Here is a 72089-nt window from a genome sequence, read left to right on the forward strand (position 1 = left end):
TAAAGCAAGTCCTTAGAGTCATACAAAGAGACTTAGACTCCCACACAATAATAATGGGACATTTTAACACCCCACTGTCAACATTACAGAGATCGAGACAGAAAGTTAACAAGGATATCCAAGAATTGAACTCAGCTCTGCACCAAGTGGACCTAATAGACATCTACAGAACTTTCCACCCCAAATCCACAGAATATACATTCTTTTCAGCACCACACCACACCTATTCCAAAATTGACCACATAGTTGGAAGTAAAGCACTCGTCAGCAAATGTAAAATAACAGAAATTATAACAAACTGTCTCTCAGACCACAGTGCCATCAAACTAGAACTCAGGATTAAGAAACTCACTCAAAACTGCTCAACAACATGGAAACTGAACAACCTGCTCCTGAGTGACTACTGGGTACATAATGACATGAAGGCAGAACTAAAGACGTTCTTTGAAAACAATGAGAACAAAGACACAGCATATCAGAATCTCTAGGACACATTCAAAGCAGGGTGTAGAGGGAAATTTATAGCACTAAATGCCCACAAGAGAAAGCAGGAAAGATCTAAAACTGACCCCCTAACATCACAATTAAAAGAACTAGAGAAGCAAGAGCAAACATATTCAAAAGCTAGCAGAAGGCAAGAAATAACTAAGATCAGAGCAGAACTGAAGGAAATAGAGACACAAAAAACCCTTCAAAAAATCAATTATTCAGGAGCTGTTTTTTGAAAAGATCAACAAAACTGATAGACCACTAGCAAGACTAATAAAGAAGAAAAGAGAAAAGAATCAAATAGATACAACAAAAAATGATAAAGGGGATATTACCACCGACCCCACAGAAATACAAACTACCATCAGAGAATATTATAAATACCTCTCTGCAAATAAACTAGAAAATCTAGAAGAAATGGAAAAATTCCTCGACACATACCCCCTCCCAAGACTAAACCAGGAAGAAGTTCAATCTCTGAATAGACTAATAACAGGCTCTGAAATGGAGGCAATAATTAATAGCTTACCAACCAAAAAAAGTCCGATTCACAGCTGAATTCTACCAGAGATGCAAGGAAGAGCTGATACCATTCCTTCTGAAAGCACTGCAATCAATAGAAAAAGAGAGAATCCTCCCTAACTCATTTTATGAGGCCAGCATCATCCTGATACCAAAGCCTAGCAGAGACACAACAAAAGAGAATTTCAGACCAATATCCTTGATGAACATTGATGCAAAAATCCTCAGTAAAATACTGGCAAATCGAATCCAGCAGCACATCAAAAAGCTTATCCACCATGATCAAGTGGGCTTCATCCCTGGGATGCAAGGCTGGTTCAACATATGCAAATCAATACACGTAATCCAGCACATAAACAGAACCAAAGACGAAAACCACATGATTATCTCAATAGATGCAGAAAAGGCCTTTGACAAAATTGAAAAGCCTTCATGCTAAAAACTCTCAATAAATTAGTTATTGATGGGATGTATCTCCAAATAATAAGAGCTATCTATGAAAAGCCCACAGCCAATATCTTACTGAATGGAAAAAAACTGGAAGCATTCCCTTTGAAAACTGGCACAAGACAGGGATTCCTTCTCTCACCATTCCTATTCAACATGGTGTTGGAAATTCTGGCCAGGGCAATCAGACAGGAAAAGAAAATAAAGGGTATTCAATTAGGAAAACAGGAAGTCAAATTTTCCCTGTTTGCAGATTACATGATTGTATATATAGAAAATGCCATCATCTCAGAACAAAATCTCCTTAATCTGATAAGCAACTTCAGCAAAGTTTCAGGATACAAAATCAATGTGCAAAAATCACAAGCATTCTTATACACCAATGACAGACAAACAGAAAGCCAAATCATGAGTGAACTTACTTTCACAATTGCTTCAAAGAGAATAAAATACATAGGAATTCAGTTACAAGGGATGTGAAGGACTTCTTCAAGAAGAACTACAGGCCATTGCTCAATGAAATAGAAGAGGATACAAACAAATGTAAGAACATTCCATGCTCATGGGTAGGAGGAATCAATATCATGAAAATGGCCATACTGTCCCAGGTAATTCATAGCTTCAATGCCATCTCCATCAAGCTACCAATGATTTTCTTCACAGAATTGGAAAAAAACTACTTTAAAGTTCATATGGAACCAAAAAAGAGCCCACATTACCAAGTCAATCCAAAGCAAAAGAACACAGCTGGAGGCATCACGCTACATGACTTCAAACTATACTACAAGGCTACAGTAACCAAACAGCATGGTACTTGTACCACAACAGAGACATAGATCAATGGAACAGAACAGAGCCCTCAGAAATAATGCCACATATCTACAACTACCTGATCTTTGACAAACCTGACAAAAACAAGAAATGGGGAAATGGTTCTGTATTTAATAAATGGTGCTGGGAAAATTGGCTAGCTATATGCAGAAGACTGAAACTGGATCCCTTCCTTACACCTTATACAAAAATTAATTGGAGATGGATTAAAGCCTTACATATTGGACCTAAAACCATAAAAATCCTAGAAGAAAACTTAGGCAATACCATTCAGGACATAGGCATAGGTAAGCAGTTTATGTCTGAAACACCAAAAGCAATGGCAACGAAAGCCAAAATTGACTAATGGGGTCTAATTAAACTAAAGAACTTCTGCACAGCAAAAGAAACTACTATCAGAGTGAACAGGCAACCTACAGAATGGGAGAAAATTTTTGCAACCTACTCATCTGACAAAGGGCTAATATCCAGAATCTACAATGAGCTCAAACACATTTTCAAGAAAAAAACAAACAACCCAATCAAAAAGTGGGCAAAGGATATGAACAGACACTGCTTAAAAGAAGACATTTATGCAGCCAAAAAGCACACGAAAAAATGCTCATCATCACTGGCCATCAGAGAAATGCAAATCAAAACCACAATGAGATACCATCTCACACCAATTAGAATGGTGATTATTAAAAAGTCAGGAAACAACAGGTGTTGGAGAGGAATTGGAGAAATGGGAACAATTTTGCACTGTTGGTGGGACTGTAAACTAGTTCAAACATTGTGGAAGTCAGTGTGGAGATTCCTCAGAAATCTAGAACTAGAAATACCATTTTACCTAGCCATACTATTACTGGTTATATACCCAAAGGATTATAAATCATGCTTCTATAAAGACACATGCACACATATGTTTATTGCGACACTATTCACGATAGCAAAGACTTGGAACCAACCCAAATGTCCAACAATGATAGACTGGATTAAGAAAATGTGGCACATATACACTGTGGAATACTATGCAGCCATGAAAAATGATGAGTTCATGTCCTTTGTAGGGATATGGATGAAACTGGAAACCATCATTCTCAGCAAACTATTTCAAGGACAAAAAACCAAACACTGCATGTTCTCACTCATAGGTGGAAATTGAACAGTGAGAACACATGGACACAGGAAGGGGAACATCACACTCCAGGGACTGTTATGGGGTGGGGGGAGGGGGGAGGGATAGCATTAGGAGATATACCTAATGCTAAATGACGAGTTAATGGGTGCAGCACACCAACATGTCACATGTATACATATGTAATAAACCTGCACGTTGTGCACATGTACACTAAGACTTAATGTATAATAATAATAAAATAAAATAAAGCAATTATAGAAAAGTAGAGAGAACAAAAAAATACCTATAATTCTATCACTTAAAGACAAAAAAAAAGAAAGATGCTACTGGGCAGTAGGAATTTTTCAGTTCCTATGGGCCACCATCATATATGCAGTCCCTTTTTGACTGAAATGTCATTATGCAGTGCATAGCTGTATTGCAAAACCAGTTTAAATACTGTGCATATGTAGCTAGGTGTTATCTACCATTAGATGATAATCCTAAAGGATCAACTATATAAATATGAAAGACAAGTTATCAAAGTAGCTGTACTGTTTTCCATGGTGGTTAACATGCCTTATAATGGAATAGAAAAAAGTCCCTTCTTAAATATTTAAAATACAAGTTTCTGTTTGAGGTAAGCCTCAAAATATGAACAAAAGGAAGGCTTTTTATCTTTTTTTAGCAAAATATTTATTGAGCAACTTTGGCACAAACATGTAAGGATCCATCTTCATGAATATTGTTCATAAATTCCTAATTCACTTTAAACTCATTAATAATGAACTTTTTAACTTATTAAAAGAAACACATACACAAAGCTACTGATAATCTTGTATGTTAGAAGAAAATACTATCAGTAGATATTTTTTGTTAAATATATGTACTTATTCAATACTTTTTTTTTTTTTTTTTGAGACGGAGTCTCTCTCTGTCACCCAGGCTGAAGTGCAGTGGCGCAATCTCGGCTCACTGCAAGCTCCGCCTCCCGGCTTCACGCCATTCTCCTGCCTCAGCCTCTCCCAGTAGCTGGGACTACAGGCGCCCGCCACTACGCCCGGCTAATTTTTTTGTGTTTTTATTAGAGACGGGGTTTCACCGTGGTCTCGATCTCATGACCTCGTGATACGCCCGCCTCAGCCTCCCAAAGTGCTGGGATTACAAGCGTGAGCCACCGCGCCCGGCCTCAATACATCTTTTAAACATTTGTGATTTGTAGATATAAGGAATTGTTTATTTGTTCCCATGTTTCAAATATAAGGCTATTCAAAGTAGTGCTGTTGGATGCAGGTAAGATAATTCAGGGAAAAATAGTAAACTTTACGATATCACTAAGTTTTTTTCTGCATATACATAATTCTGCTGTGTGGATATGTGAATTATACTATATCCCAGGTGAAACAACAAAAAGAGTAGAATTCTACTGGAAATACGTCTCTTAAAGAGAGGAATGATGACCATACTTTGCCTATGCAAATAAAAAAAGAAATGTTTGCATTGCTAAAAAGCAAATTGCCCCAGGAGCTAACATAATATTTTATTTTATGTTAATACTAAGTAGGAAAATAAACATTTTAGAAGACCAATCTAACTGGGGAATGGTTGTACTCGGAATAGATATTTGATATGATTTGATAAATTAGATTGTTACTACCTCATTGAAGAACACAAAGTGAATCTGAAAGAAATCACTTAGAAGTTTTATCTATTGACTGTATCTTACATTGTCTTGAAAATGTTAGCAATTTCAAAAAATATTTTTATTAAATTTTTCTTTACAATTTATTAACAACTTACAGGGCTTTAGCTAATGTAAGGTGCTTTTCCTCATAGCTCAGTACATATCCATGAATAACTGAAAAGAAAGACTAATGTTTAAATAAGTGAAGTAAGCAGGTGTGAGTTTAGGCTTCTTTTAATGGTCTTTTTGTATTGCTCTCATGCAACTCTCCATAGGAATGTATTCTTTGACAGTGGTAGTGGGGAGGGGTTGAAAGTTGCAAGAATTTTGGAATGGAAGGTGAACCTATTGAAAATTTATAGTTAAATTGATTGTTGTCAATATGATGCTTCACAAAGTGCTAATCACACTTTGGTTTTAGAAGATAAGCTAAACTTTTTAAAGATGTTAGACATTGAATAGTAAAATACACTCATGTGCCACATAACGATGTTTCAGTCAATGACTGACTGCATATATGACAAGTTCCCATAAGATTATAATGTCTATGCCATAGAGCCTAAGTGTATAGTGGGTTATACTATCCAGGGTTGTGTAAGTATACTCTGTGTTGTTCATGCAATGATAAATTAATTTCTCAGAATGTATCCCCATTGTTAAGCAATGCATGACTGTAGATCAATTTATCTTATATTTAAATTTTCTGAGGTAGTTTTGGGCAAACTGTAGAGTCTCTTGAAACATGAAATAAAAATATAGATTAAAAATATATGTGTAGATGTCTGAAAATGTGCCTTTCTGTTATGTCAATAGTCCTAGAACAATTCTGTTTTAGAGGGACTTAAAACAAGAATTAGATTATGTGGTTTAAATCTGAAGAATAGCTGAACTTGTCCAGCTATAATTTATCTCAAGGTTAGAACTGGAGAAGTGGATGCTGTTCTTAGCAGCTATCCAGTAATTACCTGTTTCTGACGAAGAAAGTATGGAGCAATCTAACTACTTTTTATATGCTTAGAGAATGTATCTTGCATCCCTGTATGGAGAGCAGTGAGTGGTTGAAAGCCACGGAAAGGGTAACCTCTCATATCAAAAAAAAATCAGCAAGGGTTTGTAAAAGAAAGAGGAGAAGAGCTGGTCATATCCAGATTGCTCACCTCTTAAAGGAAGTGATCCCCAATAAGAGGAGAGCCATCTTTTTTTTTTTTGCTAAACTTCCTTCTTGAAGTTTTGTCTGCCTCCTTTTTCCTTGATCTTCCTTCTACCCTTTACTTAAAGGCACATTTGATTGGTGACTCTTTTTCAGAACTGATGTCTGTCATTGGTACCAATTGTGACAATAGATATCTTGCTCCCTAGTCTCTCTTTCCCTTATGTTAATTTATTTTTCTGTTCTCTATAGCCTTCTCCATCAGTCATCTTGGGAAAACGTTATAAGTAAATGACTAAAAATACAGCTTTCAAAGGCAGATCCTCAGAATTCTTGATACATGACAAGAGTTTTCATCTATCTAAATGGAAATAAAGACAATTTTCTGAAAATTTCAAGTTGTTTCAAAAAATTATCAACTTATTGAGTTGTATCTTTTACTCTTTATTCAAGTGTCCCTCCATGAAATTATAATGATAGTAGTTGGAGTTTTGTTTATGTTTGGTTTTAATACTCTTACTTGGCAAAACAAGATATTGACAACCATTATAACTAAAAATTTTTGGAAATTTTTATTGATCTTTGAAATTATTTAAGTGAAATTCCTTTGGAAAATTTTGCACATAGTGACCTACTAACCACTGGAGCAAAAGTATGTAAATGTACTTGCTTACTGAGTTCTTTAGGAAAGACCAGCAAACAATTTAAATGAAACACGGCTGCCTTTTATTATACTCCAAATGTGGGTCATGTGTAATGCAGCAAAGTAGAACTTGACTAGGTCATCCTTCTGTGGTGGCTCTAATTCTCTTATTGGTCACATGAAGGAGTGTGGCTTGCAGGAATTTTAACCTTATAAAGACAGCCCTAGAAGGAGCTAAATCTTTGGGGATTTAGTTTCATATTCAGATTATGTTGTAACCATTTTCTTTTTCTTGTTTCACTAGGCTTTTTTCATTTCCTTATCTGGGTTTTTAATTTCACTGATAGGTTTATAAACTTTACTACTATATGTGTGTGGGTAAGAGTTTCCTATTAAAAAGCAGGCAGGCTTTTTACATAACTTAAATATATAACTTAATATATTACTTAAATATATAACTTCATATAACTTAAATAGTTTTTCCAGCCATTTAATAAAAGGTTTTACTTGGAAAAAAACAGTAAATGTGAAGACAAATAGTGATCTCCCTACATTTTCTACATTGTAAGCACAATTTTTTGTTTTGATTTTCTAAAAATTAATAAAGATGACTAGAAGTGAGGTGTTAATTTAAAAATTAAAAATTTGAAAGATCATTTTTACTGGTGAGAGACTTCAAAAAATTCATTTTAAATATGTATGAGCATTTTTTCACAGCATTTGAGTGTATTTGGTCAGATTATTTTTACAAGGCTAAAAACTTACAGTATCTTAACTGTTAAATATTGCAAATTTCTTTGAGAAAGTACACACATTTGGCAGGTTTAGAACTTTGAACAGTCTTTCAGAAGATAATTGCATACCATATTTTATAGTGATTTAGTGTAATGATTATGAACATAATTTGGGAAATAAATTAGCTTTAGCGAATTTTACTTCAAATTTTTTATTTAGGGCACATACCTTAATTTAATTGTGAAAGTTATGCATTTGCCTTTAATTGAAATTTTAGCTTGCTTTACTTTAAACGTGCTAAATCACTAATTTCTGTTCCTTTAGATATGATACAGTTGAAGGCATGTAAGGCGGGGGATTGTTTTTCCAAAGACACAGCAGTTTTACTATACAGGGATTTTAATACTTAAATTTCGAATTTAAAAGATTTTTTTTTTCTTTGAGATGGGATCCTGCTCTGTCACCCAGGCTGAAGTGCAGTGGCATGATCTTGGCTCACTGTAACCTCTGCCTCCTGGGTTCAAGCGATTCCACTGCCTCAGCCTACCAAGTAGCTGGGATTACAGGGGTGTGCCACCACACCCAGCTAATTTTTGTATTTTTAGTAGAGACAGGGTTTCACCATGTTGGCAAAGCTGGTTTCAAACTCCTGACCTTGTGATCTGCCTGCCTTGGCCTCTCAAAGTGCTGGGGTTACAGGTGTGAGCTACTGTGCCCGGCCTGAAAGAAGATTTTGAAATATCATTGCATGTTTTCTCTGCAGTCTCTTATTTTCCCCCTAGAGTTATTTAAATAATAATTTAGGTGGCAAAATTACCTGCTCCTTCGCAAGGATAAAGTAAAATAAACGTTTTATAGATGCGTTATTTAAGTAGGAAGATATTTAATTCTCTCTGATTTCTAATTTAATGTATTTACAATCACAGTTATATTGTTGAATAATCTTAAGTTGCTTAAATACACATATTCAGTTACTTAAGGTTAGCAATTAAAAAATCGTTTTTAGATTATTTCTTTTCTAGAGCCTAAAAAAGATTTTTGGGGTGTTAGGGGACAGTAGGAATTATAGACTCTGAAAATCTAGCAAAAGCTTTGGACCCTTTCACAAGAAGAATGCTGGCAAACAGGAACACACATTTGGTATGCTGTTTCAGGGCAGTCACTGAGACTGGGTGTGCTCAGGAGATCAGAGGCAAATATATTAAAAACAGCTGCCATTAATATGAGGAATATATAAATATATATATAATATATATATATTTATAAAAGGAGCAGAAATAGGATACAACTGCTTTACTATTGAAGAATTTAAAAAAAGGATCTCTTCAACTTTAAACAACCAAAAAATATTTACACTTGAAAATGTATTTCATGTACACTTGAAAAGTAATTCTGCACTTTTGTTTTGTTTTGTTTTGTTTTTTTCAGATGGAGTCTTGCTCTGTCACCCAGGCTGGAGTGCCGTCGGGCGATTTCGGCTCACTGCAACCTCCGCCTCCCGGGTTGAAGCGATTCTCTTGCCTCAGCCTCCTGAGTAACTGGGACTACAGGCATGTGCCACCACACCCAGCTAATTTTTGTATTTTTAGTAGGTGTGGTGTTTCACCATGTTGGCCAAGCTGGTCTCAAACTCCTGGCCACAAGTGATCTGCATGCCTCGGCCTCCCAAAGTGCAGGGATTATAGACATAAGCCACTCTGCCTGGCCTGGACTTCCTCTTCTGAGCGCCCTGCTGACCTGTCCTGATGATGACTGTTCCTGCAGAGGTCTACGGGACCCCCAGTTACCTGGCCCCTGAGATCATCGAGTGCTGCATGAATGAGGACCATCCGGGCTACGGGAAGAAGGTGGACATGTGAGTGCGCCGTTGGGGGAGGATCACCCGCCTGGGCTGGGTGAGGGAGGAAGCAGGCAGGTCTGGGTCGGTGCCCCTGGCACAGGGGGTAAGTGGCCCTGGGCCCTCTCACGTCTAGATGGAGCACTGGCATCATCATGTACACGCTGCTGGCTGGCTCCCCAGCTTTCTGGCACCGGAAGCAGATGCTGGTGCTGAGGATGATCATGAGCGGCAACTACCAGTTTGGCTCTCCCGAGTGGGATGATTACTTGGACACCGTGAAGGACCTGGTGAGAGACGAGGCCGACTGGCTCCTGGGCTCAGGGCCGCAATGTCAGGCTCCCTTGTCCAGGGAGGCCCCACTTCTCCTGACATGCCGGAGGGGACCTGCTGTAACGTTCTTGGGTCCCCTCCCTCCTCCCCTCCCAGGTCTCCTGATTCCTGTTGGTGCAACCCCAGAGATGCTGCACAGTGGAAGAGGCCTTGGCACACCCCTTCTTCCAGCAGTATGTGGTGGACAAAGTGCGGCACTTCAGCCCCCGCGGGAAGTTCAAGGTACGAAGCGTCCTGACCCAGGCCCTGTGGCAGTTGCCACCAGCTCCCCAAGTGCAAACCTCTAAGCCCTCTCCTCTCCCAGGGGTCCTTACACCCCATGGGTTTCCAGAGTACCCACCCCTCCCCTGCCAGCCGCCCTGTGATGGCTTCAGGGATGGCAGGTGTCAGCCCACTGGCTCCGACTCTGCAGATGTTGGCCAAGTGGGAATTGGGGGACACTAGGAGGGCCCTGCAGAAGCCACCCAAGACTTCGTGGCAAACAAGCCCAGAGAGTCCTGTGCTGGAGGGGCAGGGCCTGGCAGGGGGGTACTGCAGCCCAGCTTCTCTGCCTGGCCCTGCAGGTGATCGCCCTGACTGTGCTGGCTTCAGTGCGGATCTACTAACAGTACCGCCCGGTGAAGCCGGTGACCTGGGATATCGTCATCCGAGACCCACCGCTACACCCTCCAGCTTCCGTGCCGGCTCATCGATGCCTATGCTTTCCGAATCTATGGCCACTGGGTGAAGAAGGGGCAGCAACAGAACTGGGCAGCCCTTTTCAAGAACACACCCAAGGCCGTGCTCCTCTCCCCGGCCAAGGAGGGCTACTGAGGGGCTGGCCAGTCAGGGAGGGCTGGGGAGCAGGTGGGGAGGGGAAGCCACGGAAATACAAGTCAAAGGGGTGAGGTGTGCAGGCCTCTGCAGAAGGAGCACTTAGCCCTGGCCGGGAACCCCTGGAGCTGAGGCCACGATCCCCTCTCAAAGGCTGTGCACAAGGGAAGCAGGTGTTCCCACCACACAGCAATACCTGCAGGCTGAGACAGGCCCTGGGTGGGCAGAGATCACATGTGGCCTGAGAACCAGGAACCCTCTGCTTCTGTACCTCCTAGGTGAACCACCATCTCCGTTTCTCTTTAGGGGAGGCCCAGAGTTACTGACACTCAGGCCCTCTTCCCTTAGGGTCCCAGGGTGAGGATGAAAGACACAGAAATGTCTGAGATGCACAATCGCAGATTTTATTGACCCGATGACAGCCAGTGACAGTGTGGGAGCAGGCTGCTCTCCAGGGACATGTTTCTGGAGGCATATGGAGAAGGTGGCAGAGGTGAGGTGGCTCATATCTGTAATCTCAGCACTTTCGGAGATCGAAGTGGGAGGATCGCTTGAGACCAGGAGTTTGAGGCTACCCTGGGCAACATAGTGAGATCCCATCACTACAAAAATTCAAAAAATTAGCCAGGCATAGTGGTGCACATTTGTAGTCTGAGCTACTCGGGAGGCTGAGGTGGGAGAATTGCTTGAAACCGGCAGCTCAAGGCTGCAGTGAGCCGTGATCACCACTGCACTCTAGCCTGGGCAACAAAGCAAGACCCTGTCTCAAAAAAAAAAAAGAAAAAATAATGGAAGGGGAAGCTTCTGATATTTGTCTTTCTGGAGTACTATTTGCTTTGTGATCCCCACAATGCACTGCTTCACCCTAGTACATCATTAGATTCTCCTAGACCCTTTTAGGACTGAACTGTGCTTTAAATAGTTACATGCTGGCCTGTTACACAGTGGAAACTAGTTTTCTTCAGAGAGACCCAAAACGACAGATGAGGCCATGAAGAAAGCATTCTCCTTCCACAGCAACTGGCTGGGAAAACAAACACAAAAGTGATTCTCCTGCCTCAACCTCCCTACTAGCTGAGACTACAAGCGTGTGCTACCATGAAGGGGTAATTTTTTTAAAAAAATTTTTAGTAGAGATGTGGTCTGTGTTGCCCAGGATGGTCTTGAACTCCTGGGCTCAAGCGATCCTCCCACCTCAGCCTCCCCAATTGTTGGGATTACAGGCATGAGCTACTGCGTCCAGCCCTTCATCACATATCTAAAAACAATCATCAGAGGTAGATGTAAGAGGTGTTACTGTTATTAACTCCATTTACCAGATGAAAAACACTGAAGCAAATAGAAGTAAAAAATTAGGCTTTTAAAATGGATTTTCGGCCGGGCATGGTGGCTCACGCCTGTAATCCCAATACTTCGGGAGGCCGAGGTGCATGGATCATCTGAGGTCAGGAGTTCAAGACCAGCCTGTCCAACGTGGCAAAACCCCATCTCTACCAAAAATACCAAAAAATTAGCCTGGCATGGTGGCACACACCTGTAATCCCAGCTACTCAGGAGGCTGAGGCAGGAGAATCTCTTGAACCCGGGAGGCAGAGGTTGCAGTGAGCTGAGATCGTGCCATTGCACTGCAGCCCAGGCGACAAAAGCGAAATTCCACCTGAGAAAAAAAAAAAAACAAAACCCATAAATATATATAACACCCATAAATATGTACACCTATTATGTAGCCACAAAAATAAAATATCTAAAAAGAGAATGTCAAACTGCATTCACTAATGCTGTGATTACATTTCTAACTTTATAAACATATGCATATTTTCAAGGCTACTCTTGCTAATCATCATAACCAATGAAGTGTTAGTGGGTTTTGAGAGGATGAAGGATCACCACACTTGACAATTCTGTTTCACTTACCATGTGTGTGATGAAACAGCTTTAGATATTAAAAAATATTTATTAAGAGACAGGGCCTTGCTATGTCACCCAGGGTGGTGTACACTAGCGCGGTCATGGCTCAAGGCAGACATGCAGTTAATTCCTGGGCTCAAATGATCCTTCCACCTCAGCCTCCAGTGTTTTTTTGTTTTGTAGAGACAGGGTCCTGATATGTTGCCCAGGCTGGTCTCAAACTCCTGGCATCAAGAGTTATCCCACCTTGGCCTCTCAAAGTGCTGGGATTACAGCTGTGTACCACTGTGCCTGGCCTATATGTTTTGAAAATCAAGTGTTATTTCCTCCTGGGCCGTCCAACTTGCAATAGTATCTTATACAAGATGAGGATATCGTTGCGGAGCTCCAAATCCCAATTATGGGACCATGAGCAAGTCAACCTCCAGTAGACTCAACGAGGGAAAATGCTGACATTAGAGTTATATGCAATATTGGATATAAAAAGCATGTAGTAGCTGGGCATGATGACTCATGCCTGTAATCCCAACACTTTGGGAAGCCAAGGGAGGAGAATTTCTTAAGCCCAGGAGTTTGAGACCAGCCTGGGCAACATAGTGAGACTCATCTCTCTTAAAAGAAAAAAAATAGTTGGGCATGGTTTTACCTGCCTCTGGTCCCAGCTACTCAGGAGGCTGAAGCGTGAGAATCACTTAAGTCTGGGAGGTCAAGATAGCAGTGAGCCATGATCACACCACTGCACTCCTAACTGGGCAACAGAGCAGGACCCTGTCGTGCACAAAAAAGAAAAGCATGTGTTATGGCACTTGACTCTCAGTCTGTGCAACTGCAGCAATGGAGAACCATGGTTGTCACTAAAGAAAGTGATGTACACATGAACTATGTAATGAGCAGTTAAAACTCATTTAATATAAAAAGCGGAAGACTGGGCATGGTGGCTCACATCTGTAATCTCAGCACTTTGGAAGGCCAAGGCAGGCAGAAGGCTTGAGGTCAGGAGTGCAAGACCAGCCTGGCCAACACAGTGAATTCCCATTTCTACTAAGAATACAAATATTAGCAAGGTGTGGTGATGCATGCGTGTAGTCCCACCTACTTGAGAGGTAGAGGCATGAGAATTGCTTGAACCCAGGAGGCAGAGGTTGTAGTGAGCTGAGATGTCACTATACTGTACTCCAGCCTGGGTGACAGAGGAAGACTCTATCTCCAAAAAAAATTTTGGAGATATTAACAGAACGCAGTATTTTGGGGCACTAGAACCTCTCCCAGATAAATATAGTAGTAAGGCTGGGCTAGGTGGCTCACTCTTGTAAGCCCAGCAATTTGGGAAGAAGAGGCAGGTGGATCTCTTGAGGCCAGGAGTTCAAGACCAGCCTGGGGCAACATGGCGAAACCCCATCTATTTTTATAAATTTCTTTTTGAAGTAGAGATAGATAGACAGACAGACAGACAGACAGATAGATAGATACATCTAAGTATTAAACAAGTTTGCTGCTAGCATCAGGATAGGCTAGCTCCATGGTAATTGCATCATAATATAGCCTTACACTTATTACGTTAAAGAGAATAAGAAACTTGCTGTTCTAGTGATAATGAAATTGATAATTTGGGAGAAATCTCCTGCTGAAGAAAACTAGAAAAGCCGGACAAAATACGAAGTCATCTGCTTGAAGGAATGCGGGAGTGAACCATTACTATGATAGTGGAGAATTAGCAGACCAGGATTCAGAAGGAAATAAGGTCCAGGGAGGTTAAAAACTTTTTTTTTCTGAGAAAGGGTATTTTACCCAGGTTGGTGTGCAGTGATGCAATCATAGCTCATTGTAGCCTCCATCTCCCCAGCTCAAGCAATCCTCTCACCTCAGCATCCCTAGTATCTGGGACTACAGCACTCACCACCATACTCAGCTAATTTTTGTATTTTTTGTAAAGATGGGGGTCTCACTTTGTTACCCAGGCTTGTCTCAAACACCTGGGCTCAAGAAATCCTCCTGTCTCAGCCTCCCAAAGTGCTGGGATTACACCTGTAATAGGGTATGAGCCACCACACCCGACCAACATTTTTTTTTTTTGAGACAGGGTCTCATAATAACTATGCTATGAACAAGGACTTGAAATAGAAAAATAAAATTCTAAGTTAGAATTATGCAATTTTTCTTCAAATAATGATTTTAGAAAAATTGCACTAGGGAATTTGGGACATATATGTAAAAAGGCACATATGACTAAAGAAAACATGCCTACTTAGGTCATAGCATGTTAGAGGATTTGTATCGGTAGAGCATTCATTTCTCTCTTCTATTTCCGCAAATAAGTGAAAGCTTGAAAGAGTGAGTAGAAATATTAGCATCTTTCCAGTACAGAGTGGTGAAAAAATAGTTTGGGGTTCAATTTCTGCATGATTAGAGTCACTTACTAAATACTTCAGCCTTCCATTGAAACTTGAGCAGATTTATATCTCATCGTTAATTACTACATCCCAAAATTAAGAATTATACTACAAATTTTCAGACATTCCTTGTATTACTTAATTCTTGCATTGCTATAAAAATATTAATACCTGAAACTGGGTATTTTGTAAAGAAAAGAGGTTCTGTTACCTCATTGTTCCACAGACTGTACAGAGAGAATGATTCTGGCATCTGTTTGACTTCTAGGGAGGCCTCAGGAAATTTACAATCATGGCAGAAGGCAAATTGGGAGTAGGTATATCTTACTAAGCAGCAGCAGGAACAAAAGGGAAAGGTAATACACAATTATAAATCACAAGATCTCATGAGAACTCACTGTCATGTTGACAGCTCCAAGGTTGGGGGGGTGGTATTAAACCATGAGAAACTTTTCCCATAATCTAGTTACCTCCTGGCAGGCTTCACCTCCAACATTAGGTATTATATTTTGACATGAGATTTGGGTGGGGACACAAATCAAAACCATATCGTTCTGTTCCTGCCCCCTCTAAAATCTCATGTTCTTCTCAACTTTCAAAATACAATCATGCCTTCCCAAGAGCCCCCCAAATTATTAACCCATTCCAGCATTAATTGAAAGTCCACAGTCTAGTCTGGTGGGAGACAATGCTAGTCCATTTCACCTGAGCCTGCAAAATCAAAAGCAAGCTAGTTACTTCCAAGATACAAAGAAGGTATAGGAATTAGGTAAATACTTTCATTCCAAAATGAAGTAATCAGCCAAAAGAAAGGGGTTACAGGCCCCATACAAGTCAGAAATCTAGCACAACAGTCATTAAATCTTAAAGTTTCAAAACAATTTCCTTTGACACCATGCTTAACATCCAGGGTGTACTGGTGCAATGGATAGGCTACCAAGGCCTTGGGTAGCTCCACTCATGTGGCTTTACAGGGTTTCACCCCCACAGTTACTCTTATTGTCTTTTGTTGCTCTTGTGGGGGCCTGTGACTTTTCTAGGTGCAGGGTGCTAGCTGCTGGTGGATCTGTGATTTTGGGGTTTGGAGGATCATAGTCCTCTTCTCACAGCTCCACTAGGCAGTGCCCCAGTGGGCACTCTGTGTCTTTGCTCCAACCCCACATTTTCCCTCTGCACTGCCCTAGTACAGATCCTCTGTGATGCTCCACCCTGTAGCAGGCTTGTATCTGAAATTCCAGGCTTTTTGATACATTCTCTGAATCTTAGGTGGAGGCTCCCAAACTTCTTCTCTTGCAATTTGTGCACCTGCAGGCTTAGCACTACATGGAAGCCTTCAAAGCTAACAGTTTTCATCCTCTGAAGAAGTGACCCGAGCTGTACCTTGGCCTCTTTTAGCCATGGCTGGATCTGAAGTGGCTGGGATGCACACAGCAGTGTCCCAAGTCTGCTCAGGGCAACAGAGCCCTGAGTCTGGCCCAGAACACCATCTGTTTCTCCTAGTTCTCCAGGCCTGTGATTGGGGGTGCTGCTGAAAAGGTCTCTGAAATGCCTTTGAAGGCTTTTCCTCATTTTCTTGCCTGTTAGCACTTGGCTCCTCTTAGTCAAATTTCTGCAGCCTGTTTGAATTTCTTCCCAGAAAATGGGCTTTTCTTTTGTACCACATGACCAGGCTTCAAATTTTTCAATTTCAATAAGTGCCAGTTTCAGATCATTTCTTTGCTCATTCATTTGAGCTTAGGTTATTAAAAGCAGATAGGCTAAATCTTGAATGCTTTACTGCTTAGAAATTTCTCCTGCCAGATACCCTAAATCATCACTTTCAAGTCCAAACTTTGGTAGATCCCTAGAGCAGGGGCACAATGCAGACAGTCTTTGCTGAAGCTCAGCAAAAGTGATCTTTATTCCATCCAGTTCCCATTAAGTTTTTTATTTCCATCTGAGACCTTCTCATTCTAGACTTGACTGTCCTCTTCACTATCAGCATTTTGGTCACAGCCATTCAAAAACTCTCTAGGAAGTTCCAAACTTTCTTTCACCTTTCTGTCTTCTGAACCCTCTACACTCTTCCAGCCTCTGCCTGTTACCCAATTCCAAAGCTGCTTTCACATTTTCAGGTATCCTTATAGAAATGCCCTATTGTTTGGTACTAATTTTCTGTGTTAGTCCATTCCTCCATTGCTATAAAAAATATCAGAGACTGTAATTTATAAAGAAAAGAGGTTTATTTGGCTCATTTTTCCACAGGCTGTAACTGAAATCATGAGGCTGGCATCTCCTCAGCTTCTAGGGAGGCCTCGTAAATTTACAATCATAGTGGAAGGCAAAGTGGGAGCAGGCACATCTTACATAGCAGGAGCAAGAAGGGGAGTTGCCACACTCTTTTAAACAACCAGATCCCATGAGAACCCACTATTTTGATGACAGTACCAAAAAGGAATGGTGTTAAATCATGAGAAACTTCCTCCATAATCCAGTTACCTCCCACCAGCCCCTATCTCCAGCATTGGGTGTTACATTTCAACATGAGGTTTGGGTGGGGAAACAAATCCAAACTATATCATTTTAAAAAAGATCGTTTGGACTACTCTATTTTCTTTTTTATGTTTTATTATCTTCTTTTTTTATATTTCTGATTTACTTTTATTCAGTTGTATCAACAGAGCCATTTATTGCATTGTACATTTCCTACTAATAATATAATTCTGAAGCCGAGCATTAAATAACTTCAGTTAAGTTCTCCCATTTATGTGAAAAGGAGTCTAGTATTTTTTCCCAACATTAACTGACTTATGTCATATATGAGAGAAACAGTTAATAGTTTTATTCTCGAGAGTCAAGATAATCTCATGGGAAAATAATAATCATGTCCTTTCTAGGAATTATTATCCATCTATGTGCTCCTTTCCCATTTGCTATGATTTTTTTCAATAACTTATTACTCTTTTAAACCCAATTTCAGCTTTTGTTAAGCCATTATTATGTGGGTTTTAAGGGGTATAATATGTCCATATGATGTACTTTTTAACCCATTTATGTCCACAGGCCATGAGGAAATCTCTGCCTTAGATCAATGAGATGTAATTGGGCAGGCAAATTGGTATTATGTAGTGTTTCTGTCACTTGACAGTGTTGTCCCTTGTGCCTTGTGTCATAGGCTAATTGAATTCCAAAATGGAAAAACATCTATTTTAAGAAAATCTATTTGAAACTACTAGGATCTATGGCTAATGGTCCTATGAAATAGCCAAAAAACAGTGTTGTAATATTTAACCGAACAAATACTCCTCAAAGTGTTAGAGAACTTTATTCTTCACCACATTTTGGTTGGCTTAGTGGGGTATGTCATTATTCTGCTCATCATTATATGTCATTCATGCATATATTCAAGTGGCCACCACCTCAAAAGCCTAGGCCAGTGGGATTCTCTTTCTTTTTTGAGTCAAAACCTGGGGTTCTTTGGTGGATTCCATGCCCACTTTAAACTTCCCTGAGAATACTTGTATGACTTTCCATAATAGCATTCTGCATTCCTGAATTTCTTTGTAATCCACTCATCAGAGACTCTTCTGCCTAACCAAATGGCAAGAGTACCACAAAGCTGTTTGAAACTATGCAGACATTGCCTGGATAACCAAATGCTACGAGCAGTGAAGGATATGCTCTAATACATATAGTCCTTCAGGGGCATTAATTTTACCTTATTTGACCAAGGTTTTACCATTCAGAGGGAGAATTTCAACAGATTTCCATAACAATCATACCCCTCAATTAGAGAAATTCCATTGGGAAATTCAGTATTTTGTTTTTCTCTGGTAGGAAATGTATAATTGCATTCACACTACTGAGCAATAGGAGTGGAAACCTCTGCACGAGGTCCCTTTTGTTCTGAAATTTATGCTTATGAATATGATATACTTCCCAGGGTCACCTCCTAAAATATGTTTCTGTACATACTATTTCCATTTTGTTAAGGTATTTTGTTATGCTATGCCATTAATAACAATAAGTTATGTCTCTGTGAAAGCCCTATAACTTTTCAGTAGTGCCTATCCAATGGCCTTCCTCTGGACATGCTATCAGGAATTTGAATCCCAAATTCCAGTAATCATTACAGGATGGCAGGATTAGGTTTCTGCTAGAGTCTCCAGTCTGCATATGTTCATATATTTACACTTCCAAAAATGACTGGACATTAGGTTTCTTGGGTCTAATGGCACTGCATGAGTAACTTCCCATTATGACACTTCTAGGGCCCTTGTCATTTCTTTCTTACTACCAGGATGTGGAAGAGTTAGTGGCATAATTGCTAAGGTTTGAGAAATGTCTCTGATGGTAATGGACCACGTTTTTCCAAGAATCTTGCATGATTAGTCTAAGCTCTGTTTTTTTACTAGAATGATCAATCACATTAGAATAATATTTACTGTAGTCCCTGTACTATTCCATATTGCTTCTTCTGAGGAAGAAACTATTACAATGTTATCAAAGTAATGAATAAATTTTAATTATGTTCATGTCTAAATTTTATTTCACTAAATTATGGCATTATGATAAGTATATATATATATATGTTTGGGGAAAATGGCAACCGTATGTTGCATTTCTTTCCACATAAAAGCAAACTATTCTGGATATTCCCTTAATCCTGAAAGTTGATCTGGAAGCACAAAGATACAAAATTTTCAATGAAATTTTGAAAGACTAATGAGCCGTTCTGAATAAGACAGATTATAATGTTATAATAATTAATATAATGTGGTGCTGTTTGAAATGTAAATAAGTTAAAGTACTTGTAAATTAAAACCATTTCATAAACACACTGAAAATGCAGCTGTTTTAGTTATGATGTTTTTGGTTCAAATAATAGAACACTGACTTTTTAATGATCACCATTCAAGTATAATAAAAAAAAATAGAACACTGAATTCAAACTTTTTTGAAATATAAAAATATTTTTTGATTGGCTAGCATTATTGAACTTTTCAGTGTTATAAAAATATTCAAGGTTAGTTGGTAAAATGGATCAATTATGTTTTTAAAGAACTATTTTCTTTGTTTATTTTGTCCCGTGAATCACAATATTGGATGAAATCTGACTCTTTTATCACGAGAATGGTGGCGATCTGTAGTGATTTAGAGAATGCTCTTCCCACAAACAGGGCAGAGCTAATTGATCTGATTGTGATGCGGAATGGAGGTGTTATAACACAATGGTTTCAAGAAATAATGCTTTTTCCTTCCTGTTGACTTACTTGAGCATATCTTGCCATTCTCTTTTCTAATAGTGATAATAAATGAAAAAGTTCAGGAGTCCATTCCTGGATGGGTATAATGAAGAGGAAAGAGACATTTTTAGGATGAAATTCTGGACTATACCGTTAAATAAGTTATGAGATCAGTAGAGATGCTAGTAGAAAGTGAAGTGGGAAGAAATTGATAAGGAAGAAGATGGTAAATAACAGTTGTAACTCTGAGATCAGCTGCAGTGGCAAGAGACATAGTTTGTCCTTGAACCTTTCTCTTCTATTTCTCCTCAAGTAAGAGAACCCTAAAAGAGCTGTTCTGATAATGTGTAGGAATATATACATTCAAGTGGCATAAGGGGTATATTGTGGTGTATATGAGGAGGCCATGCCCTTCCCTTCATTTAGGAAAGATTTTTTATTCAGCTGTTGGTTGTGCTGTTAGTAGACAGCATTCAGATAATAGCCACTTGAACATCTGTAAAGGTGCAGAAAGCCACTTCAGAAATGTCTCATGCCTTTTCCGAGAGCAGTCCCTTTTTGAATCCAGATTAATATTTAGGTTCAGGTATCATAATAGTGCAAGTAGGAAATATGGTCCTTTTCTAGAAGAAAATAATTTATTTTTGTTAAAAATTACACATCTAGATAATTTAAATGATAATAATCACAGGAAAATGTGGAATTGGATCTTGTGCATATTAAAATGGAGAAGGACATTAATTAGGCTGCATGGGAGAATGTTTATCAGTGTGAAGATAATCTCCCATAAATATATGGGTCACAAGGTTTATGTTGACTAAAATTACTGAGCACACACTGTGTGTCAAACATATGGAAGAAAGCATTCCAAGTTTTTAGGGTGGAATGTTCAAGGTGGAACCATGACTCACTCTTTAGGAGGCCATTCTGATGTTCTGTCTAGACAATAGCTTCTGGGTGATGGGAAATGTGGTCATAGTGGTGAATTCTATGGTGGTGAGTAATTTCCTTTACCTCATTTACTAGAAAAGGTATCCCCTGGTTAGAAATGACAATGACTGTGGTAACATGGCAATGGATAATGGATTACTCAGCATGAATAATAAATAAGACTAAAGTACTGGGACTATCACATAACCAGAATATATAATATAATGACAAGATGCTGTTTCCACCACACTGAGATTTGCAATGAAGTAAGCTGTCACAAGCTTGTTGGTTGGCTTCCCTATCTATTGGTGCCATGTTAGGAAGGTAATGATGGACATTGCTGATGGCATTTTGGACCTTGAGCACTGACAGTAGCCAGAGCAGCCATGGTGAAAGGCAGATTATATTCTTCTTTGAGCCCTTGTGAAATGTTCATCTCTGCCACAGTGACTACAAAGATGACTGGGAAAAAAAAAAAAAAACTGATGACATCCAAAATATAGTTCAGGTTGCTGACCAGGTTTCTGCAAGCCTCCTCTGCAGTAGATTCCCTTTGATAGGCATTAATGTGGAAAACTAACTGCATTTGGTGCACATTCTGGGATATCCATACCACTCCAACTGCTTCATAATCTTTTTCCATTTTTAAGCTTCCAATTTCCTCAATATCTTATATCTGTTAGCAATATTCCTGAATCTCTGTAGACCCATAACTCAGGCTATTTCTCTTTCCACATGAAGTGGAAAACCAAATGTAATCCTCAAAATACCGCTCACTGGGATGCTTTTGCTTCACTTCAGTGCTTCGCTACCACCTTCCAGGGAAAGTAGTGTGCAACATTTGTCCAGTTTCACCTGCTTTTGCCACACCAAGCAGATTGGTAATGTCTTTTATTGTTGTCTTTCAAACATAGTTTGTTTGTGTTGTTTCTACTGTTACTGATACTTCACAAATATTTTATGTACTTAAAGTGTACAATATGATGTTTGATAAATGTATACATTGTGAAGTGATTACCACTATGTAGCTAGCAATTGTATCCATTATCTCACATAGTTACCTTTATTTGAGGTAAGAACATTTAAGGTATATTCTCTTAGCAAATTTCATGTATCCAATATGTATTACTGATTATGATCAACATGCTATGCCTGAGCTCTTCATAATTTATTCATACTGTGTAATGGAAACTTTGTATCCTTTGATCAGCACTTCATTTTCTTCAGCCCGAGCCCTTGGCAAACACCATCCTAGTCTCTGTCTTTCATGAGTTTGACTTTTTTTATATTGCACACATAAGTGAGATCATATGGCATTTATGTTTCGGTAGAGAAAGAACCCTTGTGCACTATTGTTGGGAATGTAAATTGCCGTGGCCATTATAGGAAACTCTATGGAGGTTCCTCAAACCATTGTAATTAAAAATATGATTGATTTTTTTATTATGGCCATTCTTGCAGGAGTGAGATGGTATTCTGTTGCAATTTTGATTTGCATTTCCCTGATCATTAGTGATGTTGAGCATTTTATCATATGATTTTTGGCCATTTGTATATTTTCTTTTGAGAATTTTCTATTCATGTCCTTAGCCCAATTTTCAATGGGATTGTTTGTTTTTTTCTTACTGATTTGTTTGAGTTCATTGTAAATTCTGGATATTAGTCCTTTGTCAGATGTATAGATTGTGAAGATTTTCTCCCACTCCGTGGGTTGTCTGTATACTCTGCTGAATGATCCTTTTGCCATGCAAAATCTCTTTAACTAGGTCCTAGGTATTTATCTTTGTTTGTATTGCATTTCCTTTTGGATTCTTGGTAATAAAATCCTTGCCTATGCTAATATCTAGAAGCATTTTTACAATGTTATCTTCTAGTTTTTTTGTTTGTTTCAGGTCTCAGGTTTACGTTCTTAATCCTTCTTGAGTTGGTTTTTGTATAAGGTGAGAGATGGGGATCCAGTTTCATTCTCGTACTTATGGCTAGCCAATTATCCTAGCACCACTTGTAGAAAAGGATATCCTTTCCCCACTTTATGTTTTTGTTTGCTTTGTCAAAGAACTGTTGGCTGTATGTATTTGGGTTTATTCCTGGGTTCTTTATTCTATGCCATTTGTTTATGTGCATATATTGTTTTTTTACCTGTACTACAACGTTTTTGTGACTATGGCCTAATAGTCACTTTGAAATCAGGTACTGTAATGCCTCCAGATTTGTTTTCTTTTTTACTTAGTCTTGCTTTGGCTATACAGGTTCTTTTTGGTTAGATATGAATTTTAGAATTGTTTTTTTTTTAATTCTGGGAAGAATTATGGTGTTATTTAAATGTGGAATGCATAGAATTTGTAGATTGCTTTTGGCAGTATGATCATTTTCACAATATTGATTCTACTCATCTATGAGCATGGGATGTGTTTCCATTTGTTCATATCCTCTATGATTTCTTTCAGAAGTGTTTTGTAGTTTTGCTTGTAGAGGTCTTTTGACTCTTTGGTTAGGTATGTTCCTAAATATTTTATTTTTTAGTTTTTGCAGTTATTATAAAAGGGATTGAGTTCTTGATTTGATTCTCTTCTTGGTCCCTGTTGGTGTATAGAAGAGCTACTGATTTGTGTAAATTAATCTTATATCTGGAAACATTGCTGAATTCTTTTATCAGCTCTAGGATCTTTTTGGAGGAGTCCTTAGGGTTTTCATGGTAAATGATCATACCATCAGCAAACAGTGACAGTTTTACTTCTTCTTTACCAATTTAGATGCCCTTTGTTTCTTTCTCTTGTCTGGTTTCTCTGGCTAGGACTTCCAATGGTATGTTGAAGAGGAGTGGTGAGGTTAGGCATCCTTGTCTTGTTTCCGTTCTCGCAATACTTTCAACTTTTCCCCATTCAGTATTGTGTTGGCTGTGGGTTTGTCATAGGTGGCTTTTATTATATTAAGATAAATCCCTTGCTTGCCAATTTTGCTGAGCGTTTTCATGATAAAGGAATATTGGATTTTGTACAATGATTTCATCTATTGAAATGATCATGTGATTTTTGTTTTTAATTCTGTTTGGGTGGTGTATTACATTTATAGACCTGTGCATGTTAAACAATCCCTGCATCCCTGGTGTGAAACCCACTTGACCATGGTGGATTATCCTTTTGACAAGTTGTTAGATTCAGTTAGCTACAATTTTTTTTTCTTTTTTCTTTTTGTATAACAGTGTTTATTTCACTTTTATTGCATTATATTATTGTACTATATTTGTCTTTGGTTTTACCATGATGTGTCTAGCTTCAGGTTTCTTTTTTATTACTATTATACATTAAGCTGCTGGAGTGCTCTGATGATAGTTTCTTTTCTGTGAAGAAGCCCTTTAGTTTAATTAGGTACCATTTGTCAATTTTGGCTTTTGTTGCAATTGCTTTTGTTGTTTTAGTAATGAAGTCTTTGCCCATGACTATGTCCTGAATGGTATTACCTAGGTGTTCCTCTAGGGGTTTTATGGTTTTAAGTTTTACGTTTAAGTCTTTAATCCATCATGAGTAAATTTTTTATAAGGTGTAAGAAAGGGGTCCTGTTTCAGTTTTCTGCATATGGAAGGTCAGGTATTTGCAGATGTGTGGTGTCCTTTCTGAGGCCTCTGTTCTGTTTCATTGGTCTACACATCTCTTTTGGTACCAGTAACATGCTGTTTTGAGCACTGTACTTTTGTAGTATAGTTTGAAGTCAGGTAGTGTGATTCCTCAAGCTTTGTTCTTGTTTCTTAGGATTGTCTTGGCTATACGGGCTCTTTTTTAGTTCCATATGAAATTTAAAGTATTTTTTTTCTAATTCTGTGAAGAAAGTCAATGGTGGCTTGATGGGAATAGCATGGAATCTGTAAATTACTTTGGGCAGTATGGCCATTTTCACAATATTGATTCTTTTATCCATGAGCATGAAATGTTTTTCCATTTGTGTTCTCTCTTATTTCCTTTAGCAGTGGTTTGTAGTTCTTGAAGAGATCCTTCACATCCCTTGTAAGTTGTATCCCTAGGTATTTTATTCTCTTTGTAGCAATTTTAAATGGGAGCTCACTCATGATTTATCGGTCTGTTTGTTTATTATTGGTGTATGGGAATGCTTGTGATTTTTGCACATTGATTTTGTGTCTTGTGACTTTGCCGAAGTTGCTTATCAGCTTAAGGAGTTTTTGCGCTGAGATAATGGCGATTTCTCCATATGCAATCATGTCATCTGCAAACAGAGACAATTTGAATTCCTTTCTTCCTATTTGAATATGCTTTATTCCTTTCTCTTGTGTGATTGCCCTGGTCTAAATTTCAATGCTATTTTCAATAGGAATGGTGAAAGAAGGCATCCTTGTCTTGTGCCAGTTTTCAAAGGAAATGCTCCCAGCTTTTGCCCATTCCATGTATATTGGCTATGGCTTTGTCATAAAAAGCTCTTATTATTTTGAGATGTGTTCCACAGATTTTTGATGAAGATGTGAAAAGAAATTGTAGAAAAAAATGGAGATATTGAATATAATTAAACTTAAGAGCTTCTGCAGAGCAAAAGAAACTATTGACAGAGTAAACAGACAACCTACTGATTGGGAGAAAATATTTTCAAACTATGGTCTGACAAAAGCCTAATATCCAGAATCTTTAAGAATCTTTAATAAATTTACAAGCAAAGCACAAATATTAAAATGGTTCTTTGCTCATTAGAAATTGGAAAAGGGCATAAACAGACATTTTTCAAAAGAAGACATACATGAAGCCAACAAGTATAAAAAAACGCTCAACAACATCAAATGTGCAAATCAAAATCAAATCAGAAACCATTTCTCAAGAGTCAAAATGGTTATTATTAAATGGTAAAAAAATAAAAAATAAAAAAATAACGGCCTGGACATGGTGGCTCACGCTTGTAATCCCAGCACTTTGGGAGGCCAAGGTGGGTGTATCACAAGATCGGGAGATCGAGACCATCCTGGCTAACACGGTGAAACCCCGTCTCTACTAAAAACATACAAAAAAATTAGCCAGGCCTGGTGGCAGGTGCCTGTAGTCCCAGCTACTTAGGAGGCTGAGGCTGGAGAATGGCGTGAACCCTGGAGCTTGCAGTGAGCTGAGATCGTGCCACTGCACTCCAGCCTGGAGGACAGAGCAAGACTCTGTCTCAAAAGTAAATAAATAAGTAAGTAAGTAAATAAATAAATAAATAAATAAATAAATAAATAAAAATTAACGGATGCTGGTAATGTTGCAGAGAATATTAAATGCTTATACACTGCTGGTGGGAGTGTAAATTCATTCAGTCATTACGGAAACCAGTGTGACAATCAGTGATTTAGAAACAGAATTAAAATTTCACCTAGCCTTCTCATTATTGATTATATGCTCAAAGGAACATAAATTGTTCTATTATAAAAATACATCAATGCATATTGTATTAGTCTGTTTTCACACTGCTGATAAAGACATACCTTAGTTTGGCAATTTACAAAAGAAAGAGGTTTAATGGACTTACTCTTCCAAGAGGCTGGAGAGGCCACACAATCATGGCAGAAGGCAAGGAGGAGCAACTTACGTCTTACGTGGATAGCAGGAGGCAAAGAGAGAGCTGTGCAGGCAAACTACCCCTTATAAAACCATCACATCTCCTGAGACTTATTTCCTATCATGAGACCAACACGGGAAAGACCTGCTCCCATGATTTGATTACCTCCCATCAAGTCCTTCCCACAAGATGTGGGAATTCAAGATGTGATTTGGGTGGGGACACAGCCAAACCATATCATTCTGCATCCTGGACCCTCCCAAATCTCATGTCCTCACATTTCAAAACCAATCATGCCTTCCCAAAAGTCCCTCAAAGACTTAATTTATTTCAGCATTAACTCAAAAGTCTACAGTCCAAAGTCTCACCTGAGACACCTGAGACAAGGCAAGTCCCTTCTGCCTATGAGCCTGTAAAATCAAAAGCAAGTTAGTTACTTTCTAGGTACAATGGGGGTACAGGCATTAGGTCAATACAGTCTTTAGAAATGGGAGAAATTGGCCAAATAAAGGGTCCACAGGGTGCATGCAAGTCCAAAATCCACTAGAGCAGTAAAATCTTAAAGCTTCAAAATGATCTCATTGGACTCCATGTCTCACATGCAGGTCATGCTGATGCGAGAGGTGGATTCCCATGGTCTTTTACAGTCTGCCAATGTAGCTTTGCAGGGTATAGCCTTCCTCCTGGCTGGTTTCATGGACTGGTGTCATGTCTGTGGCTTTTCCAGGTACATGGTGCAAGCTGTCAGTGTATCTGCCATTCTGGGCTCTGGAGGTCTGTGGCTCTCTTCTCACAGCTCCACTAGGCAGTGCCCTATTGGTGACTCCCTGTAGGGACTCTGACCCCACATTTCCCTTCCGCACTGCCCTAGCAGAGGCTCTCCATTAGTTCTCTGCCCTGCAACAAACTTCTGCCTGTGACATCCAGGCATTTCCATATATCCTCTGAAACATAGGTGGAGGTTTCCAAATCTAAATTCTTGAATTCTGTGCACTTGCAAGCTCAACACCCATGGAAGGTGCCAAGTCTTGGGGGTTGCACCCTATGAAGCCACAGCCTGAACTGTACCTTGCCCCCATTTAGTCATGGCTGGAACAGCTGTGATGCAGTGCACCAAGTCCATAAACAGCACACAGCAGAGGGACGCTGGGTCAGGCCCATGAAACCATTTTTCCTTCTCGGTCTCATGGCCTGAGATGGGAGGTGCTGCTACAAAGTTCTCTGACATATCCTAGAGACATTTTCCAAATTGTCTTGGGGAATATCATTCATTCCTCATTATTTATGCAAATATCTGCAGCCTGCTTGAATTTCTCCTCAGAGAATGAGATTTACTTTTCTATCACATTGTCACATTGCAAATTTTCTAAACTTTAATGCTCTACTTTCCTTATAATACTGAATGCCTTTAACAGCACCCCTGTCATATTTTGAATGCTTTGCTGCTTAGATACCCTAAATCATTCTATCAAGTTCAAAGTTCCACAAATCTGTAGGGCAGGGGCAAAATGCTGCCAGTCTCTTTGCTAAACCATGACAAGAGTCACCATTGCTCCAGTTCCCAACAAGTTCCTCAACTCCATCTGCAACCACCTCAGCCTGGATTTTGTTGTCCATACCATTATCCACATTTTAGTAAAAGCCATTCAACAAGTCTCTAGCAAATTCCAATCTCACCCACATTTTCCTTTCTTCTCCTGAGCCCTCAAAACTGTTCTGTCCTCTGTCTGTTACCCAGTTTGAAAGTCACTTACTTATTTTGGGGTATATTTTCAGCAGTGCCCCACTCTACTGGTACCAATTTACTGTAGTAGTCAATTTTCACCCTGTTGATAAAGACATACTCAAGGCTGGGCAATTTACAAAAGAAAGGTTTAATGGACTTACAGTTTCAAGTGGCTGGGGAGGCCTCACAATCATGGTGGAAGGCAAGGAGGAAGAAGTCCTGTCTTATATGAATGACAGCAGGCAAAGAGAGAGCTTGTGCAGGCAAACTCCCCCTTATAAAACCATCAGAAATTGTGAATCTTACTCATAATCAAGAAAACATCATGGGAAAGACCTACCCATCATTCAATTACCTTCCACTCATCTGTCCCACAATACCTGTGAATTCAAGATGAGATCTGTGTGGGGACACAGTCAAGCCATATCACATATGTTCATTACAGGAATATTTACAATAGCAAAGACATAGAATCAAACTAAATGCTCATCAACAGTAGGCTAGATTAAAAACATTTGGTACATACACACCATGGAATGCTTTGCAGCAATAAAAACATTGAGATCATGTCCTTTCAGCAACATGGATAGACCCAGAGGCCATTATCCTAAGCAAACTAGAACAAATACTGCATGTTCTTACTTATAAGTGGGAGACAAGACTGGTTGTTTAAGCTAAACAAGAAGAACACATGGGTACTAGAAGGGGAACAGCAGAAACTGAGGCCTTTGTAATAGGGGTGGGTGGGAGTAGGGAGACTATCAGAAGAAATACCTATTGAATACTATGCTTATTACTCAGGTGATGAAATTTTCTATCCACCAAACCTCCATGACATATAGTTTACCTATATAAGAAGCCTGCACATGTACACCTAAACCTAAACAAAAAAATCACAGCCATATATCTTCAAGTATTTTCCCTATCATCTTTCTGCAATTATAATGCAATGTATGTTAGAGTTTTGCACTGTGAACTTTACACTTCTTTTATACTATTTTCTGCATTTACTTTATTACTCTCTGCTTTGTTCTGCATATTTTCTTCTAATCTTTCCTCTAATTGACTATTTATCTCTTTAACTGTTTCTAATAATCTGTTACATCCAACCATTGAGATCTAAATTGTGTTTATTGTATATTTTAATTTTCACATTTAGTTGGTTCAGTGTATTATGCATCTTCTGTTTTAATTGTATACATGAGGCACATTTAAAAATGCTTGTTTTTCATTAGGTGAGTCATCTATATGTTTTATTTTGCTTTTGTCTTTTGATCAGGCCTTGTCTTCTCCTATACTTTGTTATTTTTGAGTGCTGCATTTTGCATATAAAAAAATTGTAAGATGTAGTAAGACTTTTACTATGTTGGTTTTCTTTAAAAGAGGATTGACTATTTTTTATAGCCAGAAGCTAAGATTGAAGATATAAAAATCCCAGACAATGTTAATCCAATGAAGGAATGAGATGACCTAAGCTGGGCTTGAGTTCCTTTGCATACTACTCCTTTGTCTATTCATCCCTACTCCAAAAGTGAAGTCCTCTGTGGTCTCAAACAGAAAGCCTGGTTGTTTACAAAGGACTATTTTCCTTGGTAGGCTTTGAGTTTCACTTATTCTTCAGCGAACAGAATCAATATAAAGTTCCACCCCGCTTTTCAGGCTTCCATTTGTGGCTTTAGACTTATTCTGTACTCTTAGAGAAAGGAGCCCGAAAGCAGGGTTTAGCACTCTAGCTTTTCTTTGAAATGTTATTCCCACAAATTCTTGACTTTTAAAGTTTTTAAATGCTTTAAAGTGCATGCATTTCATATTTTTCTTGCTCTTCCATTTTTTCTTATTTTAAATTTGGTATGAAACAAGTGATTTCTGCTTTTTTAGAAGATATATATCTATACTTTACTGTCTACTTTGGCAATAAATATGGGTTACAGAGAATTACTATAGACTATGACATATGTTAAGGCAATATCTACATCAGTTAGTATTTTCTATGTATTTTTTCATTGGAGCAAATAAATTCAAATTCTGGGCTGTTGTAAGCATCATCTGAGCTAGCAAACACTTTTGTCTCATTCAGATAAATGGAAAGCATTAGTAGTTCTTTGGCTTCAGCTGGAAGGAACATAGAAAATTCTGCCTTATTCTTGTATTAGTTCTCCATCTTGTAGTCATAATTTAATGCATAGTACCTTTGCTCACATCAGATCATTTTTCAGAATTAAAGATATGTTTGTGTATCTTTTACCGTTTTCCAATAATAGAACATAGCATCTTGACATGCTCTTTAAATCTTAGAAGTGATCCAAATTACATTTGGGGTGTCTAGATTTAATCCATTTATTAGGCAAGTTGAAAACGGCCAACTTTTAATGGTGGCTATTACATAATAAATCAGGTTGAGTGGTGCCTATTACATGATAAATATCTTTAGCTAGTTCAGGTAAGTATTTATGAGACTCTATACCTAAGGCCCTTATGACACAGAAGTTCCACTAAACCTACAATGAGGTAAATGTGCTCAATGGAGCCGATGACAAGCCAATTTATGGAAAGAGCAATGTAAATCCTTAGGGAATTATGCCCCTGTTGGTAAATTGAAATTTCTTTCTTGTAAAAATAGTTATTGAATTAATATTGGACTAAAGGGATTGAATTAATGGACTACATATCATTATGGTTGCATATGACACAAATTCAGGCCTTGATCAAAATCCTGTAGTTTAACCTAAAATTGCAGAACTGTGACTACCTGTTTTTCCGATAAGTAGAATATCAACTTCAGTTCAAGGATCTCTGCCTTTGAGCTTCAGGGCTTCTTGGTCAGGGATTCCTAACAGCAAGAGTAAGGTGACTATTTGCTGGTATTATAATTGGGTAAGAAAATATGAGGCTGGTTCATTCTGGCTGAAATATGGCTTGCTTTCCCTAAATATTTCGTAATATGAAACTCATATTTTATTTTTCATTTTACCTTAGAATTTTCTTATTTACATTACGGGCTTTATGCATTACTTGGCATTCCGCTGCTGTTCCTTGGCAAGAGCCAAGTCTTTTTGCTAAGGGATTGTTCTAGGAAAAAATGTGTTTGGAGAGAATACTTCATTTGAATTTGTTCTGAATATTCTAACTATGTTATCTATATTGACCTTACTGCCTCTTTTATTTAAAACAGTGATGATGTAAAAGTTACAGACTGTGTCTGCACACACAAATTGAAGAATTATTTTCCTGATAGGAAAACTCAAGTGACGAGTTAAACTCCCACTAAAGGTAGAGTATGCCTTCAGTTGGTATCTAGTTCTCTAGGTGGGATGTTTTCTTGTTGGATCCACCATTGCTTGTAGTAATTTGTGAAAGGTCTCAATTTCCTGGAATGAGATTGGGTAGATATGGAGACCTGCATTTAATTAGGAAAGAAGTGTCTTAGGGATATTCTGTTTGAATGACTGAAGGATTTAATTTCAACAGAACTCTTCAACATTTTAGTCATTCAAATAGCTTATTTCTAAGACTACTTCTTTCCTAAATAAAAGCAAGAGAAAGCTGTGTCATTGACTTTTTTCAAAGTTAATTCCCTATATTTTCCTTGTTAGCTGCAGAACTTAATAGCTAGGCACATGAGTGTTATCATAAATCCTCAATAACAGCAAAGTAATTTGGGTGCTTCACCATAATTGACTGAGAATAGAAACATTCAAGTAATGAATTTTAGTGTTGCTAAATTGTTTGTTTGTTTATTTGTGCCACTAAATTATGAACTTGTCCAGGTTAATTTCCACTAATTAGGTCAATTTTTGTATAGTCATGCAAATGCAGAATCTTTATTTTTCTACGAAGAATTTTTTTCAGCAGTTGAGGATATTCAACTACCTTTGTACAGTAAATATTGACATTATGTTTAAGCATCTTTATATTTTTAGCAGCTGCTTTAAATACTTCTATACTTTTATGAAACACTGCATTAATGAGGAGCCTGTGTGAAAATATGAAAACTGTAGCCACTAAGAACTATTTCTAGATCCGTGGATAAACCATCCATTTTCATGTGTTTTATGATCACATATACATGCATGAAGCATCTACAGTAACCCTCAGTAAAAGAAACATTGATTTTTTTGGACCAAGTACAAAGCTCAAGATGTGAGTTCTTGAAACCACTGACAGGGATATTCATTAAAAATTCCTGTGATATGTTTAAATATAGGTAATATCTTTTTATTATTATTATTATTATACTTTAAGTTTTAGGGTACATGTGCACAATGTGCAGGTTTGTTACATATGTATCCATGTGCCATGTTGGTGTGCTGCACCCATTAACTGGTCATTTAGCATTAGGTATATCTCCTAATGCTATCCCTCCCCCCTCCCCCCACCCCACAACAGTCCCCGGAGTGTGATGTTCCCCTTCCTGTGTCCATGTGTTCTCATTGTCAATTCCCACCAATGAGTGAGAACATGTGGTGTTTGGTTTTTTGTCCTTGCGATAGTTTACTGAGAGGTAATATGTTAACTATCATATATTTTCATTGGAATAATTCTGGTTGAGAAAATTAATCTAGCAGAACACAGACATTAATCAGAGTATACAAAGTATATTTCGTTTTAGAATACAGTCTGATAGGCATTATTTTCCATTTTGCCATTAAGTAGATAAACATGTTCCATATTACAGTTGTAATAAATAAACCAACATATTTATTATTTTAATTTATAGGTTATAATGTTTTACATGATACATTAATGAATATGTAGAATTACTTTTAGATATATTTAAATAAGAATTTAAAATTGCATATCATGTCAAATGTGTTAGAGTGTAAAGGAATCAATGACTATTATGTTTTGGAAGCATGATATGGATTTTTATGTGTAAACCTAAAAATTATTTCAGCAGACATATTAGTGTATGCATGTAAAGAAATCCATGCTCTGGAAAGTACCTTGTGTACTGTTATTAAGAAATATTTACAAAAGTGTAATCGTTAAGTATTTTAGAGGGTTGTGTTTGTGTTTATGAAATTTTATCTTTTGAAAATGTCATGTTGTGAAGAAACTGTGTTAAATTTTTTTATTAGAAATGAGTTAACTTGGTGGTTTAAGTTAATAGTCTATTAGTACTCTCTTTCTTTCTTTAAGGTATTAAATCTTTGATGACTTAAACTGTAGGGGATAGTTTACATATCCTGTTTTTTCAAGTAAACTGTTAAACTGCCCATTAGATTTAGCATGATGAAATTTATCCTTGATGATTACATAGAGAAAAGGAATGAATACTTGCTCAAGTAAGATGTGAAAAACAAAGAGAATTGGATGTAGACTACATTATACCCTTGTGTTCTTCAGCAGGTGTGTATCCATCAGTCTACAGCTTCAAGAATGACAGAACTCCGGAATCAGTGGGAAGATATAGTGTGAATGACACATAGACTGTCCATCACAGCTAGCTTCTAGAGACAGCTTGAACTCTGCCTGCATGTGCTCTATGCCACTACCAGATCCATGTAAATGGAATCGTCTTGACTACATTTTAGGTTTAGTCATTCTGTATGTTTCTTCAGCGGTGAATAATCAGAAAGTTGGGTTTGTATCTCTGCTTGTCTTATTGTTCTCTTTTCTTTAGGTTTGTCCTTAACTACAGGCATAGAGAAAATACTAATATTTTTCTTTTTGAAATTTATTTATTTATTTATTTATTTATTTTTATGAAGATTTGGTCTGTATCTGTTATGGCTACCCCAAAAACCCTCCTGAGTCACCCCAGGGAACAAAGCAGGTTGTGCTTCCAGTATTTCCTCATTAAAGGAAATCTTTTTGAAGAAGAATTTTAAAAGAATTGCCACCTCACTGAATTATCACATTAATCTTCTCATTACTTGTAGATATTTATTTATTAACTATAATTTCTGTTTTCTTATTTGATTCTTTTCTTTCATTTTCAATATTTAGCTTTATCTGTGATAATAGATGCATTTTTTTCCTATAATGATGTTGCTGGAAGTCAGGGACCCCGAATGGAGGGACTGGCTGAAACCATGGCAGAAGAACATAAATTTGTGAAGATTTCATGGACATTTATCATTCCCAAAATTAGTACTTTTATAATTTCTTATGCCTGTCTTTACTGTAGTCTCTGAACATAAATTGTGAAGACTTCATGGCCATTTATCACTTCCCCAGTGAATACTCTTATAATTTCCTATGCCTGTCTTTATCCTCCTAATCCCATCATCTTCATAAGCTGAGGAGGTATGTCACCTCAGGACCCTGTGTTGATTGCATTAACTGTACAGATTTTTTGTAAAATGTGTGTTTGAACAATATGTAATCTGATTGTACAACATGGGTGTTTGAACAATATGAAATCAGGAAACCCTGAAAAAGAACAGAATCACAGCAATTTTCAGGGAACAAACAAAGATAGCCATAAGGTCTGACTGCCTGAGGGGTCAGGCAGAATAAAGCCATATTTTTCTTCTCACGGAGAGCCTATAAACAGATGTGTGAGTAGGAGAAATATTGCTGAATTCTTTTCCCAATGAAGATGTGCTCTGTGACATCGTGGATGTAATCATATTCCTGTTCACTATTTCATTACACATCCTGTTCTCCTGAGCTCTCAACTGTGACACAAGCTTTAGAGAATACTAAATAGGACTGAGTAACAATGTTGTAGGATTTGTCCTCCTTGGCCCAACTCAGGATCCTTATGTGCAAAATGCATTATTTGTCATGTTTTTACTCATATACACTGTGACTGTGGCGGGGAACCTCCTCATTGTGGTGACCATTATTGCCAGCCCCTCCTTGGGCTCCCCAATGTACTTCTTCCTTGCCTTTCTGTCATTTATAGATGCTGTGTATTCCACCACCATTTCTCCCATATTGATTATAGCCTTACTCTCTGATAAAAAGACTATTTCCTTCCAAGCTTTCATGGGCCAGCTATTTATAGACCACTTATTTGGTGGTGCTGAGATCTTCCTTTGGGTGGTGATGGACTGTGATCGCTATGTTACCATCTGTAAGCCACTACACTATTTGACCATCATGAATTGATAGGTTTGCATCCTTCTCTTGGTGGTGGCTGTGACTGGAGGTTTTGTACATTCTGTGTTTCAAATTGCAGTTGTGTATAGTCAGTCTCCCATTCTGTGGCCCCAATGTCATTGACCACTTTGTCTGTGACATTTACTACACATGATTGGAACTGATATGCACTGACACCTACTTTATAGGCCTTACTGTGGTTGCCAATGGTGGAGCAACCTGTATGGTCATCTTCACCCTTCTACTAATCTCCTGTCGAGTCATCCTAAACTCCCTTAAAACTTACCATCAGGAATGGAGGTGTAAAGCCCTGTCTACCTGTATCTCCCACATTGCCGTGGTTGTCCTCTTTTTTGTTCCCTGTATTTTCATGTATGTTAGACCTGTTTTGAACTTTCCTCTTTATAAATTCATGACTGTATTTTACACAGTTAACACACACCCATATTGAATCCACTAATATATGCACTGAGAAATTTAGAGATGAGAATTGCCTTAAAAAAAACTCTGGTGTAAAAACTTAACTACAGTTAGATTAAGAGTGCTCCTTGTCTTTTATGTAGGTATATGTAGACAACGTCTTTCCCATGAGATTGTTAGATTGTTATGGAATCATCACACATTGAGGTACCACTTTTTTTTTTTTGAGATGGAGTCTCACTCTGTTGCCCAGGCTGGAGTGCAGTGGCATGATCTCGGCTCACTGCAACCTCCATCTCCCAGGTTCAAGCAATTCTCTGCCTCAACCTCCCGAAGAGCTGGGATTACAGGCACCTGCCACCATGCCCAGCTAATTTTTTTCTTTTTTTTTTTTTTTTTTTTTTTTTTTAGTAGAGATGGGGTTTCACCATCTTGGCCAGGATGGTCTCAAACTCCTGACTTTGTGATCCACCCACCTTGGCCTCCCAAAGTGCTGGGATTACAGGCATGAACCACTGTGCCCAGCCGAGGTGCTACTTTTTATTCTGGTCCTCCCTTCATGTATGGTGCAAGGTTCCACAGTTTTTGTGAGTTAAAACAACCAGCATTTAATTATTTCAATTGTTTTCAGGCCAGAAATTCAGGCAATTGTTGGCTGAGTATTTCCTCTATTTTGTTTGGCAAGGACTGAAGTCAGCGTCTTTTTCATCTGATTACTGGGTAGTTGTAGGATGCAGGTTAACTTACTTTACATTTATACTATATCAGAAGAGATGACTGCAGGACATCCACTGGGTCCCCCTTCCTATCCATTTAGATGAAAACCAGAAGAACCAGAAGGGGAGTCAGGCATTTTACATGGTGCTAAGAGATCCCATTAATAGAAATTAGAGGTGTCAGGCCAGTTAATGGCTACGTCCACAATTGGCACAATGTCACTTGCATTTTACATGGTGCTAAGAGATCCCATTAATAGAAATTAGAGGTGTCAGGACAGTTAATGGCTATGTCCACAATTGGCACAATGTCACTTGCACAGGTCGCAGATAAGAGGTTTTACAGAAATAGAAGATAAACTTTGATGGGGAAGTGGCAAAGTCACTTTGCAGAGCAGCATGTAGAACAATTACCTACATCTCAAAAAGAGTGTAATGGAATTTTATTTGTGTTGAGTTGGATCCATAAATCCTCTTGCACTAACAACATCTTAACAACCTTGGGTTTCTAGTTCCTGAATACAATGTATCTAATAGGTATTTTAAATATTTATTTTTGGAGAGTTTTGTAGTTTTTATTAGCGTAGGGATCTTCCTTATCTAGTCCAAAGTATTTATGTTTTTAGATTGCATCACAGGTTTTTATTTTAAAACAAAATTCCAATTTTTATTGTCGCCAGTATATGTAAAGGAAATTGAATTATTTATTTGGCAATTGAGTTCCATAAGATTGCTAAATTCAGTTCTTATTCCTACAAAATTATTTCTGTAGATTCTTTAGGGTTTTCTAAAACACTATCATTTTCTCTACAATTAAGTATAGGTCATTACATGGAAGGAAATAGAAGTGTTTCAATTTCTCTTTGTGTCATTTTTAGAAGGTTGTGCTTTTCCTATATTTTACCTATCATCTATGCCGTTGAATTAATTGAAGTAATGTTTTTCATAACAATCATTTTCTACCCTTTTAAAGTCTAAATGATCTGTGGGATGATTTGTTTATTTCTGATACTGGTCATTTGAATTTCTCTTTGTTTTCTCTTGATCACTCTTGCTAGCAGTTTATCAGTTTTATTATAAAAGTACCAATTTTTGGCTAATTTATTTTTTCTATTTCATGTTTTTCATTTTCTTGACTTTTGATCTTATGTTTATTATGTCCATTTGTTTAATTAGCTTGACTTTTATTTGCTCTTCCTTTTTTTGTTTCTTAAGTTGAAGGCTCAGATGGCTCTTTTAAACCTGTGTTTTAAATGTAAGGATTTTTGCTATACATTTTTCTTTAAGTACTGTTTTAATCACACCTCACACATTTTGATATGTTTTTGTTATTGCTTATTTCTAAGTATTTGCTTATTTCCACTATACATTTTTATTTGATTCATAGGTTCACTAAATATTTATGGCATAATTTTTAATATTTGAAGAATAGTCTAGATATATTTATGAGTTATTTATTTAGTCATAACAAATTATTCCAAAACTTAGTGATTCAAACAATGTGTACACATTCTCGATTTCTGTAGATCAGTAAACTAAGAATGGCTTAGCTGGTTCCTGTGTTTCAATGTCTCTCACAAAGCTCTAATCAAGGTGCTGGTTCGACTAGAGTCTCATATGAAGGCTTGGCTGAGGAAAGATCCCGTTCAAGCTGGCTGTTGGCAACATTCAGTTTCTAAGTAGAAATGAAAATTCTTTTGAATATGTAATTATTTTTATATCCCACAGCATTTTGAAATTGTTTTATATACTTTACTGCTACATGTTATAAACTCCAGAATATATTATTAATCTCACCTTAAACCATTAATTTTATAAATCAATTTAGAGAAGAATATTTCTTCTGTATACAATGTTTCTACAAACTTCATTCTTTTCTATAAATGTGATATTCAAGTAATATTGCTTTCTTCTTGATGAGGAAATTTTTTTTGTATTTTTTGTAATGTGGGTCCACTGGTTATGACTTTTCCCACCACTCAAATACTTAGCGTATTACTGAGTAGCATAGAGGTATGTTGAGACTACATTCATTTCTCCATTCTAGGGAGAATAGGTGAAAGCTTCAAAGAGTGAGTAGAACTATTAGCAGTTTAGAAGGGTGAAAAAGAAGTTTGGAGTTCAATCTGCATTATTAGAGTCACTTATTAAATACTTCAGCTTTCCACTGAAACTTAAGCAGATGTATGTCTCATCACTAATGACTACATCCCCAAATTAAGAATTATACTATCAAATTTTGAGACATTCCTTGTATTAGTGAATACTTGGATTGCTATACAAATATTAATACTTGAAGCTGGTTAATTTGTAGAGAAAAGAGGTTTAGTTAGCTCATTGTTCCACAGACTTTACAGGAAGAATGATTCTGGCATCTGTTTGACTTCTGAGGAGGCCTCAGAAAATTTACAATCATGGCAGAAGGCAAAGTGGGAACAGGTACATCTTACTAGACAGCAGCAGGAGCAAGCACGGAAGGTAACACATAATTATAAATCACAAGATCTCATGAGAACTTACTGTCATGTTGACAGCACCAAAGGGAGAGGTATTAAACCATGAGTCATGGCACTGACTCACCCTTTAGGAGGCCATTCCAATGTTCTATCTAGACAACAGCTTGTTGGTGATGAAATGTGGTCATAGTGGTGCCTTCTACTGTGGTGAGTTATTTGCTTTACTTCACTTACTAGAAAAGGTATCCCCTGGTTAGAAATGACAATGTTTGTTGTACAATGGCAATCGAGAATGGATTATTCCACATGAGTAATAAATAAGACTAAAGTACTGGGACAATCATATAACCCAAATATATAATATAACGACAAGATGCTGTTTCCACCACATTGAGATTTGCAATGAAGTAAGCTGTCACAAGGTTGTTGGTGGTTTCCCTGGCTATTTATGCCATGGTAGGGAGTCAATGATGGACAATTTTGATGGCATTTTGGACCGTGAGCTCTGACAGTCCAGTTTCACCTGCTTTTGCCATACCAAGCATTTTGGTTGTTGTCTTTCAAATATAGTTTGTTTTTGTTGTTTCTTGTGTTATTGAATTATACTTCACATATATTTTATATACTTAAGGTATACAATATGATGTTTGATAAATGTATACATTGTGAAATGATTACACTACGTAGCTATTTAATGTATCCATTATCTCACATAGTTACATCTATTTGTGACAAGAACATTTATGGTATATCCCTTAGCAAATTTCATGTATCCATTATTTATTACTAATTATTATCAACATGCTGTACCTGAGCTCTTCAGAATTTATTCATACTGCATAACTGAAACTTTGTACACTTTGACCAACATCTCATTTTCTTCAGCCCTGGTCCCTGGAAACCACCATTCTAGTCCCTGGCTTTTATGAGTTTGACATTTTTTAGATTGCACATGTAAGTGAGATGATGTGGCATTTATGTTTCAGTAGAAGAAAGAGAACCCTTGTGCACTGTTGTTGGAAATGTTAAATGCTATGGCCATTATAGGAAACTCTATGGAGATTCCTCAAAAAATTAAAATTAAAAATATGATCGGCCAGGCGCGGTGGCTCACGCTTGTAATCGCAGCACTTTAGGAGGCCGAGGCAGGCGGATCACGAGGTCAGGAGATCGAGACCACGGTGAAACCCCGTCTCTACTAAAAATACAAAAAGAAAAAAATTAGCCAGGCGTGGTGGCGGGCGCCTGTAGTCCCAGCTACTCGGAGAGGCTGAGGCGGGAGAATGGCGTGAACCCGGGAGGCGGAGCTTGCAGTGAGCCGAGATTGTGCCACTGCACTCCAGCCTGGGCAACAGAGCGAGACTCTGTCTCAAAAAAAAAAAAAAATATGATCTAGCAATGTGACATTTTGTAATATATGTAAAGGAAATGAAATCAATATCTTGCAGAATGCCTGCACTTCCACATATGATTCAGCATTATTCATAGTAGTCCAGCTGTGAAAACAAAATGTATCAAAGATGAGTGGGTAAAGACAATATGTATCCAATGTAGAATGATATTTAAGTGTGTATATATATATATGAATACCTAATATTATGTTATTAATTACAGTCATCATGCTGTACCTTACATTACCAGAATTTGTTCATTCTGTATAGCTCAAAATTTGTGCCTATAGATGTAATACAATATTATACTATATATAATACCATATTATTTAATCTTAAAAAGAAGAAAATCCTGCCATTTTTGACAATGTGTATGGAACTGAAGGACTTTAATAACTTCATTATTTTATTTCACTTTAAATCAGTGAATAATAATATTATATATTTATAGAGCACAATATGATGCTTTTAAATCACTTGCAGTATCATGGATGAACTTGGGGGGCATTATGCTAAGTGAAATGTGTTCTTGAATGAATGTTTTGTGCATTAATTTTTCAGTCTTCATTATTTTCTAATTAATACAACTAAGATTTAGGTTAATTTTACAAGCTTTGGTAGGTTGTATTTTTATAAACATTAAGCTCAAAGTATTTTCTTCTTTCCATTTTCACCAATAGGTTTTTAAAAAGTGATTTACTTAACTTTCAAATATGCAGAAATTTCTAAAGAATTTTATTTTGTTTTATATTTTATAGTTTAATTTTTCCATAAGATATTGGGGTACAGGTGGCATTTGGTTACATGAGTGAGTTCTTTAGTGGGGATTAGTAAGATTTTGGTGAAACCATCACCCAATCAGTATACACTGCACCATATGTGTAGTCTTTTATCCTTCACCACCCTCCCACTCTTCCTCTCAAGTCCCCAACATCCATTGTATCATTCTTATGCCTTTGCATCCTCATAGCTTAGCTCCCACATATCAGTGAGAACATACAGTGTTTCGTTTTCCATTCCTGAGTTACCTCACTTAGAATAATGGTCTCCAATCTCATCCAGGCCACTGCAAATGTAGCTAATTCATTCCTTTTTATGGCTGCATAGTATTCCATCCTATATATATACACCACAGTTTCTTTATCCACTTGTTGATTGATGAACATTTGGGTTGGTTCTGCGATTTTGCAATTGCGAATTGTGTGGCTATAAAAATGCATGTGCAAGTATCTTTTTTGTATAATGACTTCTTTTCCTCTGGGATAGATACCCAGCAGCGGGGTTGCTGGATCAAATGGTAGTTCTACCTTTAGTTCTTTATGGAATCTCAGCACTGTTTTCCACAGCATCTGTACTAGTTTACATTCCTACCAGCAGTGTAGAAGTATTCCTTATTTACTGCATCCACACCAACATCAACTGTTTTGTTTTTATTTTTTTGATTATGGTCATTCTTGCAGGAGTGAGGTGGTAGTCCATTGTGGTTTTGATTTGCATTTCCCTGATCATTAGAGGTGTTGAGCATTTTTTCATGTTTGTTGGTCATTTGTATATCTTCTTTGGAGAATTGCATATTCATGTCCTTAGCCCATTTTGATGGGATTGTTTTTTTCTTGCTGTTTTGTTTGAGTTTGTTGTAGATTCTGGATATTGGCCCTTTGTCAGATGTACAGATTGTGAAGATTTTCTCTTACTCTGTGGGTCATCTGTTTATTCTGGCTGACTGTTCACTTTACTGTGCAAAAGCTTTGTATTTTTTTTAGGTTACAGGTATTTATCTTTCCTTTCATTGCATTTGCTTTTGGGTTCTTTGCCATAAAATCCTTGCCTATGTGTAGAAGGGTTTTTCTAACGTTATCTTCTAGAATTTTTGTAATTTCAGCTCTTAGGTTTAAGTACTTAAACCATCTCAAGTTGATTTTTGTTTAACGTGAGAGATGAGGATTCAGTTTCATTCTCCTATGAGTGGCTAGACAATTTTCCCAGCACCCTTTGTTGAAAAGGGTGTCTTTTCCCCACTTTATGTTTTTGTGTTTGTTGTTGTTGTTGCTATTGTTGAAGTTCAGGTGGCTGTAAGTATTTGGGTTTATTTCTGAGTTCTCTTCTCTTCCATTGGTCTATGTGCCTATTTTTGCACCGGTACCACGCTGTTTTGGTGACTACGGCCTAATAGTATAGTTTGAAATTATGTAGTGTGATACCTCCAGATTCATTATTTTTGTTATGTGGGCTCTTTTATGGTTCCATATGAATTTTAGAATTTTTTTTCTAATTCAGTGAAGAAGGATAGTGGAATTTTGATAGGGATTGTATTGAATTTGCAGATTGCTTTTGGCAGTATGGTCATTTTCACAATATTGATTCTACCCATCCAGGAGCATGGGACGTATTTCCATTTTTTGGTGTCATCTATGATTTCTTTCAGCAGAATTTTGTAGTTTTACTTGTAGAGGTTTTTTGACTCCTTAGTCAACTATATTCCTTTTTTTTTTTTTTGCAGCTATTGTAAAAGGGGTTGAGTTCTTGATTTGATTCTCTGCTTGGTTGCTGTTGGTGTATAGAAGAGCTACTGATTTGTGTACATTAATCTTGTATCTGGAAACTTTGCTGAATTCTTTTTATCAGTTCTAGGAGCTTTCTGGAGGAGTCCTTAGGATTTTCAATATATACAATCATATCGTCAGCCAGAGTCCAGGACTCTTTTTGTTGGTAATTTTAAAATTACCATTTCAATCTTGCTGCTTTTTATTGGACTGTTCAGGATATCTAATTCTGCCTGATTTACGCTAGGAGGGTTGTATTTTTCCAGGAATTTGCTCCATATTTTCGAGGTTTTCTAGTTTATGTGCATAAAGATGTTCATAGTAGCCTTGAATGATCTTTTGTGTTTCACTGATGTCGATTGTAATATTTCCTGTTTTGTTTGTTAGTGAGGTTATTTGGATATTCTCTCTTCTTTTCTTGGTTAATCTTGTTAATGTTCTATCAATTTTATTTATCTTTTCAAAGAACTAGTTTTTTGTTTCATTTATCTTCAGTATTTTTTGTTTTTTCCAATTTCAATTAGCTCTGCTCTGATCTTGGTTATTTCCTTCCTCTGTTGGGTGTGGGTTTGGTTTTTTCCTGTTTCTCTAGTTCCTTGAGGTTTGACCTTAGAGTGTCAATTTGTGCTCTTTCTGTCTTTTTAATGGAGGGATTTAAGGCTATAAACTACCTATTACCACTGTCTTTGTGGCATCCCAGAAGTTTTGATAGGTTGTGTCATTATTTTTAAATTTTCATCTTCATTTCCTTTTTGAGCCAATGCTCATTCAGGAGCAGGTTGTTTAATTTCAATATATTTGCATGGTTTTGAAGGTGCCTTTTGGAGTTAACTTCCAGTTTTGTTCCACTGTGGTCAGAGAGAGTGCTTGATTTAATTTCAACTTTCTTAAATGTATTGAAGCTCATTTTATGGCCTATCATATGGTCTGCCTTGGAGAACATTCCATGTGCCTTTGAATAGAATGTGTATTCTGCAGTTGTTGGATGAAATGTTCTGCCTATATCTGTTAAGTCCATTTGTTCCCAGGTATAGTTTAAATCCATTGTTTATTTGTTGACTTTCTGTCTTGATGACCTGTCTAGTGCTGTCAGTGAAATATTGAAGTCTCCTGCTATTATTGTTTTGCTGCCTATCTCATTTCTTAGGTCTATTGGTAATTGTTTTATGAAATTGGGAGCTCCAGTGTTAAGTGCATATATGTTTAGGATTGTGATATTTTTCTGTTGCACAAGGCCTTTTACTATTATATAATGTCTCTCTTTGTCTCTTTTAACTTCCATTGCTTTATTTATTTATTTTTATTTTTTATTATACTTTAGGTTTTAGGGTACATGTGCACAACATGCCGGTTAGTTAGATATGTATACCTGTGCCATGCTGGTGTGCTGCTTTAAAGTTTGTATTGTCTGATATAAGACTAGCTACTCCTTCTCGCTTTTGGTGTCCATTTACATGAAATGCCTTTTTCTACCCCTTTATTTTTATTTTATGTGAGTCCTTATGTGATAGGTGAGTCTCCTAAAGGCAGCAGACAGTTGGTTGGTGAGTTCTTATCCATTCGTCAGTTCTGTATCTTTTAAGTGAAGGATTTAGGCCAGTTATACTCAATGTTAATATTGAAATGAGAGGTACCATTGCATTCGTTGTGCTCTTCCTTGCCTGTGTACATTTGTTCTTTTGTTTTTGCTTTTTAACTTGTATTTTTGTTTTATAGTTCCTGCGTGATTTATGGTTTAGAGTTTCTGTTTCATTGCATTTCCAGGATTTGTTCCAGGATTTCAAGCTCCTTTTAGCAGTTCTTTAGTGGTGGCTTGGTAATGGCGAATTCTCTCAGGATTTGTTTGTCTGAAAAATACTGTCTTTTGATATATGATACTTAGTTTTGTGGGATACAAAATTTTTGGCTGATGATTGTTTTGTTTGGGGAGGCTGAAGACAGGGCCCCAATCCCTTCCAGCTTGTAGGGCTTCTGCTGAGAAATCCACTGTTAATCTGATAGGTTTTCCTGTTTAGGTTACTTGGGGCTTCTGTTTCACAGCTTTTAAGATTCTTTCCTTCATCTTAACTTTGGATAACCTGATGACAATGTGCTTAGGCCAAGATGTCTTTGTTAGATAAATTTCCCAGTATTTTTGTGTTTCTTATATTTGCATGTCTAGGTCTCTAGCAATTCCTTATCATTTGGGTAGGCTCTATCAGAGGGAAGGTCTAGGGCTGGAGGCTGCTGTTCAGATATTTTTGTCCCATGAGGAGTTCCCTTGACTTTCCCCTTTTTCCTTTGGATGTGGCTTTCTGTCAGCCAACCTGCAGTGATTGTTGTCTCTCTTCTGGATATAGCCACCCAGTGTGTCTACCCTGCTCTGGGCTGGTACTGAGGGCTGTCTTCACAGAGTCCTGTGATGTGAATCATCTGTGGGTCTCTCACCTGTGGATACCAGCACCTGTTCCAGTGGAGGTGGTGGAAGGTGCAGTGGACTCCATGGGGGTCTTTAGATTTGGTGGTTTAATGTTCTGTTTTTGTACCAGCTGGCCTCCTGCCAGGAGGTGGTGCTTTCCAGAAAGCATCAATTGTAGTAGTGTGAAGGGGGACTGGCTGTGGGTAGGGCTGTAGAACTACCAAGATTATATGCCTATGCTGCTTGTCTTCCACTACCACTGTGGATAGAGAAGGACCATCAGGTGTGGGTGGGGCTAGGTGTGTCCTAGCTCAGACTCTCCTTCAGTGGGTCTTGCTGTGGCTGCTGTGAGGGATGGTTGTGATATTCTGAGGTCACTGGTGTGTGTACCTAAGAGGATTGTGAGTGCCTCTGCTGAGTCATGCAGGATGTCAGGGAAGTGGGGGAAACCCAGCAGTCACAGGCCTCACCCAGCTCCCATGCAAACCAAAGGGCTGGTCTCACTCCCACCGTGATGCACCCTGCCCCCACATCCCCCGCCTCAGCAGCCCGAGTCTGTTTCCAGGTGGAGGGCAAGTCAGGCTAGAAAACTTGCCTGAGGCTTTCTGCAAAAGAAAAGGGCTTTAGTTCTTCCCCAACCTGTGAAGTCTGCAAACCAGATTTGAGCCCTCCCCCAGGTTCTGGCCATGAGGCTTCTCATCCCTTTCAAATTGTTGCAAAGTTCAGCTAGAGAAGTCCTTCTCCCTGGGGAGTTTCACTCTCTGGTCCTCTAGCCACCCACCTAATGGATCCCTGTGGTGCCAGGCAGGAATGGGCTGCTTGGGGATCAAGTGAGCTCCCAGGGCCTTTCTGCTGTTTCCTCTATCCCTGTATTTTTCTTGGCTTGGCTCTCTAACTTGACTCAGCTCCAGGTAAAGTCGAGAACTTCTCCTGCAAACAGACCTTCAGCTTCCCCAGTGCGGGTGTGTGTTCGGGAGCAAGGGGTCTCTCCCACTTCCAAGGTTGAGGCAGTATTTGAGGTGCTTCCTGCATCCTGCAGAAGCAGTCTGCCTCTTTCAGAGGGTCTGTGGGTCCTCTCAGGATGGCTAGTTTGTTCTTGTAGTCAATCTGGAGCTAAAATTCACAATGCAAGCCTGCATAAGCTTTTCCGTCTATCGCTGCAATCTAGTTCTACCTCCCATCCACCATGATCCCTGAAGTCCTCAGTCTTAAAAATACCTGGGAGTATATAACATTCTGATATAGTTTGGCTGTGTCCTCACCCAGATGTCATTTTGGATTGTAATGCCCATTACCCTGATGTGTCATGGGAGGGACCAGGTAGGAGGTAATTGAATCATGGGGGCTGGTTTCCCCCATGCTGTTCTCATAATTGTTAGTGAGTTCTCATGAGTTCTGATGGTTTTATGTGTCTGGTATTTCCCCTGCTGGCACTCATTCTCTCTTCTGCTGCCCTGTGAAGAGGCATAGTTGTAAGTTTCCTGAGGCTTTCCCAATCATGCAGAACTGGGAGTCAATTAAACCTCTTTTCTTTATACAGTACCCAATCTTCAGTATTTCCTTATAGCAATGTGACATGGACTAATATACATGCATTTCTTCTTTAAAAAATAAATTTATACTGTAACTATATTTACTTTCTAGCTTAGTAATAAGTATGGATTGCAGATTGTTACTATGGACTATGGTATATTTTTGGCAATTTCTACATTAGTTAATTTTTTATGTACTTTTTATTATTGGACCAAATAAATTCAGATTCTGGGCTGTCAATAGGCATCCTGTGATCTAACAAACACTTTTGTGTCATTCTGAAAAGTTGAAAGCATTAGTGGTAATTTGAATTCAGCTAGAAGGGACATAGAGATTTATGGCTTATTTTCATATTGGTTCTCCATCTTGGCATCATAATTTAATCCGTGGTATCTTTGATCATATCTGATAGTTCTTCATAATTAAAGATATGTTTGTGCATCTTTTACCACTTACCAATAAGAGAGCACAGTGCTTATAGACATGCTCTTCAAATGTTTGAAATTGATACATATTACATTTGGGGTGAATGAATTTAATCCATTTATTAAGTAAGTTGAAAATGACCAACTTTTAGTGGAGCCCGTTAAGTGATAAAGACTTTAGCTGGTTCAGATAAGTATTTATGGGACTCTATCTAAGGCTCTTATGATGCAGAAGATCCAATATTTAACTAAACATATGATGAGCTGAAGGTGTTCAAAGGAGCCAATGGTAAACCAAGTCATGGAAATAACAATGGAAGCCCTTAAGCACTGGTCGCTTGTTGGCAAATACAAATTTCTTTATTGTATTGCATTGATGTTGGAATAAAATTAAAAATTGAATTAATGGACTACAGATGATTATGTTTATATCTGACATAGAGGTCTTGATCAAAAGCCTGTACTCTAACCTAAAACTTCAGAATTATGATTACCTACTTTTTCAAGAATCAGAATGTCGACTTCTGCTCTTAGGCTCTCTGCCTCTAAGCCTCAGGGCTTCTTCAGCATGGACTTTCTAACAGGAAGGGTAAGGCCCTCCTTGTTGGGAATATGCTTAGGGAAGAGAACCTGGGGCTGTATCCCCCTTCATTCTGTCTTAAATATTACTTGCCTTACCTCAGTATTTCATAATGTGAAACTCATAATTTATTATTCAATTTATTTTAGAATTTTTCTTTTCACATTACAGGCTTTGCGCATTACTTGGCATTTCCTACTCTTCCTTGGTGAGATCCAAGTCTTTTCCTTCTAGGGAATTTCTAACGGGAAAACAAGGTGTTCAGGGAGTTTACTTCATTTGAATTTATTCCAAATATTCAAATTAACTAATCTATAATGACTTTACTCTCACTTTTATTTAAAGTAGTGATGATGTAAAAGTCATAGATTGTGTCTGCACACATAAATGGAAATATTATTTTCCTGATAAAATAACCCAAGAGATATCTGAAGAGTTAAATTTCCTCCCAAGGATGAGTATGTCTTCAGTTGGAATCTAGTACTCTAGGTGTGATGTTTTCTTGTCCTATCCTTCATTTCATGTAAAAATTTGTGAACATTCTCAATTTACTGGGATGAAGTTGGGGAGATATAGAGACACATTTTTAATAAGGAAAGAAGTGGACTTACAGAGATGTTATGGGAATGATGTTAGAATGACTGAAAGACTGAAGAGTTTGGCATCTGCCTGTGAGAAAGGGCTGTCATTGGTTTTTTCATGAAGTTAAATTTCAGCATTTTCCTTGTTAGGTACAAAGCTTAATAGTGGGGCATGTGAATGTTATTATAAATTTTCAATCACAGTAAGTACTTCTGGTTGCTTTGCCATAATTGAGGAAATTTTCACATAAAAAATTTTAGTGTTGGTATATTTTTATTCACTTGTGTCACCAGATAAGGGTCTTGTCCAGATTAATTTCCACTAATTAAGTCTATTTTTACACAGCTATGTTGATAATATGTTTGTTTTTCTGTGAAGAAATTTCCCATCAGGTGAGAATATTTAACTACCTTTCTACATTATGTTTAAGCATCTTTATATTTTGGTCATCTGTTTTGGATAGCGCCATACTTCTCTATCGACCAAGATAATGAGAAGCCTTTTTGGAACTGTGGAAACTGTAGCCACTAGAAACTAATTCCATATCCATGGATCAGCCATTCGTATTCATGTGTTCTATGATCACATATAGATACCTGAGGTATCAAAATTAATGCTCAGTGAAAGAAGCAATGCTTTTTTGGGCCATGATATGAGTATTTAAATCCACTGCTGAGATATTCATTGAAAATTCTTGTGATATGCTGAAATGTAGGAATGTCTTAGATACCATATGATTTTGTTTAAGGAATCTAATTGGGAAAGTTAAGCTAGAAAACATAAAAACTTTTCAGAATACACTATGTATATTGCATTTTAATATATGGCCTAATATTTTTTTCCTTTTCTGTTTGCTAAATATGAAGAAAAGCATGTCCCATATTACATGTATAATAAACCAATAGATTTATAATCATAATCTTAGTTCATGGAATGTTATATTTTATATGATGTATCAATAAAGGTGTACAATTACTTTCAGATATATTTGATTAAAGAGTTTTAAATTGCAGATCATCTCGAGTGTGAAGGAACCAATGCCTGTTATGTTCTGGAAGCATAATATGGGTTTTTATCAATGAATCTTAAAAATATCCCAGCAAGCATACTAGTAGATATATGCAGTGGAAAGTACCCAGTCTACTGTCATTTAAATAGGTTTATAAAACTGTGACTATCAAATATAATATTATAGAGGTTTTTTAGTTATTATAGCATTTTATCTTTTGAAAATATCATGTTCTTAGGAAACTATGTTAAATCAATTTTTTCTAGAAAAATGTTAACTTAGCAGTTTACATTGAAAGACTTGTAATGCTATCTTTCAGTTTCTAAAGTGTTCCATTTTTAATTACTTAAAGTATAGAAAATAGTTTACATACCCTATTTTTACAAGTAAACATTTAAATTACCAAAAGAGTTATCCTGTTGAACTCTAGTTTTGGTGATGAAAGGGGGAAAAGTCACTAAATCTTGCAGAAAGTAAGGTGTGAATAAATAACAGAATTAGCTATAGACTACATTACTCCCTTGTATTCTTCAGCAGGTGCATCTCTATCGGTCTATAGCTTCAACAATGCCAGAACTCTGGAATCAGCTGGAAATGGTAATGTGAGGGAAACATGTAAAATGTTCATCACAGCTGGCTTTTAGAGACAGCTTAAACTCTCTCTGAACAGGTCCTCTTTCACTGCCAGATCTATGTAAATGGATTCATCCTGTCTACATTTGAGGTTTAGTAATTCTGCAGTTTCCCTCAGCAGTGAATAACCCGGGTTTGTATCTCAACCTGTCCCATTTTTCCGTGTAATTGGTTTGTCCTTCACCGTCAGATCTAGAGATTTAGAGAAAAAATTTATTTTTCCTTTTGAATTTTTTTTTAATAGGACCTGTTCTGTGTTTGTTTGGGCTGCCACAAAAAAACCTCCTGAGTCTCCCCAGGGACCCACAGGAGATTGCACTTTCAGTATTACCTCATAAACGGAATCTTTCTGAAGAGGATTTTAAAAGAATACTAACCTCACTTAATTATCCCGTTAATCTTATAGCCGTGGATACTCATTTGTTAAATACAATTTCTCTTTTTGCTTATTTTAGCCTTCTCATTTCCTGACTTCTTCCCCATGGTGGGTCCAAGTTTTTACTATAATTCTACTTGCTTCTTATTAAGATACATTCCATCACAGGTAAAATTACTACTCATATAATTAAATCATTATTTTCTAAGACATACAATTTTATTATTTGCCCATAAAAGGCTTTACTCAATTATATATTTATCCTGAAGTATGTCTGTAAATCTTTTCAAGTTGACAGAGATCTGCATATTTGGTTCTGATTCTATGTTCACAATGAAGAATACAAAAACACTAATAATAGCTATCATTTATGAGCACTTCAGAGGCACAAGCTAGTGTTCCAGGCACTTTACTTTGTCTTAATTAAACAACAACTCTAAGAGGTAAGGGGTATTGGGATCCCCATTCTAAAAAGGACGCAAGTAAGGGATAGAGAGCCTTAGTAAATGGCCCAAAGTTTCATAAAAAATGGTGAGGCTGAGGTTGTAGCTGAAGCCGTGTGGCTCCAGTGTCCACATTATTCACCACATGCTACACTTTCTCTCCAAAGATGTCTTGGATCTTAGATAGGTACACACTGAGTGAGAACTTGTAGTCACTATTTACTCACTGTAATCATGAAACCCCATGTCCCACTGACTACCATTTTTCATGTAACAGACATAAGCTTGGAAATTTTTATTTATTTATAAATTTATATAAAGAAAAAAAAGTCAGCAGAATACCATAAAGGAGAGGTGCACTAATAGTTCCGTAGATAGTTGACTAGAAAGGACTTTGAATTTCTCAAATTTAATCCCAGTGTTTTGCAGTGAGTAAACTGAGACAGACTTGTAAATGCATTCAGAAAATGACTCAAATCCATGCCTTCTTACACTGAACTTGGAATTTCTCCTAGAGTATGCTTCTTTTGGTATCTGGCAACTAAGATTCTATCTTTGAGTACTCTTGGTATCTAAATAATGTTATGAATAAAATCATGTCCTACTGTTCTGCACCTCTTTCTACAGTGTCTATTTTCTCATCTTACAGAACCTACCTCATCTCAAAAATTGAGAAAAAAATACTCACTGCTTTTTTGCAGTTGGAGATAGTCATGAGTTAGTTCACTTGAGTTCAAAATTAATTGCTGATAATTAGAATATTGTCTGTAAATTTTACAAAGATTAGTGTATAGGCAAGGATAAAATGGAGATAATCACAGCTCCTTATTAGGTGGACAGAGAGTCAGACCAGGTAATTGCTACAGGGAACAATGTGATAAATAATATCATAGCATTTATACAGCTCAGAATACTGTGTTTTGACATTTAATAAAAGACTAATGTAGCTTAAACATCCTTTGAGGCATGAAGAAATAAAGTCTAACCATAGAAGACAGAGTACTGTGTGAGGTATTTCAGAAGATGCTATTCTTGGTGCTACACAAAACATATTATAATGATACCACAAATACAAACACAAAGGACTAAATCTATGTCAATTTATTTATTTAGAGTTTATTACCACCATCAGAGAGTAAGTTTCTTGAGATGAAGCACCCATTGCCTATTCATCACAGCTGACTTCTGTGCCAAGAAAAATGTTTTAAATAAGAAGTTATGAAATATATGAATGGCTGTTGGGACTTTAACTCTTCTTCTGTATAGAATATTCACTAAAACATAGAGGTAGAAGCATTTACCTGTGGCTGAAACTAAAAAATTTGAGGAGAAATAGAATCATCAGGGCAAGATGAGCTCTTTGGGTGAGGAACTCAGTAGAGACTCACTAAATGTTTATTGTGTGTAAATAATTATTGAGGATAAACGATGAAGATGTGTTCTGCGACACAATGGATGTAATCATATTCCTGTTCACTCTCCGATACAAGCCAGAAAGAAGACATATGAGACAGAAGAACAATATTACAGAATTTGTCCTCCTGGGCTTTTCTCAGGATCCTGAGGTGCAAAAAGCATTATTTGTCATGTTTTTATTCACATACTTGGTGACAATGGTGGGGAACCTGCTCATTGTTGTGACCATTATTGCCAGCCCTTCCTTGGGCTCCCCAATGTATTTCTTCCTTGCCTGCCTGTCATTTATAGATGCTGCATATTCCACTACCATTTCTCCCAAATTGATTGTAGACTTACTCTTTGATAAAAAGACTATTTCCTTCCCAGCTTGCATGGGCCAGCTATTTATAGACCACTTGTTTGGTGGTACTGAGATCTTCCTTCTTGTGGGGATGGCCTATGATCGCTATGTGGCCATCTGTAAGCCACTGCACTATTTGACCATCATGAATCTACAGGTTTGCATCCTTCTCTTGGTATTGGCTGTAACTGGAGGTTTTGTGCATTCTGTGTTTCAAATTGTTGTTGTGTACAGTCTCCCTTTCTGTGGCCCTAATGTCATTGACCACTTTGTCTGTGACATGTACCCATTATTGGAACTGGTGTGCACTGACACCTATTTTATAGGCCTCACTGTTGTTGTCAATGGTGGAGCTATGTGTATGGTCATCTTCACCCTTCTACTCATCTCCTATGGGGTCATCCTAAACTCCCTTAAAACTTATAGTCAGGAAGGGAGGCATAAAGCACTGTCTACCTGCAGCTTGCACATCACTGTGGTTGCCCTCTTTTTTGTTCCCTGTATTTTCATGTATGTTAGACCTGTCTCAAACTTCCCTATTGATAAATTCATTACTGTGTTTTATACAGTTATCACACCCATGCTGAATCCTTTAATATACACGTTGAGAAATTCAGAGATGAGAAGTGCTATAAGAAGACTGTTGTGTAAAAACTAGCTGTAGTTAGAATAAGAGTGTCCCTCCTCATGTAGATAAGGAGGTATGTAGACAACATCTTCCCAGTGTGGTTTTCTTCCACATGCCCAGCACAGAATGGAGATTTTGTGTAATAGGTAATTAAAATAGATGCTCCTGTTCAAAAGTGAAGGCTATGGTGCTACCTTCTGTGTAATTTATTTAAAGACTTTGTGGAATATAAAAGCACCATATTCACAAATATCTTTGAAGCTGGCCCTTCTCAGACTTGGGCTGAAACTCTATTGCAGTCAGATAATACTCTTAAGAATCATAGAATTAAATTTGTTTAGTTTAAATTACTTATGATACACACTTTTAAATTTTTCTAAAGTCTTTCAAAGTGTCTTAACATCCACTACTTTGAAATGACATTTATTTTGATGACCTTTCTTACTTTTAGAGTACTTAGCTCTTTGCAGAGACTGGAAGGTGAAACCAGTTTTATCTTTGAAACCAGGAAGTTCTGGCTCTTTTATGCTTCTTGTAAATTCTGTCTGAAAATGTAACAGTTAATATTTTAAGTAATTAAAAAAATATATGACTTACTAAAAGATACAATGCTATAGTAAACAGCTGTAACTTTCAATATTCCATTTGGAAATTTTAGCCAAGTCCACCTATTCACTTAAGTACATGTTTTTTTTTCTACCTTACTATAGGTGACAGAATTACTAAATTTCTTCAGCACTAGCTAGCAACTCACTTTTTTCACAGCTTTTGGAACAGTTCCATCTGTCCTTTCAGTCTTTACTGAGAATATCCTGGAGACCCCTATTTTTGGGCACTAAAGCCAATGCCATACACTTTAAATTGTTGTTATGGAAACACCATGCGTTGAAATACCACTTTTTATTCTGGTCCTGACTTCATTCATGGTGCAAGGCTCCACAGTTTTTGTGAGTTAAAACAACCATCATTTTATTTTATGTCAAAATTTTGTGAGCCAGGAATTCAGGCAGTTGTTGCCTGAGTATTTCTTCCATTTTGTGTGTCAAGGACTGAAGTAACTGTCTTATTCAGCTGATATCTGAGTTTTATGTAAGATGCAGGATGATGTAATTCACATTTATAGCATAGTGGAAGGGATGACAATAAGAGATCCACTGGGTCCCTCTTCCTATCCCTTTAGATGAAGGACCACAAGATCACTCCAGAGAATAATCAAAGTTTTTACATTAGGAAGTGATGTCTGGTGAAAGCTGTGACAGCAAGCACAGAGAATGGTGATCGGAGATCCCAGTGGTAGAAAGCACATGGGTCTGGCCAGATAAGGGCTATGTCCAGAAGTGGCACAATGTCACTTGAATCATATTCTATTCATCATGAGTGGTCACATACCACTCCAGATTTGGGGTTTTACAGAAACAGAAGATAATACTTGATGGGGAAGTGGCAAAGTCACTTTGCAGAGCAGCATGCAGAACAATTATACACATCTCAAAAAGGGCATATTGGAGTTTTATTCATTTTAGGTTGGATCCATAAATCATCTCGTACTAGCAACATGTTCACAATACTGGGTTTTCTAATTCCTGAATACAATATGTCTGCTAGGAATTTTAAATGTTTATTTTTGAAGAGTTTTGTAGTTTTTGTTAGTGTCGGGATCTTCCTCATCTATTCCTAAGTATTTGTATTTTCAGATTTCATCACAAGTTTCTAATTGTTAAAAAATTCCAATGGTCATTGTTTCTAGCACACATAAAAAATTGAATTTTTTATTTGACAGTTGGGCCCTGTAAACTTGCTATGTTTAATTCTTATTCCTAAACAGAGTTATGTCTGTAGATTCTTTAGGGTTTTCTGAAAGACTATCATGTTATCTACAAGAAAGGATAGCTCATTACTTTGAAAGATATAGGAGGTTTCAGTTTCTCTTTGCATAATTTCAGGAAGGTTGTCCTTTCTGTACAGTTTGCCCATTTCATCTAAGCTGTAAAATTAATTGAAATAATGTATTTCATACAATACTTTTCTAACATTTTAAAGTCTAAAAGATCTGTGGGATCATTATTTGTTTTATGACTTCTGATCTTGGTAATTTGAATTTATCTTTGATTTCTCTCAATCACTCTTGATAACAGTTTATCAATTTCATTATAAAAATATCAAATTTGGTTATTTTAATTTTCTCTATTTTATGTTTTCCATTTTATTGGTTTTTGATCTTAAATTTATGTCCTTTTGTTTACTTGCTTTGGCTTTTGTTTACTCTTCCAGTTCTACCTTCTGAAAATGAAGGCTCACATGGCTGCTTTTAAACATTTATTTTATTTTATTTTTATTATACTTTAAGGTTTAGGGTACATGTGCACAACGTGCATGTTAGTTACATATGTATACATGGGCCATGTTGGTGTGCTGCACCCAGTAACTCATCATTTGACATTAGGTATATCTCTTATGCTATCCCTCCACCCTCCCCCCACCCCAAAACAGGCCCCAGAGTGTGATGTTCCCCTTCCTGTGTCCAGGTGTTCTCATTGTTCAATTCCCACCTATGAGTGAGAACATACGGTGTTTGGTTTTTTGTCCTTGCCATAGTTTGCTGAGAATGATGGTTTCCAGCTTCATCCATGTCCCTACAAAGGACATGAACTCATCATTTTTTATGGCTGCATAGTATTCCATGGTGTATATGTGCCATATTTTCTTAATACAATCTGTCATTGATGGACATTTGGCTTGGTTCCAAGTCTTTGCTATTGTGAGTAGTGCTTCAGTAAACATACGTGTGCATGTGTCTTTATAGCAGCATGATTTATAATCCTTTGGGTATATACCCAGTAATGGGATTGCTGGGTCAAATGGTATTTCTCATTCTAGATCCCTGAGGAATCACCACACTGACTTCCACAATGGTTGAACTAGTTTACAGTCCCACCAACAGTGTAAAAGTGTTCCTATTTCGCCACATCCTCTCCAGCACCTGTTGTTTCCTGACTTTTTAATGATCGCCATTCATTATGGCGATGGTATCCAATGAGATGATATCTCATTGTGGTTTTGATTTGCATTTCTCTGATGGCCAGTGATGATGAGCATTTTTTCATGTGTCTTTCGGCTGCATAAATGTCTTCTTTCGAGAAGTGTCTGTTCATATCCTTCACCCACTTTTTGATGGGGTTGCTTTTTTCTTGTAAATTTGTTTGAGTTCTTTGTAGATTCCGGATGTTAGCCCTTTGTCAGATGAGTAGATTGCAAAAATTTTCTCCCATTTTGTAGGTTTCCTGTTCACTCTGATTTTAGTTTCTTTTGCTGTGCTGAAGCTCTTTAGTTTAATTAGATCCCGTTTGTCAATCTTGGCTTTTGTTGCCATTGCTTTTGGTGTTTTAGACGTGAAGTCCTTGCCCATGCCTATGTCCTGAATGGTAATGCCTAGGTTTTCTTCTAGGGTTTTTGTGGTTTTAGGTCTAACATTTAAGTCTTTAATCCATCTTGAATTAATTTTAGTATAAGGTGTAAGGAAGGGATCCAGGTTCAGCTTTCTACATATGGCTAGCCAGTTTTCCCAGCACCATTTATTAAATAGGGAATCGTTTGCCCATTTCTTGTTTTTGTCAGGTTTATCAAAGATCCGATGGTTGTAGATATGCAGCATTATTTCTGAGGGCTCTGTTCTGTTCCATTGGTCTATGTCTCTGTTTTCATACCAGTACCATGCTGTTTTGGTTACTGTAGCCTTGTAGCATAGTTTGAAGTCAGGTAGCATGATGGCTCCAGCTTTGTTCTTTTGGCTTAGGATTGCTTTGACAATGCGGGCTCTTTTTTGGTTCCATATGAACTTTAAAGTAGTTTTTTCCAATTCTGTGAAGAAAGTCATTTATAGCTTGATGGGGATGGCATTGAATCTAAAAATTACCTTCGGCAGTATGGCCATTTTCACATTGATTCTTCCTACCCATGAGCATGGAATGTTCTTCCATTTGTTTGTATCCTCTTTTATTTTATTGAGCAGTGGTTTGTAGTTCTCCTTGAAGAGATCCTTTCCATCCCTTGTAAGTTGGATTCCTAGGTATTTTATTCTCTTTGAAGCAATTGTGAATGGGAGTTCACTCAGGATTTGGCTCTCCGTTTGTCTGTTACTGGTGTATAAGAATGCTTGTGATTTTTGAACTTTGATTTTGTATCCTGAGACTTCGCTGAAGTTGCCTATCAGCTCAAGGAGATTTTGGCCTGAGATGATGGGGTTTTCTAGATATACAGTCATGTCATCTGCAAACAGGGACAATTTGACTTCCTCTTTTCCTAATTGAATATCCTTTATTTCCTTCTCCTGCCTAATTGCCCTGGCCAGAACTTCCAACACTATGTTGAATAGGAGTGGTGAGAGAGGGCATCCCTGTCTTGTGCCAGTTTTCAAAGGGAATACTTCCAGTTTTTGCCCATTCAGCATGATATTCATTGTGGGTTTGTGGGTTTGTGGGTTTGTCATAGATAGCTCTTATTATTTTGAGATACATCCCATCAATACCTAGTTTATTGAGAGTTTTTAGCATGGAGGTTGTTGAATTTTGTCAAAGGCCTTTTCTGCATCTATTGAGATAATCATGTGGTTTTTGTCATTGGTTCTGTTTATATGCTGGATTACATTTATTGATTTGCTTCTGTTGAACCAGCCTTGCATCCCAGGGATGAAGCCCACTTGATCATGGTGGATAAGCTTTTTGATATACTGCTGGATTCGGTTTGCCAGTATTTTATTGAGGATTTTTGCATCGATGTTCATCAGGGATATTGGTCTAAAATTCTCTTTTTTTGTTGTGTCTCTGCCAGAGTTTGGTATCAGGATGATGCTGGCCTCGTAAAATGAGTTAGTGAGGATTCCTTCTTTTTCTATTGATTGGAATAGTTTCAGAAGGAATGGTACCAGCTCCTCCTTGTACCTCTGGTAGAATTCGGCTGTGAATCCATCTGGTCTTGGACTTTTTTTGGTTGGTAAGCTGTTAATTACTGCCTCAATTTCAGAGTCTGTTATTGGTCTATTCAGAGATTCAACTTCCTGGTTTAGTCTTCGGAGGGTGTATGTGTCGAGGAATTTATTCATTTCCTCTAGATTTTCTAGTTTATTTGCGTAGAGACGTTTATAGTATTCTCTGATCGGTGGTGATATCCCCTTTATCATTTTTTATTGCGCCTATTAGATGATTCTCTTTTCTTCTTTTTTACTCTTGCTAGTGCTCTATCAATTTTGTTGATCTTTTCAAAAAAAAACAGCCCCTGGATTCATTGACTTTTTGAAGGGTTTTTTTTTGTCTGTATCTCCTTCAGTTCTGCTCTGATCTTAGTTATTTCTTGCCTTCTGCTAGACTTTGAATGTGTTTGCTCTTGCTTCTCTAGTTCTTTTCATTGTGATGTTAGGGTGTCAATTTTAGATGTTTCTTGCTTTCTCTTGTGGGCATTTAGTGCTATAAATTTCCCTCTACACACTGTTTTGAATGTGTCCCAGAGATTCTGGTATGTTGTGTCTTTGTTCTCGTTGGTTTCAAAGAACATCTTTATTTCTGCCTTCATTTTGTTATGTACCCAGTAGTCATTCAGGAGCAGGTTGTTCAGTTTCCATGTAATTGAGTGGTTTTGAGTGAGTTTCTTAATCCTGAGTTCTAGTTTGATTGCACTGTGGTCTGAGGGACAGTTTGTTATAATTTCTGTTCTTTTACATTTGCTGAGGAGTGCTTTACTTCCAACTATGTGGTCAACTTTGGAATAGGTGTGGTGTGTTGCTGAAGAGAATGTATATTCTGTTGATTTGGGGTGGAGAGTTCTGTAGATGTGATGAGTTCAATTCCTGGATATTCTTGTTAACTTTGTGTCTCGTTGATCTGGCTAATGTTGACAGTGGGGTGTTAAAGTCTCCTATTATTATTGTGTGGGAGTCTAAGTCTCCGTCTAGGTCTCTAAGGTCTTGCTTTATGAATCTGGGTGCTCCTGTATTGGGTGCATATATATTTAGGATTGGTAGCTCTTCTTGTTGAATTGACCCCTTTACCATTATGTAATGGCCTTGTCTCTTTTGATCTTTGTTGGTTTAAAATCTGTTTTATCAGAGACTAGGATTGCAACCCCTGCCTTTTTTTGTTTTCCATTTGCTTGGTAGATCTCCCTCCATCCCTTTATTTTGAGCCTATGTGTGTCTGTCCATGTGAGATGGATTTCCTGAGCACAGCACCCTGATGGTTCTTGAGTCTTTATCCAATTTGCCAGTCTGTGTCTTTTATTTTGTGCATTTAGCCCATTTACATTTAAGGTTAATATTGTTATGTGTGAATTTGATCCTGTAATTATGATGTTAGTTGGTTATTTTGCTCGTTAGTTGATGCAGTTTCTTCCTAGTCTTGGTGTTCTTTACAATTTGTCATGTTTTTGCAGTGGCTGGTACCGGTTTTTCCTTTCCACATTTAATGCTTCCTTCAGGAGCTCTTGTAGGGCAGGCCTGGTGATGACAAAATATCTCAGCATTTGCTTGTCTGTAGAGGATTTTATTTCTCCTTCATTTATGAAGCTTAGTTTGGCTAAATAGGAAATTCTGTGTTGAAAATTCTTTTCTTTAAGAATGTTGAATATTGGCCCCCACTCTCTTCTGGCCTTGTAGAGTTTCTGCTGAGATCAGCTGTCAGTCTGATGAGCTTTCTTTTGTGGGGAACCCAACCTTTCTCTCTGGCTGCCCTTATCATTTTTTCCTTCATTTCAACCTTGGTGAGTCTGACAATTATGTGTCTTGGAGTTGCTTTTCTTGAGGATTATCTTTGTGGCTGTCTTTGTATTTCCTGAATTTGAATGTTGGCCTGCCTTGCTATATTGGGGAAGTTCTCCTGGATAATATCCTGCAGAGTGTTTTCCAACTTGTTTCCACTCTCCCCGTCATTTTCAGGTCCATGAATCAGACTTAGATTTGGTCTTTTCACATAGTCCCAAATTTCTTGGAGGTTTTGTACATTTCTTTTTATTCTTTTTTCTGTAAACTTCCCTTCTTGCTTCATTTAATTCATTTGATCTTCCATCACTGATACCCTTTCTTCCAGTTGATCGAATCAGCTACTGAGGCTTGTACATTTGTCATGCAGTTCTCGTGCCTTGGTTTTCAGCTCCATCAGGTCCTTTAAAGCCTTCTCCGCATTGGTTATTCTAGTTAGCCATTCATCTAATTTTTTTCAAGGTTTTTAACTTCTTTGCTAAGTTCAAACTTCCTCCTTTAGCTCAGAGTAGTTTGATCATCTGAAGGCTTCTTCTCTCAACTCATCAAAGTCTTTCTTTGTCCAGCTTTGTTCCATTGCTGGTGAGGAGCTGCACTCCTTTGGAGGAGGAGAGGCACTCTGATTTTTAGAGTTTCCAGTTTTTCTGCTCTGTTTTCTCCCCATCTTTGTGGTTTTATCTGCCTTTGGTCTTTGATGATGGTGATGTACATATGGGGTTTTCATGTGGATGTCCTTTCTGTTTGTTAGTTTTCCTTCTAACAGTCATGACCCTCAGCTTCAGGTCTGTTGGAATTTGCTGGAGGTCCACTCCAGACTCTGTTTGCCTCAGTATCAGCAGCAGAGGCTGCAGAACAGTGGATATTGGTGAACAGCAAATGTTGCTGCCTGATCGTTCCTCTGGAAATTTTGTCTCACAGGGGTACCCAGCCATGTGAGGTGTCAGTCTGCCCCTACTGTGGGGTACCTCCCAGTTAGGCTACTCAGGGATCAGGGACCCACTTGAGAAGGCAGTCTACCTGTTCTTAGATCTCCAGCTGCGTTCTGGGAGAACCAGTCCTCTCTTCAAAGCTGTCAGACAGGGACATTTAAGTCTTCAGAGTTTTCTGCTGCCTTTTGTTTGGCTATGCCCTGCCTCCTTAGGTGGAGTCTGCAGTGGCAGGCAGGCCTCCTTGAGCTGCTGTGGGCTCCATCAACTTCGGGCTTCCTGGCTGCTTTGTTTACCTACTCAAGTCTGGGCAATGGTGGGCACCCCTCCCCCAGCCTCACTGCCACCTTCCAGTTTGATCTCAGACTGCTGTTGGAGCCTAGAACCCTCTGAGCCAGGTGTGGGATATAATCTCCTGGTCTGCCATTTGCTAAGACTATTGGAAAAGCACAGTATTAGGGTGGGAGTGACCCAATTTTCCAGGTGCTGTCTGTCACCCCTTTCTTTGACTAGGAAAGGGAATTCCCTGACCCCTTGCAATTCCCATGTGAGGTGATGCCTCGCCCTGCTTTGGCTCAAGCTCAGTGCACTGCACCCACTGTCCTGAACCCACTGTCTGATACACCACAGTGAGATGAACCTGGTACCTCATTTGGAAATGCAGAAATCACCCATCTTCTGCATCACTCACGCTGAGAGCTGTAGACTGGAGCTGTTCCTATTTGGCCATATTGGCTCCTCCCTCTGCTTTGTTCTTGCTGAGGAATTTCTTTTTGTATTTTTTCTAATATGGGTCTACTGGCTATGACTTTTCCCAATCCTCAAATACTTAGCTTATTACTGAATTGCACAGAGGCATGTTGAGAATATATATATTTCTCCCTTCTATTTCCTCAAATAGGTGAATGCTTGAAAATGTGAGTAGAAATATTATCAGCTTACCAGTGCAGAGGGGTGAAAAAAAGTTTGGGGCTCAATTTCTGCATGATTAGAGTCACTTATTACATGCTTCATCTTTCCATAGAAACTTAAGCAGATTTGTGTCTCACCATTAATGACTAAATCCCAGAGTTAAGAATTATACTATCAAATTTTAAGACATTCCTTGAATCAGTTAATTCTTTCATTGCTGTAAAAATATTGATACTTGAAACTGGGTAATTTATAAAGAAAAGAGGCTTAATTAGCTTATTTCTCCATAAGCTGTACACGAAGAATGATTCTGTTATCTTTTTGACTTCTGCGGAGGCCTCAGGAAATTTACAAACATGGCAGAAGGCAAAGTGGGAGCAGGTACATTTTACTGGACAGCATCAGGAGAAAGAGGGGGAGATGAAACAAAATTTTAAATCACAAGATCTCATGAGAACTCACTGTCAGGATGACAGCACCAAGGGGCAATGGCATTAAACCATGAGAAACTTCCCCCCATTCCAGTTACCTCACACCAGACCCTACCTCCAAAATTTGATATTACATTTCAACATGAGATTTAACTGGGGACACAGAACAAAGCCATATCATTCTGCCACTGGCCCCTCCAAAACCTCATGCTCTTCTCACATTTCTCTCACATTTTCTCACATTTCAAAATACAATCAGTCCCCCAAAGTGCTAACCCATTCCAGGCTTAACTGAAAAGTCCACAGTCCAGGCTTCTCTGAGACAAGGCTAGTCCCTTCCACCTGAGTCTGTAAAATCAAAATCAAGCTAGTTACTTACAGGGTACAAAGAAGTTACAGGAATTGGGTAAATACTTTTGTTCCAAAGTGGAGAAATCAGCCAAAAAAAAGGGGTTACAGACCTCATGTAAGTCTGCAATCTAGCAGGGCCATCATTAAATCTTACAGCTCCAAAATAATTTCTTTTGACTCCATGCCTCACAACCAGGGCATATGCATGCAATGGGTAGGCTTCCAAAGCATTGGGTAGCTCCACCCATGTGGCTTTGAAGGTTCAGCCCCCACAGATGCTCTTAGGTTGGGTGTTGCTCCTGGATGCCTGTGGCTTTTCTAGGTACAGAGAGCAAGCTGCTGGGGGAGCTACAATTTTGGGGTCAGGAGAATGGTAGTCCTCTTCTCACAGCTCCACTAGGCTGTGCCCCAGTGGGTACTCTGTGTGTGGGCTCCAACCCCACATTTCCCCTCCACACTGCCCGAGTAGAAGTTCTCTGTGAGTGCTCCACCCCTGCAGCAGGCTTCTCTCTGGGCATCCATGCTGTTTAATAGACCTTCTGAATCCTAAGTGGAGGCTTCCAAGCCTCATCTCTTACATTCTGTGCACCTGTAGGCTTACAAACACCTGGAAGCCTTCTATGCTCACAGCTCACATCCTCTGAAGCAGTGGCCTGAGCTGTACCTTGGCCCCTTTTAGTTATGGCTGGACCTGGAATGGCTGGGATGCAAACAGCAGTGTTCCAGGACTGCTCAGGGCAGTAGAGCCCTGGCTCTGGCCCAGAAAATTGTTCAGTTCTCCTAGATCTCCATTCATGTGATGGGAAGTGCTGTTGAAAGGTCTGTGAAATGCCTTTAAGGGTTTTTCCCCATTGTCTTGGAGCTTAGCACTTGGCTACTCTTATGCAAATTTCTGCAGCCTGCTTGAATTGCTTCCCTGAAAATGGGCTTTTCTTTTCTTTCACATGGCCATGCTGCAAATTTTTCAAACTTTTACACTCTGCTTCCCATTTAAATATAAGTTCCATTTTCAGGTCATTTCTTTGCTCCTTTATATGAGTTTAGATTATTAGAAGCAGCCGGGCTAAATCTTGAATGCTTTGCTGCTTAGAAATTTCTACTGCCAGATACCCTAAGTCATCACTCTCAAGTTCAAAGTTTGACAGATCCCTAGAGCAGGGGCAAAATGCAGCCAGACTTTTCTGTAGCTCGGCAAAAGTGACTTTCACTCCAGTTCCCATTAAGTTTTTTATTTCTATCTGAGATCTCCTCACTCTAGAATTTACTGTCCATTTCACTACAAGCATTTTGGTCAGAGCCATTCAAAAAGTCTCTAGGAAGTTCAAAATTTTTTTTCATCTTCCTTTCTTCTTCTGAGCCATCTACACTCTTCCAGCCTCTGCCTGTTACCCAGTTTCAAAGCTGCTTCCACATTTTCAGGTATCTTTATAGATATGCTTCACTCTTCAGTACTAATTATTGTATTAGCCCACTCTTGCATTGCTATAAAGAAATATCAGAGAGATTCTGTATTTTATGAAGAAAAGAGTTTTAATTGGCTCCTTGTTCCACAGGCTGTAACTGAAAGCATGGTGCTGGCATCTCCTCAGTTCTGGGGAGGCCTCAGTACACTTAAAATCATTGTGGAAGGCAAAATGGGAGCAGGCACATCTTACATGGCAGGTGCAGGAGTAGGAAAGGGAACTGCCACACACTTTTAAATAACCAGATCCCATGAAAACCCACAATTGTGATGACAGTACCAAGAAGGGATGGTGTTAAACCATGAGGAAATTCCCCCATAATCCAGTCACCTCCCACCAGGCCCTACCTCCAGCATTCAGAATTACATTTTAACATGGGACTTGGGTAGGGACACAGATCCAAACCATATCTTTTTTTTTATCGTTTGGACAGCTCCTTTTCCTTCTTTATCCTTTATCTTCTCCATGCATTTATAATTCTGATTTGTTCTTATACAATGTTATTAACAGAGTCTTTTGTTGCGTTGTGCATTTCCTACAAATAATATAATTCTGAATCAGAGTATTAAAGAACTTCAATTAAGTTCTCCCATTCATGTGAAAAGTGGTCTAGTACCTCTTCCTGGCCATAACTCCATGTCATATATAAGCAAAAGAGTTAAGAGTTCTATTCTCAAGAGTTAAGATAATCTCATGGGAAAATAGTAATCATGTCCTCCCTAGGAGTAATTACCCATCTATATGCTCTTTTCCCATCTGCTTTATTTTTTTCTTTCAATAATTTATTATTCTTATAAACCTAGTTTCAGCTTTTATTAAGCCATATTATGTCAGTTTTAAGGGGTATAATATGTCCATGTGATGTATTTCTTAGGCTATTTATGTCCATGCACCTTGTGGAAATCTGTGCCTTAAATCAATGAGATGTAATTGATTGGGCAAATTGGTAGCACGTAGTGTTTCTGTAGGTTGACAGTGTTGTCATTTGTGGCTTAGGTCATAGACTAGGTGAATCCCAAAATGGTAAAAAAAAAAAATCTATTTAAGGATAAATTAATTTGAAACCACTAGGATCTATGGCTAATTGTCTTTTAAAATAGCCAACAAACTGTGTTGTCATATTTGACCCTAGCATATACTCCTCAAACTGTTACAGAACTTTATTCTTCACCACATTTTGGTTGACTTAGTGCGCTATGTCATTATTCTGCTCATTATATGTCATCCATGCATATACCCAAGTGGTTATCACCTCTAAATCCTAGGCCAGTGGGATTCTCTTTTTTGATTCAAAACCTGGGTTCTTTGGTGCATCCTATGCCCACTTTAAACTTCCCTTAGAATACTTGTATGACCTTCCATAATACCATTCTCTATTGCTAAAATTCTTTGTCATCCATTCATCAGGGACTTGTCTGCCTGATCAAATGGTGAAGTTACCATACAGGAGTCTGAAAATGTGCAAACTTTGCTCTGAGAGCAAGAACCAAATGCTCCGTGCAACGAAGGATATGCTGCTAATATACATATATATATATAAAATACACATTATATATTATATAATATATATATGTATAGCCCTTCAAAAGAATTAATTTTGCCTTCTTTGACTAAGGTCTTACCATTCAGAATGAGAATTTCAACAGGTTTTCATAATAATCATACCCCACAATTTGAGAAATCCCATTGGGAAATTCAGTATACTGTTTTTCTGTGGTAGGAAATGTATAATTGCCTGAGCAACAGGAGTGGAAATCTCTGTGACAGATTTCTTTTCTTCTGAAAGTTATGTTTATGAATATGATATACTTACTAGGGTCATCTCCTAAAATATGTTTCTGTACATACTATTTCCATTTTATTAGGATATTTTGTTATGCTAAGCTATTAATGACATTAAATTGTGTCTCTGTGAAAGCCCAATAACTTGTCAGTAGTTGCCTATCCAATGGGCTTCCTCTGGACACGTTATCAGGAATTATTGAATCCCAAATCCCAATAATCATCAAAGGGTGGCAGGACTAGGTTTCTGCTAGAGTCTTCAGTCTGCATATGTTCATATATATACACTTTCAAAAATGACTGCATTAGGTTCTTGGGTCTAATTGCACTGCATGAGTAACTTCCCATTATGAATTTTCTGGAGCCCTTGTCATTTTTTTTATTACTAGGATGTGAAGATCTAGTGGTATAATTGCTAAGGTTTGTGAAATATCTCTGATGGTCACAGACCATGTTGTTCCCAGAATCTTGCATGATTAGTCTAAGCTCTATTTTTTGGCTAGACCGATCAAGCACATTAGACTAGTAATATTTACCATAGTCCCTTTACTCTTCCACATTTCTTCTTCTGAGGAAGAAACTGTTACAATGTTATAAAAGTAATGAATTATTTTATTATGTTCATGTCTAAATTTCATTTCACCTAATTATGGCATTATGCTAAGTGTATATCTTTGAGGAAAAATGGCAACCATAATTTGCATTTCTTTCCACGTAAAAGCAAACGAATCTGGATTTTGCTTTAATTTTAAAAGTTGATCTGGAAACCCAAAATATAAAATTTGCAATGAAATTTTGAAAGGATAATGAACCAATCTGAATACTGGGAGGCTGACGCGGGCAGATCACCTGAGGTCAGCAGTTCAAGATAAGCCTGGAAAACATGGCAAAATCCCGTCTCTACTAAAAATACAAAAATCAGCTGGGTGTGTGGTCGTGCATGACTGTAATGCCAGCTACTCAGGATGCTGAGACAGGAGAATTGCTTCAACCCATGAGGCAGAAGTTGCAGTGAACCAAGATCACACCACTGTACTCCAGCCTGGTAACAGAGCAAGACTCCACATCAGAAAATAAAAATAAAAAATAAATAAAATGCAGCTGTTTCAGTTTGGATGTTTTTGGTTCAAATGATGGAAAACTCAATACAACTTCTTTTGAAATACAAGAAAATTTATTGATTGGCCGGCATAATTGCACTTTTCAATGTTATGAAAATACTTAAGGTTAGTTGATAAAATTGATAAATTATGTTTTTAAGGAGCCCTATTCTTGGTTTATTTTGACGCATGAATTACAATATTGAATTAAATCTGGCTTTCCTATGACAAGAAGGATTGCTATTTGTAATGATTTAGAGAGGGCTCTTCCCACAACTGTGACAGAGGTAATTGACCTGATTATGATGTGGAATAGAAGTGTTATAACACAATGGTTGCAAGATATAATACTTTTGTGTTCCAGGTTACTAAGTTGAGCACATCTTACTATTCCCTTTTCCGATGGTGATAATAAATGAGAAAGTGCAGATGTCCATTCCTGAATGGGTATAATGAACAGGGATAAGATGTTTTCAGGATGAAAGTCTGGACTATTCCACTGAATAAGTTATGAGATCAGTAGCAATGCTAGCAGAAGGTGAAGTGGGAAAAAAATTTGGTAAGGAAGAAGGTAAATAGCACTTGCAACTCTTGAGATCACCTGCAGCAGTAAGAGACATAGTTTGTGCTCAAACCTTTCTCTTCGAGTTCTCCTCAAGTAAGAGAATCCTAAAGGAGCTATTCTGATAATTCATATAAAGATATAACTTCAAGTGGCATAAGGTGTATATTATGGTGTATTTGAAGAGACCATGCCCTGCCCTTCATTTAGGAAAGAAGAGTTTATTTAAGCTGTTGGATGTGCTGTTAGTAGAGAGCCTTCAGATGATAGCACCTTCAATATCTGTAAAGGTGCAAAAAGCTACCTCAAAAAGATCTCATGCCCTTTCCCAGAGATGTCCCTTTTTGCATCCAGATTAATATTTAGCTTCAGGTATAATTAGAGTGCCAGTAGAAAACAGGGTCTTTTTCTATAAGAAAATAATTTATTCGGCTAAAAATTGCAAATCTAGATAATTTAAATGAGGACAATCATAGGAATATGTGGAATTGGATCTTGTGGATATTGAAATGCAGATGGACATTGATTAGGCTGCATGGGGGAATGTTTATCAGTGTAAAGATAATCTCCCATCAATATATGTGGCACAAGGTTTATGTTGACTAAAATCACTGAGCACATCCTGTGTTTCAGACATATAGAAGAAAGCATTCCAAGTGTTTAGGGTGGAATGTTCAGGAATAACCATGACTCACCCTTTAGGAGGCCATTCCAATGTTCTATCTAGACAATAGTTTCTAGGTGATGGGAAATTTGGTCATTGCAGTGAATTCTATGGCAGTAAGTAATTTTCTTTATTTTTTTTTTTTACTTTAAGTTCTGGGGTACATGTGAAGAATGTGAAGGTTTGTTACATAGGTATACATGGGCCATGGTGGTTTGCTGCACCTATCAACATATCATCTGGGTTTTAAGTCTCACATGCCATAGGTATTTGTATTAATGATCTCCCTCCCCTTGTCCTCACTCCTCACCAGGCCCTGCTGTGTTATGTTCCCCTCCTTGTGTCCATGTGTTCCCATTGTTCATCTCCCACTTATGAGTGAGAACATGCAGTGTTTGGTTTTCTGTTGCTGTGTTATTTTGCTGAGAATGATGGTTTCCAGCTTCATCCATGTCCCTGTGAAGGACATGAACTAATTCTTTTTTATGGCTGCATAGAATTCCATGATATATATGTACCACATTTTCTTTGTTCAGTCTATCCTCAATGGGCATTTGGGTTGGTTCCAAGTCTTTACTATTTTAAATGGTGCTGCAATAAACATATGATGCATATGTCTCTATTGTAGAATGATTTATAATCCTTTGGGTATATATCCAGTAATGGGATTGATGGATCAAATGATATTTTTAGTTCCAGATCCTAGAGGAATCACCACACCATCATCCACAGTGGATGAACTAATCTACACTCCCACCAACAGTGTGAAAACGTTCCTATTTCTCCATATCCTCTCCACATCTGTTGTTTCCTGACTTCATATGTTTGTTGGTGCATAAATGTCTTCTTCTGAGAAGTGTCTGTTCATATCCTTTGCCCACTTCTTGATGGGGGTGTTTGTTTTTTTCTTTTGAATTTGTTTAAGTTCCTTATAGATTCTTGATATTAGCACTTTGTCAGATGGATAGATTGCAAAATTTTTCTCTCATTCTGTAGGTTGACCAGTTCACTCTGATTCTAGTTTCTTTTGCTGTGGAGAAGCTCTGTAGTTTAATTAGATCCCATTTGTCAATTTTGGCTTTTGTTGCCATTGCTTTTGGTGTTTAATCATGAAGTCTTTGCCCATGCCTATGTCCTGATGTCCTGAATGGTATTGCCTAGGTTTTCTTCTAGGGTTTTTATAATTTTAAGTTTTACCTTTAAGTCTTTAAGCCATCATGAGTTAATTTTTTATAAGGTGTAAGGAAGGGGTCCAGTTTCAGTTTTCTGCATATGGCTAGCCAGTTTTCCCAGCAGTATTTATTAAATAAGGAATCCTTTCCCCATTTCTGGTTTCTGTCATATTTGTCAAAGATCAGATGATTATAGATGTGTGGTGTTATTTCTGAGGCGTGAATATTTCTGATGGTTATAGATGTGTGGTGTTATTCCTCTTCTATTCTGTTGGTCTAGATATCTGTTTTGGTACAAGTACCATGCTATTTTGGTTGCTGTAGCCTTGCAGTATAGTTTGAAATCAGGTAGTGTGACGCTTCCAGCTTTATTCTTTTTGCTTAGGATTGTCTTGACTATACACACTCTTTTTTGGTTTCATATGAAATTTAAAGTAATTTTGTCTAACTCCGTGAAGAAAATCAATGGTAGCTTGATAGGAATAGCATTGAATCTCTAAATTACTTTGGGCAGTATGACCATTTTCACGATATTGATTCTTCTTATCCATGAGCATTTGTTTGTGTCCTCTCTTATTTCTTGAGCAGTGGTTTGTAGTTCTCCTTGAAGAGGCCATTCGTGTCTCTTGTATGTTGCATTCCTAAGTATTTTATTTCCATTGTAGCAATTTTGAATGGGAGTTCACTCATAGTTTGGCTCTCTGATTGTCGGTTATTGGTGTATAGGAATGCTTGTGATTTTTGCACATTGTTTATGTATCTTGAGATTGCTGAAGTTGCTTATCAGCTTAAGGAGTTTTTGGGCTGAGATGATCAGGTTTTCTACATATACAATCATGTCATCTTCAACAGAGACAATTTGACTTCCTCTCTTCCTATTTCAATACAGTTTATTTCTTTCTCTTGCCTGATTGCCCTGGAGAGAACTTCCAGTACTATGTTGAATAGAAGTGGTAACAGAGAGCCTCCTTGTGCCGTTTTTCAAAGGAAATGCTTCCAGCTTTTGCCCATTCAGTATATATTGGCTATGGGTTTCTCATAAATAGGTCTTATTATTTTGAGATATGTTCCGTCAACACTTAGTTTATTGAGAGTTTTTGGCCTGAAGGGGGTTGAATTTTATCAAAGGCCTTTTCTGCATCTATTAAGATAATCATGTGGTTTTTGTCATTGGTTCTATTTGTGTGATGGATTACATTTATCAATTTGTGTATGTTAAACCAGCCTCACATCCCAGGGATAAAGCTGACTTGATTGTGGTGGATAAGCTTTTCAATGTGCTGCTGGATTTGGTTTTCCAGTATTTTATTTAGGATTTTTTCATCAACATTCATTAGGGATATTGGCCTGAAGTTTTCTTTTTTTGTTATGTCTCCGAGAGGTTGTGGTACCAGCATGATGCTGGCCTCATAAAATGAATTAGGGAGGAGTCCCTCTTTTTCTATTGTTTGGAATAGTTTACAAAGGGATGGTACCAGCTCCTCTTTGTACCTCTGGTAGAATTCGACTGTGAATCCATCTGGACCTGGGCTTTTTTGTTGTTGTTGTTGGTAGGCTGGTAATTACTGCCTCAATTTCAGAACTTGTTATTCATCTCTTCTGGGATTCTACTTCTTCCTGGTTTAATCTTGGTACAGTGTATGTTTCCAGGAATTTATCAATTTCTTCTAGATTTTCTAGATTATTTGCATAGAGGTGTTTATAGTATTCTCTGATGGTAGTCTGTAGTTCTGTGAGATCAGTGGTGATATCCCCTTTATCATTTTTTATTGTGTCTATTTGATTCTTCTCTCTTTTCTTCTCTATTAGTCTGTCTAGCAGTCTATCTATTTGTTAAACTTTTCAAAAAAGCACCTCTTGGATTCCTTGATATTTTGAAGGGTTTTTCATGTCTCTATCTCCTTCATTTCTGCTTTGATCTTAGTTATTACTTGACTTCTGCTAATTTTTGAATTTGTTTGCTATTGCTTCTCTAGTTATTTTAATTGTGATGTTAGTGTGTCAAGTTTAGATCTTTCCTGCTTTCTCTTGTGGGCACTTAGTGCTATAATTTCCCTCTGAACACTACTTTATCTGTGTCCCAGAGATTCTGGTACTTTGTGTCTTTTTCTCATTGTTTTCGAAGAACTTATTTATTTCTGCATTAATTTTGTGATTTACCCAGTAGTCAATAAGAAGCAGGTGGTTCAGTTTTCATGGAGTTGTGCAGTTCTGAGTGAATTTCTTAATCCAGAATTCTAATTTGTTTGCACTGTTGTCTGAGAGACTGTTATAATTTCCATTTTTTGCATTTGCTGAGGAGTGTTTTACTTCCAATTATGTGGTCAATTTTAGAGTAAGTGTGATGTGGTGCTTAGAAGGATGCATATTCTGTTGATTTGGGGTGATGAGTTCTGCAGATGTCTAATTAGGTCTGCTTGGTCCAGAGCTGAGTTCAAGTCATGAATACCCTTGTCATTTTTTTGTCTCATTTATCTGTCTAATATTGTCAATGGGATGTTAAAGTCTCCCATTATTATTGTGTGGGAGTCTAAGTCTCTTTGTAGTTCTCTAAGAACTTGCTTTATGAATCTGGGTGCTCCTGTATTGGGTGCATATATATTTAGGATAGTTAGCTCTTGTTGTTGCATTCATCCCTTTACTATTATGTAATGGGCTTTTTTGTCTTTTTTGCTCATTGTTGATTTAAATTCTGTTTTATCAGACACTAGGATTGCAACCCCTGCTTTATTTTGCTTTCCATTTGCT

General features: G+C 37.8%; 1 protein-coding gene and 2 pseudogenes across 1 annotated transcript; all 3 read left to right on the top strand.

Annotated features, from left to right (window-relative positions):
• Positions 1–9348: 9348 nt before the first annotated feature.
• On the top strand, positions 9349–10583 carry LOC129481635 (phosphorylase b kinase gamma catalytic chain, skeletal muscle/heart isoform-like; annotated as a pseudogene).
• A 415-nt stretch (positions 10584–10998) lies between these two features.
• On the top strand, positions 10999–48916 carry LOC129481634 (olfactory receptor 4A5-like; annotated as a pseudogene).
• Positions 48917–52351: 3435 nt separating this feature from the next.
• LOC129481885 (olfactory receptor 4A5-like) lies at positions 52352–53263 on the top strand. Its single transcript, XM_055276977.1, has one exon. It carries the CDS (start codon positions 52352–52354, stop codon positions 53261–53263), a length of 912 nt encoding a protein of 303 aa, XP_055132952.1.
• The last annotated feature ends 18826 nt before the right edge of the window (positions 53264–72089 follow it).

This window comes from Symphalangus syndactylus, chromosome 5 (genome assembly GCF_028878055.3).
Source record: "Symphalangus syndactylus isolate Jambi chromosome 5, NHGRI_mSymSyn1-v2.1_pri, whole genome shotgun sequence".
In the NCBI taxonomy this organism is placed as follows: Eukaryota; Metazoa; Chordata; class Mammalia; order Primates; family Hylobatidae; genus Symphalangus; species Symphalangus syndactylus.

Coding starts and splice junctions, on each gene's coding strand:
- LOC129481885 (XM_055276977.1), top strand. CDS start 52,352: ATGAGACAGAAGAACAATATTACAGAATTTGTCCTCCTGGGCTTTTCT.